We start from the raw sequence: 60,857 nt of genomic DNA on the forward strand, positions 1-60,857 counted from the left end.
AGTGGCACAATGCTTGGCCCCATGGTACAGCTCTTTCCTTTAATGCAAGAGGCTCTGGGTTCAACCCCTGGCTCCCACTGCAAAATAGTGATGCTCAGGACGATCAATGCCATACTTTGCCAGAAAGTTTTATTTCGGGGGTACCCCAAAGTGCAAGAATTATACAACTTCTCAGTTACCCTCACTCACCTCTGCAGGTTTCCCAGATTCTAACAAAAACATTCTTCTCTCCCCTCCCTTCCCCTCTTTTACATTTTTTCTCTCTCCATATTTCCTCTCTTTCGCTTTTCCTCTCTCTGCCTTTCTCTTTCTACTCTGTCTATATTTATACTTACATTTTATATACAGCATGTTTTAAATAAATCATATATATATATATATGCAATTTGAGAATGAGGCTCATGTTTGAATACTTGGTCTCCAGTCGGTGGGACTGTTTGGGAAGGATTGGGAGGTGTGGCCTTGTAAGTCATTCCCAGACCCCCGTGTCCTCCACTCTCCTCACTGCCTGGTAGCCGTGACTCACAATGTGAGCTCTGAGTTATACAGCTCTGGTGCCTGCCTGCCTGCCTGCTGTCATGTTCCCTGTCACGATGGTCATGGACTCGCCCTCTGAAAGCCCCATATCCCATATAAACCCTTCTAGAAGTTGCTTGGTCACGGTGTTTTATCACAGGAGTAAAAAAAATGACTATGACATTTATGTCTGTATCTCTTGTATATTAACACAAGCTACCTGCTAGCACATTACAGCCGTGACATCCATCTTCAGGAAGGAATCTATTTAAAAAAAAAAAAAAAAGAACAGAGGAAATTGACATGGGCACACCACATCAGCCACAGAGCTGAGGTTTCCACAGTTCTCTGCATAGTCTCCCTATGAGCAGAAGCGAAGCCCTGGGTATTGTGTAACATCCGATCATGGCATCTCTTCATTTTCTTTGTAGCTGGACAATTTCTTGACCTTGTGTTTCAAGGTCCAGATGACAGGATGAGTCCTGGTGAATTGTTTGTGGCCACCCTACCCCACCCCCTGCCCCCGCCCCAGGTTACTCTGGCACACACATTCTTTCTCCTCCCAAAATCCTGATGAAATGGTGGCTCAGCTTTTCTTGTCCCCTTTCCCTCTCACTTTTTTTTTTTCCAGAGCTGAGGACCGAACTCAGGGCCTTGAGCTTGCTAGGCAAGCTCTCTACCACTGAGCTAAATCCCCAACCCCTCCCTCTCACTTCTAATATCAGCTCTTCTTCTGCACTCAGGGGGGCAGGTTTCTTTTTCTCTGTGACAACATCCTGCTTTGGGCGGGGGGGGGGGGGGGAGGGGGTTGCAATTTCTTTTTTTCTCTCCTCCTCCTCCTCTTCCTGCTCCTCCTCCTCATCTTCTAGAATCTGATCTGTACACAGGAATCTCTAGTGTCCTGGTAGCATCTGTGGATAGGGAGGAAAATGGGCCAGACACATCTGAACACAAATTCTTTTTTTTTGTTGTTCTTTTTTTTTTTTTCCGGAGCTGGGGACCGAACCCAGGACCTTGCGCTTCCTAGGTAAGCGCTCTACCACTGAGCTAAATCCCCAGCCCCCTGAACACAAATTCTTAAAAGAACAACACATGCTTGGGGCTGCAGAGATGGCTCAGCTCAGCAGGTAAGAGTATGGCTGCTCTTCCAGAGGACCCAGGTTCAATTCCCAGAACCCACATGGCGGTTCACACCCATCTGTCACTCCAGAGGATCTGACACACATGACGCACAGACACCCATGCAGGCAAAGCACCGGTGCACATAGAAGTAAATCATTTATTAAAAAACAACAACAATGTGCTTAAGCTGTGTTTCTGGAAAAGCCTCTAGAATCCACCCAAGGACTCTCTGAAACTGGCTTTTCAAGAATAGACGTGTGAAACCAGGCGTGCACAAGGGCCCCGGTGTATTCCCAGGGCTATAAGAAAAGGGAACTTCTGGAGGTGTGGTGGCATATACCATGGGCTTTTCACAGACTCACCAGCCTCATAAATAAGGACATGGAGTCTTCTATTCCGTTTAAAGCTGAGGCCTTTGCTGGGGCAGTCTTCCACCTACCTTTTAAACCTGAGCTGACTATTCCAACGCGCGATGCACCACAAGGCTAACTCCATACCTCTCAGCTTATCTGTTCTCCTCTATGTCTGCTCCCAAATCTTCTGGGTCTCTTCTTCTCTCAGCATCCCTCTCTGTGTTTGGAAGTTCGACCCAAGCTATTGGCCACCAGATCGTTCTTACAACCAATCAGCAGCGAGGCAACCTCTGATAAGGTTCTAGATCGCCTTCAGGCAGATGAAGAAGGATGAATACTCAGAAATGCAAGGCCAGCGAGGGGTCATAGAAAAGACAATACCACGATCTGCTAGCATTTAGCTCTCAGCTGGTGCAGAATTGACCATTGAAGACACAAGAGACATACAGAGTTAAAAAAAAAAAAAAAGTCACCCAGACAGTGGCACACACCGGCAAGCCCAGCACAGGCAAGCAGATCCTAATTTCAAGCCTGGGCTATGGAGTGAAAAGTGTCTCAAAAAGAAAAAAGTGACCATGGTGCTGTGGCTAAAAACACTCCCTGCCTCCCCAAAGGCACCCACGTGCACATTCTCTCTCTCTGTCTCTCTCATACACACCACACACACACACACACACACACACACACACACACACACACACACACAAATAAACCATGAAGTGCCTAGTAAGGATAAGATGCAGAAAGGGGCTGGAGAGATGGCTCAGTGGTTAAGAACACCGACTACTCTTCCAGAGGTCCTGAGTTCAAATCCCAGCAACCACATGGTGGCTCACAACCATCTGTAATGGGATCTGATGCCCTCTTCTGGTATGTCTGAAGACAGCTATAGTGTACCCACATACATAAAATAAATCTTTTTAAAAAAAGATGCAGAAACAGCAACTGAAACAATGTATAATTAACACAATGTACTTTCCCTAAATCTTTTTTTTTCTTTTTAAAGATTTATTGCTTATTTATTTACTTTACGGATATGAGTACATGGTAGCTGTCCTCAGACATACCAGAAGAGGGCATCGGATCCCATTACAGATGGTTGTGAGCCACCATGTGGTTGCTGGGATTTGAACTCAGGACCTCTGGGAGAGCAGTCAGTGCTCTTAACCGCTGAGCCATCTCTCCAGCCCCATGTTGACATTTTTCTCTGAGAGGTATTTGGGAAGGAGAGTTTGGTTCACGACATCTCAGTGTTATCCACTACTAAAAACAGGGGAGAGGGAGGAAAGGGGATAATATTTGAAATGTAAATATATAAAATATCCAATTAAAAAAAACACTGGAGTTGGCTGGGTGCTGTGGCACACATCTGTAGTCAGGACATGTGTAGTCTAGAGGCTAAGGCAGAAGACCCAACATTCCCGGCCAGCCTGAGCTTTATAGTAAGATGCTGTCTTATAAATGGGGGCTAGAGACATAGCTCAGTTGGTAAAGTGTTTGGCATACAAACCTGAGGGCCTGAGTCTGGATCGCAAGCACCCACAAGAAAAGCTGAGCATTGTAGCAAGCATTTGTGATTCCCAGCACTGGGGAAGTGAACACTGGAGGATCCTTGAGGCTCACTGGGTGTGACGGCTTGCATATGCTTAACCTAGAGAGTAGCACTATTGAAGGTGTAGCCCTATTGGAGTAGGTGTGGCCTTGTTGGAGTGGGTATGGCCTTGTTGGAGTGAGTGTGGCCTTGTTGGAGTAGGTGTGCCACTGTGGGTGTGGGTTTTAAGACCCCCCATCCTAGCTGCCTGGAAGTGAGTCTTCCGCTAAGCAGCCTTCAGATGAAGATGTAGAACTCTCAGCTCTGCCTGCACCATGCCTGCCTGGATGCTGCCATGTTCCCACCTTGATGATAATGGACTGAACCTCTGAACCTGTAAGCCAGCCCCAATTAAATGTTGCTCTTATAAGAGTTGCCTTGGTCATGGTGTCTGTTCACAGTAGTAAAACCCTAACTACAACGCTGACCCAGTCTAGCATAATTGGGGAATTCCTGGTACCAATGAGAGACCCTGTCTTAAAAACTAAGGTTGGGGCCAACAAGGTGGATAAAAGCACTTGCCATCAACCCTGGCAACTTGAGTTCTGTCCCCACATAAAGCCAGGCACAGGACAGAAGTACGCCTTCAACACAGGAGAGGCAGACAGGAGGACTAGCTGGCCAGAAAATCTGAACAAATCAGTGAGCTCCAACTGGTCCCAAAAATTAAGGCTGAGAGGACTGAGGGAGACCTGATGTCAATTTCCAGGCCACACACACATTCTACACATAGGCACAAACACAATGACCCTGCCATATGACCTAAGCCCACTAACTCCCCTTAAAACACACCCAACAGCTGTAAACTGGGCCCCACAACTCTGCCTGTTTTCCCAGAGGCAACCAGCACCAGGAACCCCAGGTAAGAGCCCTCCCTATGCCCTATGCCCTATGCCCTATGCCCACCAACTCCCCTTAAAATGCACCCACCAGCCATGCACTGAACCCCAAGCCCTGGGCTCCATTTTCTAACACACAACTTCAGCAGAAGAACTTTGCTTTCCCGGAGACCACGCCAGTTTGAGTGACCAAAGCAGCAGCGTAACACACACATAAACTCCACAGGTTTTGTAGCCACAAAAGCTCCAGTGGAGACACCACTGACTGACTGGTCATCACCAAGCCAGGACACTCAAACCAGAAGACCAGAGAGGAAACAGAAACCAAGTGGGGGAAACAACCATCTATAAACTCAGAAAGCAGCACCTAAACCTATAATAACCCCAAGTCCAGATGACTAGAGGCCAGTGTGGCAGCATAGTCAGCAACAGCCAAGGGAATATGGCACCGCCAGAGTCCATCTATCCTCCTACAGCAAGCCCTGCATAGTCCAACACAGCTGAAGCACAAGAAAATCACCTTAAACCCAGTCTTATGAAGATGATAGAGGCCTTTAAAAGGAAACGAATAAATTCTTTAAGGATATACAGGAAAATACAATCGAACAGGTAAAGGAAACGAGTAAAATTGTTCAAGGCCTGAAAACGGAAACAGAAGCAATAAAGGAAGCACAAACTGAGGTAATCCTGGAGATGGAAAACCTGGGAAAGAGCAGGAATTACAGACATAAGCATCACCAACAGAACATAGGAGATGGAAGATACGATAGAAGAAATTGACACATCAATCAAAAAATGTTAAATATGAAAAGTTCATGACACAAACATCCAGGAAATCTGGGACACTGTGAAAAGACCAAGCCTAAGAATAATAGAAGTAGAAGAAAGAAAAGATTCCCAGCTCAAAGGCCCAGAAATATTTTCAACAAAATCATAGAAGAAAATCTCCCTAACCTAAAGAAAGAGCTGCCTATAAAGGTACAAGAAGCCTACAGGACACCAAATAGATTGGACTGGAAAAGAAAATCCCCCATCTCTCACCACATAATAATCAAAACACTAAATGTACAGAACCAAGAACGACTCTTAAAAGCTGCAAAGGAAAACGGCCAAGTAGCATATGAAGGCAGACCTTTCAGAATTACACCTGACTTCTCAACAGAGACTATGAAAGCCAGAAGGGCCTGAGCAGATGTCTTGCAGACCCTAAGAGATCTCAGATGCCAGACCAGACTACTATATCCAGCAAAACTCTAAATCACCATAGATGGAGAAAACAAGATATACTAGGCAAAACCAAATTTAAACAATATCTGTCCACAAATCCAGCCCTACAGAAGATACTAGAAGGAAAACTTCAACCTGAGTAGTTTAACTACACATAAGAAAATATAGGAAATAAATAATTTCACACCAGGAAAAAAACAAAAGAAAGGAAACACACACATGCACACACAACCACCACCAACATTAAAATAACAGGAATTAACAATCATTGGTTGTAAATATCTCTCAACATCAATGGACTCAATTCCCCAGTAAGAAGACACAGGCTAACAGAACGGATGTGAAAACAGGATTCGTCATTCTGCTGCATTCAAGAAACACATCTCAACATCAAAGATAGATATTACCTCAGAACAAAAGTCTGGGGGTAAAAATCCAAGCAATTGGACCCAAGAATTAAGCTGCTATAGCCATTCTGATATCTTACAAAGTAGACTTTGAACAAAAATTAATCAAAAGAGATGGGAAGGACATTTCATACACATCAAAGGAAAAATCCACCAGGTTGGCGTCTCAATTCTGAGTATCTATGCCCCAAATTCAAGGGCATCCACAAAGAAACATTACTAAAGCTTAAATCACACATTCATCCGCACACATTAATAGTGAGAGACTTCAACACTCCACTCACACCAATGGACAGGTCATCGAGACAGAAACTAAACAGAGAAATAGTGGAACTAACAAATGTTATGACTCAAATAGACCTATCAGACAGCTACAGAACACAAATTATATATATGTGTGTGTGTGTGTGTGTGTGTGTGTGCGCACGCACATATATATGTGTGTGTGTATATATATATATTTTTTCTCAGCACCTCACAAGTCCTTCTCCAAAGCTGACCATAATAGGTCACAAAGCAAGGCCTCAAAAAATACAAGAAAGTTGAACTAGCACCCTGTATCTTATCAGACCACCATGGATTAAAGCAATAACAGACTTCAACAATAACAGAAACACTGTAAAGCCTACAAATTCATGGAAACTGAACAACTTTCTATTCAATGACCACTGGGTCAAGGAAGAAATAAAGAAAAAAGTTAAAACTTTTTAGAATCCAATGAAAATGAAGCCACAACATACCCGAACTTATGGGGCACAGTGAAAGCTAAGAGGAAAGTTCAAAGCACTAAGAGCCTACATAAAGAAACTAGTAAGATCTCATACTAGTAACTTAGCAACACACCCAAAAACCCTAGAACAAAAAGAAGCAAACACATCCAAGAGGAGTAGATGGCGGGAAGTAATCAAATTCATGGATGAAATCAATAAAATAGAAACAAAGAGAACAACACAAAGACTCAACGAAACCAAGAGCTGGTTCTTTGAGAAAACCAACAAGACACATAAACCCTAAGCCAAACTAACTAAAAGGCAGGGATAGAATATCAAAATTAGCGGAATCAGAAATGAAAAGGGAGACATAGCAACAGATATCAAGGAAGTTCAAAGATTCTTAGGACTTACTTCAAAACCCTGTACTGCATAAAATTGGAAAATCTAAAGGAAATGGACGATTTTCTCAATAAATACCACTTACCAAAGTTAGATGAAGATCAGATTAAATAACCTATTACCTAAGGAAATAGAAGCAGTCATTAAGAGGCTCCCATCCAAAATATAAAAACCAAAAAGCCCAGGGCTAGATGGTTTTAGTGCAGAATTCCACCAGACTTTCAACAAAGAACTGATGCCAACACACCTCAAATTATTCCAGAAAATAGAAAAAAAAAAGGAACACTGCCAAATTCATTTTATGGGCCACAGTAAAACGTGATACCTAGACCACACAAACCACACTAAGAAAGAGAATGTCAAACCAACCTCCCTCATGAATACTGACGCAAAATACTCAATAAAATATGTGTAGACTGAATCCAAAAACATATCAAAAAGAAGAAATCATTCGCCATGATCAAGTAGGCTTCATCCCAGAGATGCAAGGATGATTCAGCATCAAAACCTATCAGTGTGGGGTTGGGGATTTAGCTCAGTGGTAGAGCCCTTGCCTAGCAAGCACAAGGACCTGGGTTCGGTCCCCAGCTCCGAAAAAAAGAAAAGAAAAAAAAATCTATCAATGTAATCTACCATATAAACAAACTAAAAGACAAAAACAAAAACAAAAACACATGATCCTCTCATTAGGTGCTGAAAAAGCCTTTGATAAAATCTGACACCCCTTCATGTTAAATGTCTTGGAGAGATCAGGGATACAAGGCTCATACCTAGACATAGTAAAGGCAATATACAGCAAGTCTATATAGACAACATCAAATTAAGTGGAGATAAACTCAAAGCTATCCCACTAAAATCAGGCTCAAGACAGGCTGTATCCACTCTCTCCATATCTATTAAATACTGTACTTGAAGTTTTAGACAGAGCAATAAGACAACTGAAAGAGAAGAAGAAGAAAAAAAAAGAAAGAAAGAAGACAACTGAAAGAGATCAAGGGGATCCAAATGGGGAAGGAAGAAGTCAAAGTATCTTTACTCACAGACAACATGATAGTATACATAAGTGACCCCCCAAAATTCTACCAGAGACATCCTACAGCCGATAAACGTCTTCGGCAGAGTGGCAGGATACAAAATTAACTCAAAAAAAAAAATCAAGGTCTGGAGAGATGGCTCAGTGGTTAAGAGCACTGACTGCTCTTTCAGATGCCCTGAGTTCAATTCCCAGCAACCACATGGTGGCTCACAACCATCTGTAATGAGATCTGATGCCCTCTTCTGGTGTGGATGAAGACAGTGTACTTACATAAATAAATAAGTCTTTAAGATAAATAAATAAATAATCAGTAGTCCTCTTCTTCACAAATGATAAATGGGACTGAGAAAGAAATCAGAGAAACAACACCCTTCACGATAGCCACGAATATTATAAAATGTCTTGGTGTGACTCTATTCAAGCAAGTGAAAGACCTATAGGACATAGACTTCAAGTCTTTGAAGAAAGAAATCGAAGGCGATGTCAGAAGACAAAAAGATCTCCCATGCTCATGGATTGGTAGAATTTACATAGTAGAAATGGCCATCTCGGGGCTGGGGATTTAGCTCAGTGGTAGAGCGCTTACCTAGGAAGCGCAAGGCCCTGGGTTCGGTCCCCAGCTCCAAAAAAAAAAAAAAAATGCATGCTGGCGAGGATGTGGAACAAGGGAGACACTCCTCCATTGCTGGTGGCAATGCAAAGTTATACAGTCACTTTGTAAAGCAATTTAGTGGTTTCTCAGAAAATTAGGAATAGATCTACCTCAAGACCCAGCTGTCCCACTCCTGGGCATATACGTAAAGGAGTCTCCACCATACCACAAAGACATGTGTTCAACTATGTTCATCACAGCTTTATTTGTAAATGCCAAAAACTGGAAACAACCTAGATGCCCCTCAACCAAAGAAGGGATAGAGAAATACGGTACATTTACGCAATGAATTATTACTCAGCTATTTAAAACAGTGACATTGTGAAAATTCCAGGCAAATGAATGGAACTGGAAAAGATCCCTTCTTTTGAATAGAGTGAAGTAACTCTAAGAAAGAAAAACGTGGTGTGTACTCACTTATAAGTGGATGTTAGTCATAAAGTAAGGCTATGTTACAATCCACTGACCCAAGGAAACTAAGTAACAAGAAAGACTCAAGGTGGGGATTGGGGGGAGCAGGGAATGTGAGTGTCACGTCAAGGGGAAATAGAATATATATCCTGGATGGAAAGAGGCAGGGGACTGGATGGGGACAGATTGGGGATTGAAACAGGAGGGAGCATGTAGCAGAGAGGACGGAGGGGGAGAATATTGGGAGAGACTATTGGAACTGGGGTGTCATATCTGAGATGAGATAGAAACCTAGGGTAATGGAAGTTCCCAGGAATCTATGTGGGTGAGCCTTGCAAAGACTCCTAGCATAGGTGATATGGAGCCAGAACTAGCCATCTCCTGTAACCAGGCTGACAATGGAGAGGTTGGTATACCAACCTGGCCACAAAACCTTCTACCTACAATTTGTAATAGATGTGCTATGGTAAAGACGGAGCAGAAATTGAGGAACGAGCCAACCAATGGCCCGTCTAGCTTGAGACCTGTGCTATGTGGGGAAGCCCACCCCTGACACTGTTAATGGTACCCGGCTCTACTTACAGACAGGAGCCTAGCATAACTGGCATCAGAGAGGCTTCGCCCAGCAACGGATGGAAAAAGATGCAGAGACCAAACATTAGGCTAAGCTTGGAGAATTCTGAGAAAGGGGGGGGGGGGGGAATTGCAGGAGCCAAGGAGATCAAAGGCACCACAAGAAAACCTACAGAATCGACTGACCTGGCTTCATAGAGGCTCGTAGAGACTGAACTGCCAACCAGAGAGCATGCGTGGGATGGAGCTAAGCCCTCTGCACATACATAGCAGCTGTGCAGCCGGGTCTTAATGTGGCACTCCTAACAGCAGGAGCAGGGCCTGTCTCTGACTCTATTATCTGCCTTTGGGACCCTTTCCCCCTTCTGGGCTGCTTCTTCCCTCAATAGGAGAAGATGCACCGAGTTTACTGTGGTGAAATGAGGGGGATAACTGGGAGGGAAGGAGGTAGGGAAAAATGCAGTAGGGATGTAAAATTAACTAATCGATTAATTAATTAAAATAAAAAAAGAAAAATGTATACCCACATTAATAAACACGTACACTTACAGGTGCGTGCATATTGCGTAAATTTTACCATCTTAACTGTTTCGGTGGTGCAGTTCGATGACACTTTATGGGTAACCATTGCCACCAGCTGTCCAAGAACTACTTATATTTTTAATGCAGCTCGGCATGATGGCTCATGCCTTTGATCCCACTGCTCTGGAGGCAGAGGCAGGCAGATCTCTGAGTTCAAGTCCAACCTGGTCTACAGAGCAAGTTCCAGGACAGCCAAGGCTATACAGAGAATCCCAGGAGGAGGAAGAGGAGAAAAAGGAGGAGGAGGGGGAGGAGGAGGAGAAGAGGAAGAGGAGAAGGAGGAAGCAGATTCCTTTGCAATCTATGAATCTTACATTTTTGTTGTTTTTGAGGCAGGGTCTCCTGTAGCCCAGGCTAATCTTGAACTTCTGAACTCCTGCTTACACCTCTAGCATGCTGCAGGGTAGGCTGCAGCTTGAACCCAGGACATTGGGCATGCCAGGGAAGCCCTGTAGCTACACATCCAGGCCACAGTCTGTGCATCTGGCCTCTCTCGGTGCCGTGCAGAAGCAGAACCAGAACCAGAAGGCATTTTCCTTTTGTGTCAGACTTATTTCTCTTAGCATGACACCAAGTGTCACCCACACTGGACATGTGCTAAATTATCTCTTATTAAGAATAGGACTGGCGGGGCTGGGGATTTAGCTCAGTGGTAGAGCGCTTACCTAGGAAGCGCAAGGCCCTGGGTTCGGTTCCCAGCTCCGAAAAAAAGAACCAAAAAAAAAAAAAAAAAAAAAAAAAAAGAATAGGACTGTCGAGACACAAGCTTGCTCTGTAGCTCAGGGTAGCTTAAAACTCACAATGGAGGCCCGGTTAGCTTGAAACTCTGTGTAGCCTAGGCTAGCCTCACACTCCACAACAACCTGCCCCAACCTTCAGAGAGATTGTAAGTACTGTGCCCAGACCTCTTTGTAGGGTTTCGCATCTTCTCTGTGGCAGCCCACCTTCCACTTGGTTGTCGTCACATGATCCCATGTCTGTCACGTGTTATCTGACGCTCGCGTGGACCCTGGACGGCTGCCTCTTTCCTTTGCCAATCCTGCCCTCTGGGTCCAGCCCTCTGACAGGAGGTTCAGGTTTAAGTCGAGGCTGAGAGGCGGGTAACTAAGCGTCTCCATCAAGGTGTGGCCCCGCCCATCACTAGCCCATCCTTCTCTCTGCTCCAGTCTCTCCTGTAGGTGGTCGGACCAGCTGCCAGAACCACGAGGTTCTGCCAGACCCAAGAGATTCCCAGAATCTCTCTCCTGAGAATTACTTCCTTCGTGGACTGGCCCCAGGTCTCAGCAGGAGACCCCGAGGACTTTCTAGTTCCCCAGAACCGCTGCTTCAGTGGTCCAGTAGCCAAGGGGAGGGCGCTTGGCTTCTTCGCAGGAACCTCATTCTGGCCACCAATCTCCCGCCCAGTACCTGGGAGCGGACGGTGTTCCTAAACGATGCTTAACCTGAACTCAAAGCTTAAAGCAGGGCTTCTCAGCCTTCCTAATGCTGCGACCCTGTAATAAGATTCCTCATGTAGTGGTGACCCCCAGCCATAAAATTAGTTTGTTGCTACTTCATAATTAAATCTTGCTGTTGTTATGAATCATAATGTAAATATCTGATATACACAATATTTGATATGCAAGCCCAGAAGGGGTCACAACCCACACGTTGAGAACCCCTAACTTAAAGCCTATTGGTGGGGAGGGGTATGTGAGTTGGCATTTCTTCTAGGCTCCACCCACAGTTACCTGGCAACAGCCAGGCGTGCCTGACTCACTATAAAAGAAGCTGTTTGCTCTCTTCCCTCTTGGCCTCTTCTCTCCCCATTCCTCTCTTCCTACCACATGATCATGGCTCAGAGGGAAGGGATACCTCATCATGGGCCCGCAAAGGCACCCCTTTCCCCCTCACCATACCACGCCTCTTCCAGATTTCTGATTTTTTTTTCTTATTTTATAAAACACAACAACGTGGCTTTGATAAACTATTTATTTCGAAAGGAAACTGACCATCTATTCTCATCAGAAAAGCCTGAAGGGAACCAAAGCTGTGCCCCAAAGTCCATGGATCGACAACTGTGGCAGTTAAAGCAGACTCACCCACTCCCACCTTTCTGCTGACTCAGGGAGGGCAGTGCCCTGTGACCCCAGGGACCAGGCTGATCTGCACCTGTGTGGGCTGCGCTCCATCTGGCCTGTGCACTCACTTCTCGTAGCCATTATGTATAGAACTTTCACCACTCACCTTTGTCGATGGGGAAACTGAGGCACAGGAAAGCACAGTTGGCCTGGGGTTCCAAGATCCAGCCTCTACTGACTTTGAGATTCTAGGCTGAGTCCTGCTAGATCTTTAACTCTGCTCCCCTGTTCCCTCCCATGGAAGGAGTCCTTGTCATTTTCCTTCCACTGTCCTCTTATGGACTTAGAGCTCCTTGAGTTCCCAGAGCCTTCTCTGCTGGTGGAAGTGGAAGGGGGAAGTAATGGGGGGGCATCAGGAGGTGGGTGGGAGCAGGGAGGGTCCATGACCTTCACCCAAAGTCTCCAGGAATTGTTCCCAAAAGTTCTTTTCACCTCCACACTGATTCTATAAGCTCATCCAACTGGTCTATGCGGCCACTGTCACCTGAAGCATAAACCTCCCACCTGTACCTCAGCCCACATCAGATGACAGCGACATTTCTGCCTCCAAGGGCGTCCAGACACAACTGTGTGTAAACCACACACAAAACACATATTTGGGGTTTTTTTGTTTTGTTTTTTTGTTTTTTTTTTTTTAAGATTTATTTATTTATAAGTAACACTGTAGCTGTCTTCAGACACACCAGGAGAGGGCATCAGATCTCATTACAGATGGTTGTGAGCCACCATGTGGTTGCTGGGATTTGAACTCAGGACCTCTGGAAGAGCAGTCAGTGCTCCTAACCGCTGAGCCATCTCTCCAGCCCTGTTTTTTTTTTTTTTAATTAAACTTTAAAACAACGAATCAATAACCAAGACTCGCGGGGTTATTGACAAACACATTAAAATGATAAGATAGCCCCTCATTTGGGTTCTCAGTCGTCCCTCTGACCAGAAGGCGGGTCTTGCCTGGGAGACCTGGTGTTGACCTGATCTGACACCAAAGGAATCCCTGAATCCCAGCCCAAGCCCTAGGGAACAAGAGCTTGGACAGCTTCTGGAGACTTAGTCACCAAGAACGCTGACTCCCTGTGCCTCTAGAATGGGAACCTAGTGCCACCTTGTGGCCAGTACCTCTTCCAAGCGGGATCATTTCCTTAAGAATCTTCTAGCAGTGGACACCTGGTGAACTGTAGATTTTGGCTCACCCCAACAACAAGTGTTTTGCCATCGTCATATTCATCATCATTGTCATCGTCATTGTCATCGTCGTCATCATCACCTTTCCACTACCATCCCCCACTGCCCCTCTGTCACCAGTGGCACAGTTACCCATCCACAGGGAGAAGAGAAGAAGCAGGGTTCTTCTGGGGCAAAAAGGCAGATGTGAGAGAATGAGGCAAGGCCAGGACTGCTGATCCAGGCACAGCCATAGTGGGAAAAGTGGCCACCTCTGTCTCAAGTTCACTGTGGTCTCTAACCTGCCAGGATTCCCGTCTCCACGGGGAGTCTCCTCAAGTGAGGTCACGCCCGTCATCGAGTTCCAGAGCTTCCCATGGCTTCCCATGACCTTCAGATAGAGCCCAAGTCACAAGGCAGAGCCAGGCTGTCCCTGACACTGTGGACATTTCGAGTGTCTATGAAAAGAGCCCAGTGAGAAGCGAAATCTCCAGGCCAGCATCCATCTGCAGAGAGGAGTTAGTGGGGCTGGGCTGTGTGGCTGGCCACAATACGCAGCTCAGTTTGCCACCTGTCACTTTTATCATCTGTAATCACTAAGGCTAGGTGCTACAGGGGTTGCCTTTATAGAGGAAAAGGCAGAGAGGGTGACAGGGAGTGAGGACCAGAGTCAGATATGACCCTGTGTCTACCAAACCTCATTGCGGGGAAAATGTCAGACCATTCCTGGCACAGCCTTGGTTGGAGCTTTGGGTCATGGCTGTTGCCTCTGGCAGGTCCTGCAAGATGAAACTCAGACCATGGCAAAGTGCTCGCTTTACCCAGATGAGTGGGGTGGGTGGCCCTCTAGTCTTGCTAAATTGTGGAGTTCCCAGTTCAGGGAGAGATCCTGCCTCAAAAAAGAATAAGGAAAGGCTGGAGACACAGAGATGATTCAGCTCAGCGGTTAAGAGCACTGGCTGCTCTTCCACAGGATGGGCACCCACATGGCGGCTCACAGCTGTCTGTAACTCCAGTCCCAGGGGGATCTGACACCCTCCTCTGCCCACCTAGGACTTCAGGTACACACATAGTGCACAGACATGCATGCAGTCAAAACACTCATACATATATGTACCATGTGGAATTAATGACATAAGGTATAAGGGATAGAGGAAGGCTCCTGATGTTGCCCTTTGACCTCTACACATGCACACACAGGTGAGCAGGGCCACACACACACATGTGCACACACTTGAAAGGGGAGGGGCTACTGAAAAAAAAAAAGATGTTCACATTGATCTTTGCTGCTAAGTCCTAGACGGTCATGCTTTCTAAACATTTTCCCCAGCAACCACACATGATACCCTCAGTGAACTGTCCACGTCAAGGAAGGCTCATAGATGGTTTAAGTCACCTCCGGGCCAGGCTCCCCAAAGCCAGGCATAGAGCCCCACAACAGAGCAGGGCACCTGGCAGAGGAGGCCTCTCCGGGTTCAGGCTCTCTGGTCCCACACTTGATGGGAGTTGTATGGGAGGAGGGGTCCAGGATGGTGAGTGCTGGGAACTGGCTTTTGTTGTCACCCCCCAAAAGGCACTGAGAGATGCCATGCGGATTTTCTAGGCTCCATGAGAGCAGCGGGGGCAGCCGTGATGTGCAAGACCTCCGGCCCTCAATCCACCAACAGCTGTGACCACTTCTGCTATTTTAAACCCTTGGGCTCTGAAAGCTCCTATCCCACCAAGCCAGGCACCGGGGTGAGCCAGAACCAGGTCAGAGGCCTGAGTGTGGGTGCCAAGAGAGGGGCAAGTTACATAAGGGGAGGGGCTTTGTATCCTGAGCCTTGGACCAGACTCTGCCAGCGTTTTCGGAATATTGTCTCGTTTAATATCAGTTTGCATCTTCCATTATGCTGCGAGATTACCTATGTGCTTCCCAGAGGCAGGGCCAGCCACCCTCACCCACGGATCCCCGCCCAGGTTCCTGCTCTGCCGCTGTCAGGAGCTGTGCACGCCTAGGTTAGTTCTTCACCCTCTCTGTGCTCTCTTTCTTCATCTCCAGGGTTCCTGGGAAGATAAAATAATTTAACTCTAACACTTTGGGAACTATAGCTTGGGTGCAGTGTGGGGCACCGAAACCGCATACGTCATGAGTGCACACCTTCTTTCTGCCCAGCTGGGTAACCAGAGCCGTTGCCTGACAGCACAGCCCTGGCTCTGTTGGGACTCCCTTGGTTGAGAAGAGACGCGTTCTTGTTCCACACGGGACCCCTCTTACTTGGTGAAAGTGGGACTGTTCTGCCCCTGTTGGAGGTGTGGCTTGCGTGCACAGGGTACTCAGACCCAAGCCTACCCACCTCTGCAGGGGTTTCCAGTCTAGTGCCTCTTGGAGTCTTTCCCACATGCTGCCTCCTGATTGGAGAACGCTCTCCCAGGGACCAATCAGAAGTTACCAGCTTCTCCCAGGATCTGAACCCCAAGCCTTTCAGGAGACAATGACCCCTCTGGCTGGGATTCTGGCCCTCTCACTTCTCCACCCACATTCCCCCTAGATCCCTGATACCCAGGGACAGCTGGGGTCCTTACCACCTCCTAATTTGGGCATCTGGAGGAGAAGGATAGAATGGGGACTGACTGGGCATTCCTGGGCATACATATGAGCAATGCGATTAATTCTGTGAGCCCTTTGCAGTGCGCCCTTTGCCGGGTCTCCCATCAGTCTCCCTCCCTCTCCAATACGCATCCCCCACCCCGCCCTTCAGTTTCCATCCCCATGACCAAAAAGTCACTTCCTCAAACGCTGCCGTTTTCTGTATAGCACCAGCCCTGGGTTCAGAGAGAAAAGGCCTGTGGATGGGGTTCAGGGTGCTTCAGACCCCAGTCCCGCCACTAGATGTTACGGTGCACCTTGGCCTTCCAGGACCATACACTGACCTCTACCATGGCACGCTTTTTGGTGCCTCAGGCTGGAGCCCTAATCCTCTGCCCCGTCAGCCACCCGGAGCCATCCAAATCTCCATCCATAAACACCGCTCAGATCAGTCCTCTCCTCTCCAGCCCTCTCACGCCCCATCCGGGGTCTTCACTCCTGGCTCGAGCTCAGAGCTCACCGTTGTCTGGTACAGCCAGAATGCATTCCCAGACAACCCCTTTCCAGGTTCATGCTGTCGCTCTCATGCCTGGGCTTAGCATTCTGGCCCTTGCCAGGGACACGGTTCCCCCGACTCCACCCCACTCCCTATTTCCCATAGCAATGTGGATCTAATGTGGGGATTTCCAGCTTCGCGAAGGTGTTCAGGAGGCTCCTCTCCAGCCCCTGGTATTGGCAAGATCTTTAAGAAGCCTCAGAAGTTTCCTGAGAAGCATCCCCTGGCCCCAGATTGGCTTTGGTTGCCACCCACTCACTCCTGCCCTGTCCCTTCGCCTACTCCTGCTCCCATTTTCTGCCCCTCCGAGCTGGAGGGGAGGGGGAGTCCAGAAAGGGGAATTTATTGAACAAAAGAATGAACAAGCCAAACATGGAAAGCAGGAATTGACAACTTGCGGGCAGAGGCGCTTGGAGGGCGGAGCCAGGCTAGACGGACGGGCTCGCAGGTCCACTCCAAGAAGCGTCCGGCGGACAGCCACGCCCACGCCCCGCCCCTCGGCTGCAGCTTAAGGCCGCCGGCTGCTCAGCGGCGGGCGCAGGCGCAGCGGAGGGCTCACCTGTAGCAGGTGCTCATTCCCGGGAGCAGCGCGGACTGCAGCCGCCTCTGCGGGGAAAGATGCTGCGGGAGCGGACCGTACGGCTGCAATACGGGAGCCGCGTGGAGGCGGTGTACGTGCTGGGCACGCAGCTCTGGACCGATGTCTACAGGTGAGCCGAGACAGCGAGTCACCCTCTCACCTACTCTTCCCAAGCCCTGGGTCCCTGGACCTGGCTCAGGTATCCCGGTTGTCCCTCAATTCGAGATCCTCGAGAATCCAGAGGCCAGTATCCAATTCCATGCAATGAGACCCCTCTAAGACACCCAGTCACAGCCCCTTCTCTGAGATTGCTCCCTAAACCTAGCCTTCCCATGCCTGGTCTCTCCAGCCCTTCTCCTGGGTGACCTCAGCACACATAGGCTCTCTGTAACACGCCCCTTTCACTACCCCCACCCCTTCTTGGCTCGCCTTTTACCCTAGCCCACTCTCCTCCACCAGTGGACTTCCTATGCCCTGCAAGCAGAAACACTCTGGGATGTTCTAGGGACTGGCTCGCCCAAAGGGGGAGCTGCCCACGTGGAATCTGGCCTGGTACTTATCCGATTTCACCCTCCAGGGGGTTGCTGGTGATTGCCTGTCCCCAGGCACTGGCTGTGAGCTGTGTCCCCAAATGCCTTTCCTGACTTCATCCTGAGATCAGAGAGGGGTCACTTTCCACCCACTGTGGTCCCGGGAGCCAGGATCTGTTCCTCCCCATCTTCTCTGTCCACACGCTCGATGTGGGTTAGGGTAGCTGAGACAGCAGGGAGAAGGAATGGTGCTGTGTCCCACCCCCAAGGAAACGGGTAGGGTGTAGTGTGGGACCTCAGCAAGGTGCTGGGGGGAAGGAATGGTGTGAGCAGTCTGAGAAGCCACACTGAGACGGCTCTCCGCTCCGAGCACTCTAAGTGTTCTCCCTTGGGGGTGGGGTGGGGGGCTTCGTGCTGGTGGGAGGGGCATGGGGGATTTTAGGTGAGACCCTGTGCTGATGACCTGGGTCCGTACAACCTCTTATCTATTTTGTTCCGAAATCATTCTGACTCTAAGGCACCTGACTCTCCCTAGCCTTCCAAAGCCCACCTGAGCATCTCTCATGCTCTCCCTGCCCACTTTCCAGCTCCTTCCCAATGGCACAGCCACTTCTACAGGAGGCCCTGGCCCTGCTGGTCCCAGCAAGCCTGAGATGGGACCCCTCTCTGCTCCTATAGCCCTTAGGCCTCAGCCCTGGCCTCCACTTCACCTGGGCCTGGATTTCAGTGGTCCTTCATATAGACCCCAAAGCAGGACTGGATGGGCCCTAGGGTCTGTAACATAGCCGTGGAGTATGGTCTGGGCACCAGTAGCCTGGGAGAGTGCCCATCTCCCCCCCTCCCAGCTCTGAATTGGGTGCTGCCAAGGGGTAAGCCAGGATCCAGGGTGCTCAGGTCCCTAAGCCACAGCTGTCACCATGCCTGTCTGCTTGCCTGCCGGGGGACCGTGGGAACTGTCTGAAAGACTGACATGCTGCCTCTGCTGGGAGCTAAGGAACAAAGGGGGTCTGAGCTTAAGTCCTTGTCCTTGCTCCACCTTAGCAGAGAGAGGCCCAGCCTGGTGGAGGGCAAGCGGGGAGGTGTCCACTCTTGTTGTTCCGTATGGCAACAGCCTCAGCCAGGACTCACAGTTCACAGTACTGAGAGTTCCCCAACACCCAGAGTCAGCACAGCCTGGGCCATAACCTGCCCACAGGAAGCTGAATGCAAGCCACAGTTGTCGTTGTAAATGTTGTAGTCATCTACCTTTGAAAATACGTAAACCAGGGTTGGCAGTACACACCTGTATCCCTACACCCAGATCCCTACACACCAGAAGCTGAGGCCAGAGGACCACAAGCCTAAGGCTCGTTTAGGCTACATAGTGAGTTCCAGCACAGCTTGGTCTACACGGCATGACCCTGTCTCAATCTACCCCAACACATGCATGCGTACCTCAAAAAGGAGAAAGGATGTCCCATAATCCCAGCACTGGATGGGAAGTGGAGGCAGGAGGATCACTGTATGTTCAAGGCTAGTCTGGTCTACGTAGTGAGTTCCAGGACAGCCAAGGCTACACAGAGAGACCTTGTCTCCCACCCCACCTCTAAGAAACACTAATAAAGGTTATTTATTTTAGCCAGTACTGGGAGCTGAGTGTGGTGGTGCATGCTTTGAACCCAGCATTTGAGTGGCAGAGGCAAGGATGGATCCCCATGAGTTTGAGGCCAGCCTGGTCTATGTGGCAACTTCCAGGCCAGACAGGACTACCCAGTAAGACCCTGCGTCAAAACAACCAAAAGAAAAGTTAGAGCTGGAGAAATGACTCTGAGGGTAAATGGGTTGCTTTGTAAGCACGAAGAGCTCATTTTGACTCCCCAGGTCTCATGGAAAAAGCTAGGTGTGGCTGTGTGCTCCTGTGCTCTGGGGCGGGACAGAGTCAAGAAGGTCACTGGGGACTTCCTGTTACCAGCTCGGTTGTAGGACGAGAGAGTCCCTGGCAGAGAGTATCAGCACAGAACCCCCAACATCTTCCTCTGGAATTTATGTGATCATGGAGGATAGTTCGTGAGAAGGCTGGCAGCTGTTCCTTGAGGACACTTTGTGACCCTTAAAGTTCTTCTGGGGTGAGCTGCTGGTTGCTTTGCAGGGGTCCCACAGTCACCTATGCTGACAGCCACTGTCCTGGACAGCACGTGTCTGGATCAGAAACCCAATATCTTTTTGTGTGATTCTTTGCTGAAGGGACTGTTCTGTATAATGTAGTGTAATGAGTGGTTCTCCTGCCTCAGCTTACACACTGTCAGTAGCAGCCTCTCTCCCACACGATATGACAACCAAAAAACGTCATCCCAGGGCCTCTGAATAGAAACCACAGAGCAAGACTCATGTGCAGTGCACCCAGTCATGTGGGAAGGAGAATGGGGACCCCTCATTTCTCCATCAAGTCACAAAGGTGAATGAGTAAGCTCGCTTCGCTGTCAAAGTCTGATGGTGAAGATGAACCTTTTCCTTCCAGACCTTGAGGCCTGTCAGCCAACGCCGATCCCCACCATTGTCGCATGTGGAGAGAGAGCAGTCTCTGAGTGAGGCTGCTTTGAGGGACTTAGAAGCTGATGGTGCAGTAGACAATTTATGTTTTTGCTTTGCTTTGTTTGGGCTTTTAAAGATCTTATTATCAGGCTGGAGAGATGGCTCAGTGGCTGGGACCTCAGTTCCAGTGCCAGCATCCACAGAAAACCACTAAGGCCGGTGCTGAGGGAGCAGAGGCAGGAAGCAGGAGCAGCCTAGCTCCAAGGTCAGTGAGAGACACTGACTCAACAAAATGAGGCAGAACTCTTGTCTTTGATCCCAGCACTTGGATGGCAGAGGCAGGTGGATCTCTGTGCGTTCCAGGGTAGCCTGGTCTACATAGTAAGTTCCAAGTCAGCCAGGGCTGCATAGTGAAACTGTCTGATAAAAAGGGGGGCCGGGGGCTAAGGTAGAAAGTGATAGAGAATGTACTCTGGCCTCTGTGAGTGTGCACAGACAAGCACATGCATCTGCGTACACATGTACACACACACACACACACACACACGCACATGCACACGCACACGCACACGCACACTCGTGAGAGAGAGTGCATGCCATTATTAAAATCGCTCCCTAACATTTAAACACCCAGCAGCCTTCCCAACATTTACATGCTCATTTCGTATGCACGCGATAATTTGCATACACCCCGCCCTCATACCGCCTCCTTGAGAAAGGCGCTATTCTTCATGCCTTTCATCCTTGAGGGACCTAAAGTCAGACCACACGAGGCTGAGGAGGGATAGAGGAGTAGAACCCAAGATATCGACTGCTCTCCCAACCTGTCTTCCTGAGGCTCCTGTTTTGGAAATGGTGCCTCCCTGCTCTGCCCCTTACAGAATCCTCGCGGGCTGTGGGGCGAGCGTGTGAGAGCCGCCATTGATGGTTACAGACTGCCTAGCATGGCGCTGAGCTTGCCACCTTCAACCTCAATAGACAGGCCCTGTTGGATGGGTCCACGGAAGGTCAAGGGTATGTGGCAGAGCTTGGCAGAGCAGCGATGCTTGCTGCCGAGAGAGTGACGAAGGAAAACACCAGGCCAGGTCCCGTGGCCCCATAAATTAGAACAACACCCAGAGCCCTGGGCCTGGGACAGGAGGCGCTGCCAGAAGCTATTTAGGATTCAGGTTTCAGGCTGGTGCCCAGGAGTGGGAGGGCTGAGGAAGGGCCTGGCACCCAGTGTGCCAAGCTCACAGTTCCTTCACTTAGTAGGGTCTGTGAGGCTCTTCCTGGCTGAGCAGAGGTCCCCTATTCAGGAAGATAGTGTAGTCCCAGGAGCTCATACCACAAAACACCAATGTTTAGAAGTGACCTCTCCTCTCCTCCCAGGCATAGCCATGCTGGACCCTGAGCCCAAAGGTCTGACAGGCCTAAGCCTGTTCATCCCAGTCATTCACCTAAGAGTCCAGGACAGGAAGCCACTGTTGACTGTCCCCTCTGAGCCCCAGACTCTTATTTACAAACAAGCGGGATGTTGGTGGAATCTTGAGATCCCCATGAACCTCTTGATCAAGCCCTACTTGATTGATTGTCTCTGGGTCCTTACCTAGAGGACCATAGTGAGGACCTCAACCTTTAGGCTCTCCCAAGCCTAGGGCTCACACAGTTCACTCATGCCCTCTGCTATGAGGGTCCTGAGACCTCTTTGAAGTAAGGGCAGATTCTATGTGGATCTCAGTGTGTTTGTCTGTGAAGTGAGATGGATCAGGTAGGCTTTGTAGGGTTGCGTAAAGTATGGATTGAGAGCCTGTGGCTTGCAGGGGTAAATTCTCTGTAGTCGTTGTTGTGGATCGGACTGGGTTGATTACAGTATCACCCATCACGATGAACCGCAGTTACTGCCCTCAAAGTGTTCGTGAGACTCGTGGGAGGGATGTTTTGAACACCTGTCAGTATTTGGGGCGCTGGCTAACCGTAAGAGTAAGGTGATCTGGCTGATGGGATCAGGGAGGACTTCCTGAAAGAAGAGGCAGCTGTGCTGGGTTTTATAAGACAGGCAAGGGTTCAGCACACAAGAGATGAGTCCCATAGGAGCAAACAAACCTACCTGGCAGGAAGGTGGGGTCCATGGAGACCGTGAAGGGGTCTGGAAGTGTTCTGGAATGTAAAGCTGTAGACCAGAGAGCAAGATATGGCCCTTTGGGGGTTTTGCTCAGGGGCTGGATCTTGTTCTGTAGGTAGGAGGGGTCCGGGAAGGTGTCTGAGAAAGGGAATCACCAGAGATCAGACTATTTCTTCCTGAGGAGAGCACCAGCACCCTGTAATGGAGGTTCCTGGGGCAACCAGGTAGAGACGGAGGTCAGCTATACACACATGCCAAGGTTTGCCTCGACCAACCCTGCCCAGCCAGTGCCAGCCCTCAGGACTCCGGCCACCCAATAGTGAACATCGAGCATGAGGCCTGGGCTGAGATCTCTCTCCCTCCCTCCCCTCACCTCTGTCCCTGAGGGTGCTTACCAGACTGGCACCCACAACCCCCCCTTCCAATTCCTCCAAAGTCCCTGGGGGCAGGATGTCACACCCCAGCTGCCAGGAGCTGGGGTCACTCCAAGGATGAACCCCAGCTGGTGTTAATGAGGGCCAAGCCAAACAGACACACGGAGAGCCAGAGGCCAGCAAAGAACAGGCGCATCACACCCTTGAGCGTGGAGCTGTGTGGGCCTCCTCAGCCCCGCCACGCTGTGCCTGACACCTTCTCCCACTGTCTGAGACAACATCAGACAGGTTGGGTGACTCCCCAGAGGCCACACAGCATTTGAGAAGCTGGGCATACGTCTGCTTAGCCATATCTCTCCATTTCCATGGTCACCGTTCAGCCCTTAGCCACCACCATCCCTCATGGCAGCCACAATTGACAGACTCACTTACAAGCCAACACACACACACACAAGCACACGGGTGCGTGTGCTTGAGCACACACACACACACACACACACACACACACACACACACACACACTTCCATTATTTTTCTTCTAAATTCCCTCCTTGCTTGCAAGCCCTTGGTGACTTCCCTCCCTCAGGAGAAAGGCTAGCTCCACCATATCTAGGACTTCTCTCCCTCACCACGACCACCCCCTCCTCCTCTATGCGTGTGTGCAAGCTCACACACGTGTGTACACACACACATGTTCACAGATCCAGCCACACTCACCTTCCTCCCATTTCTCCATATCAGGCCTCCTGGTCCCATAGCATCAGGGTGGCTTAGAGCTCGTAAGAAACCTCCCTGAGACAGAAGTGTACCGCTCTGTAGCTGATGCTGGGGTTCCCAGGTCCACGGCCTTAACAAATTCTGAGTAAAGTTTAGACTCTTAGCTCAAATGTTGCTTCCTCAGCGAATCTGTCTGAGAGCCCCTGACATCATGTACTCCATATTTCCAGAACCTTCACGCAAGGTTAGTGTTACCCAAGCATACTGCTACTGACCTATGACCCCCCAGCCTGGCAATTCACATCTCTATTGCAGTCATCGCAGTTGATGGCATAATCCATAAAAGTCTTCCTCTTTCACTAGAAGATAAGCCCTGTGGGCCAAGAGATGGGTTATCTTCTTAGTCAGTCTTTCCTCAACACCCAGAACTCTGCTCTAGACTGTGTGTTGAGTGAATAAAAGACGGTGTGACTGAACCCTCCTCCTCCAGTCCCATCTCTGTCAAACGTTTTTGCTGACTGTGCCTGGAACAGCCCAGAGCTGAAAGGATATGAGGAAGAAGATGCAGCCTGCAGTGGAACACAGGCACAAATCCCTTCGCAGAGAGGCGGGCGTTTGGCGGGCAGAGATTTGGGGGAACCGCATTCCGGGTGTCAGGAACTACAGTGCACAGTGAGGGGCTGGAAGTGCTCGTGCGCAAGCACAAGGACCTGAGTTCAGATCCCCAGAGCCCACATAAAAGCCGGGCACAGCAGCATAGGTCTGTAACCGTGGCACCGGGGGACAGAGATAAGTGGGTTCCAGGGGCTCACCCTCCTAGCCAAACCGGTTAGCCAGAGGTTCAGCGAGAGACCCTGTTTCAAAAACTAAGGCGTAAATCAATACAGGAATCAGCACTAACCTTTGGTCTGCATGTGTACGCACGTGCGCGCATGCACGCGCGCGCGCGCACACACACACACACACACACACACACACACATTTAATACATGTATAAAATTCTCTGATACCAGCTTGGAAGGCTAATCAGGAAGCATTCATTTACTGTCACTCCTAGGTGCTGGGACACAGTGCAGACATGGGTCTCAGGACCAGCCTCCTGTCCCAAGCATGCTCTCTGTCTGACTCTCTCCAGTAAGCCAGGGGTCATAGGCACCCCACCCCATTCCTTTCCCTCCCTCAATACTGTCCCACAGCCTCTAGGGACCCCAAGCCATCTTTAGCCCCAGGCTCTCGGGTTTCTGCAGGGGATTCTAACAGGATCTTCCCCGGGGGAGGAGGCAGCCAACAGGATCCACATGGGACAATGGCGCCTTTGTGGCTTCTGCCAGGGCTCCAAGAATAGCTGTTTGCTCAGCCTCAAGCAAGGCTGGTGCAGGGATGTGGGAGGCCTGGGGCCCAGGAGCTCTGATGTGGTGTTAACCTACGAGATGCTCCTCCGGTTTCTTACTGGACCAGAGGGATGGAGGCGGGCACAGGGACGCATGCGGTCCTGGGGGTCATGCATTTGGTGTGGTTTGGAAAGCACGATTATCTCAGAAAAACCGCCTATGGAAACTTGATGCAAAAGCCAGATGAAGCGATCTTGTTTCAAGGAGGGTGGGGCTCTAGCACCCTCCGCCTGGGTTTAGCCAAATGAACAAGAATGGGTTGCTAGGCAGGCGGTGGTAGCTCACGAATTCAGCAGCACTTGGGAGGCGGGGCCAGGAAGCCTGGTCTACAGAGTGAGTTTCAGGACAGTTGGGGCTAAGAAAAACCTTGTCTCAAAAACAAAACAAACAGAATGCATGGCTGGGCAGCCTCTGCAGACTCCCAGCCACCGCCACAGCCCACCCCAGGACTAAAACAACAAGACCACACTGCAGAAGATGATGTCAGTGTTCCTCAAACTGTGGCCCTCATAGTTTCTAGAATGTTCTTAGGACCCAGCAGTCTCTGTTTGGACAAAGCACCTAAGCTGTCACAGAGGCGGCTGCTGCTACATTTGAGAGTCACAAGCTTAAGCTTCTTGTTCATTTTCAGCTACAGAGCAAGTTCGAGGCCAGCCTGAGCTACAAGAGACCATATCTCAGGAATGGATGGATGGATGGATGGATGGATGGATGGATGGATGGATGAGAGCCCTAAGTCAAGTGTGACACTACATGCCTAAAAATCCCAGCACTGGGGAGACTAAGGTTGGAGGGCCAGTCCTAGTGATGTAAAAATATCCTGTCTAACAAGAAAAAAAAAATGTTCTGGTCCTAAGGCTGGAGGCAGAGACCTTACCTAGCTTGTGTGGGTTCAATCTGTAACACAGCAGAGAGAGGGAACGTCTCTCTCTCTCTCTCTCTCTCTCTCTCTCTCTCTCTCTCTCTCTCTCACACACACACACACACACACACACACACACACATACACGCACAGAGAGAGACAGACAGACAGACAGACAAAAACAGAGAGGAGAGACAGACAGAGACACATAGAGAGACCCAGACAGAGAGAAGACAGAGGCACAGACAAACACAGAGAGAGGAGAGACAGAGGCACAGAGACAGACTGACAGACAGACAGATAGACAGAGAGTTGGATTCCAGCTCAGCAGGTACAAAATTAGCCCAGGACTCTGTATCTTTCATAATCTCCTGCCACCAGCTAGCTGGTCATGGCAGGACAGCTGGGTCTGCCTGGGTCCTCCAGACCACACAGCCTGGGAAGCCTACCCCTCTGGAACTCTCTTACTGACACCCTTGTCCCACCTAGCCCAGGCTCTGTCTGACCCTCTGTCTGTTCTTCCTACAGTGCAGCGCCTGCTGGGGCCAAAACCTTCAGCCTGAAGCACTCGGAGGGTGTGAAAGTAGAGGTCGTGCGCGATGGAGAGGCAGAGGAGGTAGTCACCAACGGCAAGCAGCGTTGGGCCCTGTCACCCAGCACCACACTGCGACTCAGCATGGCCCAGGCCAGCACCGAGGCCAGCAGCGACAAGGTACCATGGCTGGGAAGACATTATCCAGGACTGAGGAGTCCAAAGCCAGGCTGGCATCTCATTGTGTGGGAGCACACTAGCCTGAGCCATAGAAACAATGGGAGCCATATAGTACCTTCCGGTCCCTAGCAGCTATGTGGGCAGAGTTAGGGGGTGTGGGCATAGCGGGGGGTGGAGGTGGGAGACGTGGGAAGCTGGTTGGCCAGACACCTGTAACCCCAACATTTAAGAGGCAGAGGCAAGAGGATCAAGAGTTCAAGGCCTGCTGTGGCCAGCATGGGACATATGAGATCCTGCCTCAAAAAGTGAAAACTTGGGGTTGGGGATTTAGCTCAGTGGTAGAGCGCTTGCCTAGGAAGCACAAGGCCCTGGGTTCGGTCCCCAGCTCCGAAAAATAGAACCAAAAAAAAAAAGTGAAAACTTGGGGTTAGAGAGATGGCTCAGTGGTTAAGAGCACTGGCTGCTCTTCCAGAGGTCCTGAGTTCAATTCCCAGCAACCACATGGTGGCTCACACCACTCTGTAACTCCAGTTCCTGGGGATCTGACACCCTCTTCTGACCTCCAAAGCTACCAGGCATGCATGTGGTATATACAGGCAAAGTCCCATACACATAAAATAAAGTTTTAAGGGAAAACTAGTGTGAGTGACAGAGCTCAGTAGTTTTGTGTCTAGCCTATGCAAAGCCCTGAGGTCAATACCTAGGACAGAAAGAAGGAAGGAAACAGAAATGGGGGTGAGAGGGAGGAAGGAAGACTCAGAGAGCTGAAGGAAGTGTAAGCAGAGGCAGGAGGATTGCTGCAAGTTTGAGACCAGCCTCATTAGTACCAGACTAGCCTGAGCTATGTGGTGAAAGTTTTTGAAATGCGCACGTGCAAAGAGGCCAGGACTTGGGGTACACACTTGCAATCGCAGCACTTAAGAGGCAGAGGCAGGAGCATCACTGTGTTGAAGCTAGCCTGGGATAAATAGCAAGCTCTGATGTTCTTACAACAACAACCACAGAAGTACTTTTCCAGACCCATAGAATGTTTAGAGATGATATCCATAGGGCCTCAGGCTTTGCTGTCTGTAAAGTGGGGTGCTGAGCAGTCAGGAGTAAGATGTTTGGCCCAGATGATGCAGCTAAGGCCAGATGATCCCCACTCTGGGCTCTCAAGAGTATTTATTACTCGAGGCCATTTGCAGCCTTGGCACCTGGCACCATGCAGAGGAACAAGTCTCTGGGGCTCGGCTGGTGCTAGGCACACAGCATAGTGGGCGTGAGCCCAGGAAGGCAGGAGATGTGCCAGGGCACAGGTCAGGTAGGGGAGAGGAGCCCCTTCTCTGGTTGGATTGAATATCTGTGAGAGCATTTTAACAACCCAGGGGTGCTTCCTGGAGGAGGGGTCCCTGCATCTGGAGAGGATGGGCTGGGAGGTAGGTGGTTATTTCTTCCTGGTCTTCTGTCTGTTTCCTTTTTCACTGTAACCTCTGACTTCTGCTCTTCTCTTTTGTCCCCATGTGTGCCTGTCACCAAGGTCACCGTCAACTACTATGAAGAGGATGGCAGTTCCCCTATTGACCAGGCTGGGCTCTTCCTCACTGCCATTGGTGAGTTGGTGCTGGGGTCTTGGTGTCTTAACTTTGGGGGAGCTGGAAAAGTACTCAGGGCAATTTCAGTGTGACAGACCGGTTCCTGGAGCTGCTTCCAAGCAATGCGAGCTTCAGAGCAGAGCATGTGTACCCTGAGACTTCAGGGACGGGGGAACTCCTGCAGAGGAGATGTGATGTGGGGCTCCCTTCACAGGCTCTGTGGGCTGCAGAGAGAAAGAGAAAAGCCCAAAGCCCAAAGCCCAAAGCGCGCACACGCGCGCGCGCACACACACACACACACACACACACACACACACACACACTCACACTCACAGAGGCACCACTGCCACTGTCCCTGACAATCCTCGTGGGCACCCAGCCTGGGAACAGAGGTTAGGAAACTCATTTACAGTCACACAGCAACAGTGTAGCAGGTTGAGTTCCAAACTGGAAACAATTCCTTCAGTTCTTCCCCTGCAGGGCCCTGCCCTGGGTGTGAAGGACACCGTGGGCTGAGCAGGGCCCAGGGAGTGACCTTTCTGAACATTCAGTCCCTGCTGAGCCTAAGATTTCATCTTTACTGATGCTTTCAAGCTAGATGGAATCCAGAGGCTTGTTATGTCATCCAGTTGTGGTTAAACATTGACAGTGGTGGGAGCCACCACTGGAACACTGTCCACTGACTCACTGCTATAGAGGACTAGTCTGGGTGCTTTGAGGAAAAGGAGATGGAAGGAGGCAGATAAACACAAAACATATACTGAGCACCCACTGTCTACCATGCTCCAGACTTTGATATCTTCCCACCAAGACATCAGTCTATCCTTTCAGCTGCTGTAAGGAGAATTGCTAAAAACTATACCCATTAAGCAGATGGAAAAACTGAGGCTCAGAAAAGGCCCTGGGTTCGGTCCTCAGCCCCCCCAAAAAAAAAGAAAAAAGAAAAAAGAAGAAAGAAAGAAAGAAAGAAAAAAGAGAGAAAGAAAGAAAGAAAGAAAAAGGCAAAACAAAGTCGCCTGGGTTGCACCTAGAAATGATCGCTAGGGAACCAAGTGACACCAGTTATCTCATTTTCTAAGAGTTGTGAAATTTCCTTTAAAACTTCTCTATGAGATCCCCCTTCTCTTCAGTCTCCTGTGGCTCTTCAGAGGCTGGAGGACTCTTAGTGGCAGTGCTCTCTCCCGGTCCTGGATGCTGTCACCTTGTCCTTCCCTCTGTACGGGGAGCTTCTTAGCCCAGGAGTGAGGGTGACAGGGAGGTGGATGGTGAGAGTTGTAGCCTGACTCCCCAGCTGGCATGTGACTGAGTGACATTGCAAACACACAGCCCCCACCTGTCTCAGATGACCACCTCCAGGAAACCCAATCCCACAGAGCCAGGGATACCTGAGGACAAAGGCGGGGGGTGGGGGGCAGCCGGAGACCTGTCAGAGGTGACCCGTGGCCTCAGGATGTGCACAGAGGAGACACGGGCAGGGAGCTGATCAGAGGAGGAGTTAATCAAGCTTGTCCCCCACCTGAGACCTGAGACTGAGCTCAAGACTCAGAGGGAGCTCAGGTGTGATCCTGGTGACATCTGACCACCAGAGGCAAAAAAGCCTCCACAGGATCATCGCTATCCCAAGAGTGTTCTGTTTTCAGTCCTCATGGCTACTTAACTGCCATGAGGTCCAGGTGTCCATGGCTCTCCCAAGGACAATAAAAAGGAAACTTATCTCTACGAGAGGGAAAAACCAACATTAATAAAACAGTCAGTCTTCAGCCAGCACCGTCATTTTGACAATAAAAAGCAGGCAAGGGAGTGTTCGAGATGGCTCAGCAGATAAATCCTGACGACCTGAGTTTACTCCCTAGGACTCAAGATGGAAGGAGAGAACAAGCTCCCAAAAGTAGTGCTCTAACCTCTCCACACATGCCCCACTACACATATGTCTGCATGCACATATGTGTATGTATATGTGTGTATGTGTGTATATATGTGTGTTTGTATGTATGTATGTATATGTATACATGTGTATGTATGTGTATGTATGTATGTGAATATGTATGTGTATGTATGTATATGTGTGTATGTGAATATGTATGTGTATGTATGTATATGTGTGTGTGTATGTATATAGCATGAAGGGCTGGTTGTGGAAGCACATTAGTAATTCCAGAACTTGAGTGACAGGCAGGACCAGGATTTTAAGGACAGCCTTCGTTTCATAGCAAATTCAAGGCCAGCCTGGGCTACATAAGCTCCTATCTAAAATATATATAAATGAATAATGTTTGCTGGAGGGATTGCTCAGTGGTTAAGTTTACTGACTGCTCGTCCAGAGAACCAAGGTTCAGTTCAAGCACCCACATGGCAGCCCGCAACTGTGTGTAGTCGGCCCCAAGTGATCTGACATCCTCATAGAGATAGACACACAGGCAAAACACCTGCATATGCATGCACAGAAAATAAAAATAAATAAATCTTTTTTTTTTAAGCAGAAAGGGAAGCAGGCTGGAGACAGGTACCTGTCATTCCAGCTGCTCGGAAGCTAAGGCAGGAGACTGACTGCCAGCGCCTTTCTGGGCTAAGAAGAGAGCTCCGTGGTGGAGGCTTCCCCAGGCAGGGCTCCCTCTCAGAAGGAAGGCAGAGCCATTTACACTGTAACAGCCAGGCTGATTGAAATCCACTCAGTCATGTCTGGTTTCTGTTCCACTAGCAGGAACGTGACTGTCTGTGGTCTATGTCCCACCTGACCAACTCCTCCGTCTGGCATCTCCACTCTGAGGGATCTGAGGCACCTCAGGGGCAGGGACGCCCTGACCATCCTAGATGCTAGGCCTGGCCCCACAGAAGCACTTCTGAGTGCACCTCACTAGACTGTCTAAGCCCGCGTTGATGGGCCTCAGCAGAGGTAGAAATTAGCCATGGCTTGGCCTCCTCTGCTCACCTCATGGTGATCATACCAACTTACACCAATTCCGTCATCCCCAGCCTCAGTTTCTCTGTCTGAAAAAGGGGGGTTCTGTTCTAGCATGGTGCCTCTAAGGACTCAGGAGAGTGAGGTGTGCAAAGGGCCTGTGCCAAGGCACAGCAGGTGCTGAGCAGAGGCCTCGTCTCCCTGCCCTTTACTCCCTGCCTGGAGGGACTTCATCCTGAAATAAAGTTTACAAACCAAGGAGCCCCCGGCCAAATCTCTGTGTCTGATCCTGCTGTGTGACCCTGACAAGCAGACCACCCTCTCTGGGCTCTACTTTTCCCCAGCAATAGACTTTACTGAGGAAAGTGAGGTGAGGGAGAGAAGGGTGGGAGGGAACAGTCACCCTTCTTGCTGAAGTCCTGGCAGAGGGAGAAGGGCATAGACTGGCGCCTCAGTGCCTTTCTCCCTTTGTGCCTTGGGTAAATGTTCCACAGGCCCCGAGCTTCCCCCAGACCAAGAGCTGGGGCTTTCAGCATCCACAGGAGGGTGGCGTTCTTCTCCCGGTCCTCAGAGCACTTCCTCACACTGCATCCCAAGCTCCCTGGACAGGTCAGAAGACCAGGCCAGCATAGTCGCAGTCCGCAGGGTTGGCGGCTGGCCTAAATGCAGCCACAGCTTCTGTGTCTAGGTTCACAGGGCAATGGCCTCAAACTCAATCCTAGTGACATTTCCCATGAATCTACCCCACACCCCGGCACCAGGCGCCACCTGACACCTTGGGGCTATTCTGGGTAGCTGAGGCAGGACTCAGAGCCTCTGGGAAATGTCTGGAGCCCAGAAGCTGTGAAACAGGTGTGACCCCCCTCTCTGTGGGGAGGGCAGAGCTCAGAAGGGCTGTCCCGGCTTCTCCTTCTTGGCCTGTAGACAACGTCCCATTAGAGCCCGGGAGAAGGTCCAGGGGACGGCTGGTAGCCGGGGAGGCTAGAAGGCAATGCAGATGTGTTGACCATGGGGACAGTGGTCCTGAGAGAACTGAGAAGTACTGTGGGAAGTGGAGCGGAGGTGGCCGAGAGACTGGTGCAAACCATAATGGGAAGGTGGCAGGTCCTTCTGAGAGTAATAAATCAGGACGCAGGCTGGGTGCTGGCGGCGCATGACTTTAATCCCAGCACTCAGGAGCCAGAGGCAGGTGGATCTCTGTGAATTTGAGGATAGCCTGGTCTACACAGTGAGTTCCAGGGCAGCTGAGGCTACACAGAGAAACCCTGTCTCAAAAAAAGAAAAGAAAGAAGGAAGGAAGGAAGGAAGGAAGGAAGGAAGGAAGGAAAAGGAAGGAAGAGAAAGAAAGGAGGAAGAAAGGAAGGGAGGAGGAAGGAAGGAAGGAAGAAAGGAAGGAAGGAAGGAAGGAAGGAAGGAAGGAAGGAAGGAAGGAAATAGATCAGGAAGCAGCAAGAAGCCTGCTGTGCAGCTTTAAGGAAGTGAGGTCACTGCTGGGCTCACAACCGGCTGTAACTCCAGATCCTGGGGAGCCAATGCCTTTGCCCTTCCCAGGCACTGGGCGCAGACACATACATTCAGACAGAACATACATTTATATTTCAAGAAAGAAAAAAGAGCTGGGTGTGGTGTGCACACACCTCTGATCCCTGCCCGGCAGATGGGTCTGAGCTCGAGGCCAGCCTGGGTTACATATCAAATTTCAGGTCAGGCCAGCCAGGTCCACATCGTGAGAGAGACCTTGTCTGAAAAAAACGAACAAAACACAAAGACAAGTAGGAAGATGGAGGAGGGGGAGGGGAAGGGAGAGATGGGGGAGGGGGAGAGGAAGAGGGAGGGGAGAGGGAGAGAGAGATTCCTTCAGTGTGGCCGGAAGTGCTTCTTCATGTCCCGTGACCCACTGCATGGTAGACACACAGGACACCTCATAAGGATCCTTAGTATAAATGGAGTCACAGGCCTGCCATGTGAAGATGTGGTCAGTGACCTTCAGGGAAGCAATTGCTGGGACTTTAAAGGCTGGTTGGCTTTTGGACACCGTCCAGGTATGATGTCAGCCAGTGTCAGCCAGGGGTCAGCTGCTTCAGTGAGGGGAGTAGCTCAGAGCCAATGTCTGGAGTCCAGGGCTTCTGTAGGAGGACCATCCTGCACTCTGAGAACTTGGATTTGTGGGTCTGTCGCCTCCCTGCTGGGCGTGGGAGTGTGGGTCTCCTCCTCAGAGCTGGTGGGGAGAGAACAGCCCTGGAGAGTGCGGGCAGCTGTGTTCCTGGAGTGAGGCATGGCAGGCTGGAAAGGAAGCTGGGAGCCAAAGTCAACATTGTCCCTCACTGCGATTAGAGGGCCTCCCCTCTGCACTGGAATCCTCTGCCAGCCCAGCTCCATCACGATCCACAGAGATAGCCACTGAGCAGCTCCCCCAACCTCTTTTCTGAAATGGGTGTGATCGTTCACCCCGTGTTGGGTCGCAGCAGGTACTCCAGTGGGACGCTTTGTACAACCATCACCATGGGATGCCCCGTGGCTCCAAGTTCATGGCAGGTCTGGGAGGGTGGAATGCTGGAAGGTGCCCCTTCCCCACACCTCATGTTCTCACCTCCTTCTCCACCCACAAAAGCTGTAATCAGGCCAGTGGGAACTGAACTGTTGACAAAGGAGACACCTGAATGGGACTCTGTACCACATTGTGATGTGTCAGGACCCTCCTCCTGCCCACCCAGGGATGAAGTGTACCCCCAAAATGGTCTGACTGGAATGTATCCCTTCCGATCTTGCTTCTGCTGTGGTTGAAGTCATAGTTAACACGAGACAGAGCACGCTGGTGCCTTCCCAGCAAAACCTCACCCTCCTCCTGCCATCCCCTAACTCGGGGTGGTTTTACCTCCCCAGTCTGCTAGACAACAGTTGAGGTATGAGGAATATTGCTAGCATCTTGAAGGTGGTAGCCAAGAACACCACTAAACACCCTACACATAGGACAGGCCCACACATGGAGTTACACAGCTCAGAAAGTCAGTTGTGCCGGCTTTTGCAGTTAGAACAACTATAACCAGAACCCCACACTGCAGATGAGGGAATAGGGGCCGAGAGAGGTTGTGGAACCTATCCAGAGTCACACAGCTCATGAACGAAGAACCAGAGTTCCAACCTAAGACCATCTCATGTTAAACCTTCTCTCTACCACACAGGCTCTACATAGCCTTTCTGTGAGAGGTTCCAGGATGCTGAAGGTCTCTTCCCCAAGAGAAAGGGTCAACAGGGACCCTGCCCTGGATCAACTCTCTGGACCTGGCATCACAGGTTCCCGTAGATGGACAGGGGCTGGAGATGTGAATTTTTTTGTGTATTTTTCTCAACCAAAATAAAATGAGGAAAGAGAGAAAGGCAGAGACGGAAACACAGACAGGCCTGTGTATGCACTGAAACGGACCAGAGGAGGGAATTAGAAATATCGTGACCCCTGGTTTGGCCTACCACCTGTGACCTTGGGCATGTGATCTGGGTCCCCAATGCCTGTACCATGAAGATCAGCCTCCCACCCCCACCAGGGTTTGCAGGAACCCGCCCACTTCCAAAGCTATTCGCATCTGCTGAGGGTCCCTGAGAGATGAGGACCTCAGCAAGGTCCTCAACTTCCAGCAAACAAGTGAATGGGGGAGCTGCCACCCCCCACAACCTCCTGCTTCCCTCCGGGTTCCTCCAACTGAGCCACAACTGGCTGGCTGGTTCTTCCACTCACGGTTGTCTCTTGTCTGCAGAGATCTCACTGGATGTGGACGCAGACCGGGACGGAGAAGTGGAGAAGAATAATCCTAAGAAGGTTAGCTGGCTTTGAGGGTGGACACTAGCCTGACTCTGACAGGGTGGGGGTGGGGAGGGGGGAATTCCGGGGCATCACAAGACTGCATGGGACATTTGGCTGGAGCTGTCCACCAGAGAGGTCAGCTACCACGGCAGGCCTGGGGCAGGAGGCTGAGGCTGAAATCAGGCTGCAGAAACAGCACGGCAGCAGGTATGGGCCATAGGCAAGTCAGGCCCAGTGGGATCTTGCTTCCCCAGCATGGGCCGCATGAAAGACTTGATGCTCCCCAGGAAAGCCATTTGCCATACACATATACCCCATGCCTCTTCTTTTAAAATTAAAGTAATAGAGGGTGGTGTTAGCACACACCTTTAATCCCAGCACTCATGGGGGAGAAAGCCTGGTCTAAGGAGAGAACTCTGGGCCAGCCAGGGCTACCTAGTGAGACTCTGTCTCGAGAAACCAGATAAATAGTATAAATAATTCAAAGGAGGATGTGAGAGGTGGCTCTTACCTGTCAGTGCTCAGGAGGTAGAGACAAGAGGAGTGGATGTTCTTGGCAAACCCTGTCTTTAAGAGGATTTTTTTAAAAAGGCGCTTTATTGGGAAATCTCTTAAAAACGGGTTGTAGGTCTTGATAATCCTGCACAAGACCCTCAGGAGGCTGAGAATGGAGCTCCGTTGAGAGAGGGCCTGCCTTCAATGAAGGAAACCCTGCATCTGCTCCCTGGTTTTGGCTCTGAGCTAAGGAATCAAGGCAAAGTCATCCAGCCCCTTAGCAAGAATTTCCCTACCTGGACCAGCGAAGTTCTCACAATGTCTTCGCCCACCCTCTGAGTACCATTTATATTAGCTAGTAGTGGTCATGCATACCAGGAATCCCAGATGTCAGGAGGTAGAGGAAGGAAGATCAGGAGTTCAAGGCCATCCTCTGCTACATGGTGAGACCCTGTGTCAAAACAAGAACAAACTAATCTCTTGGATTCTAGGATCAGGTCAGGCCCAGAAAATAACAAAAACCTAGAGAGACCAAAGTTCAAGGAAGAAGGATGTGGGTTGACTACATTGTCACCATCGTATGAGCTCCGTGCTCCCGAAAGAACACGTAAAGAAGGGACAGTGTGGGTAGAGGAGAGTGGGTGGAAAAGGCCAGATGCAGGGGCCATGGGTCTCACCAGCCTCCTGTCTCACCAGCCTCAGGGAAGATCAGAGAATCCAGGCTTCATCTGAGTTAACAGTGAGGGTTTCAAACAGGAAAATGGTGTGATCCAGTTGGAAGCTTCTCTGGTCACTGTGGCTGCAGGATAGAAGGCAGAGCAAGGTGCCGGCTCCCTTGGGAGCACTCAGAGCGTGTCTGGAATCAGTCACCTCAAGCCTGTCTTAGAATGTCAGTTCCTGCCACCATCTCTGCCAGGCACGGTCATCTCACACCAGAGCTGAGGCTGGCACGTCCTATTCAGCCTTCCTGTTTCTCTGTGCTCTTGAATGTGGGTCCGTTTGGGGAACTGGATTTGGGAGTCAACCCTTCCAGCTGCCGTCTGGGAGGGTAGGAAGTATTCCTTACAGTGTCTGTCCCTCTGTGTCCCACAGAGGCTGCACGGGGATGGATCCAGGGATGGTATTGACAGAGTCTCTGCCATTGCAGGCATCCTGGACCTGGGGTCCTGAGGGCCAGGGGGCCATCCTGCTGGTGAACTGTGACCGAGACACACCCTGGTTGCCCAAGGAGGACTGCAGTGATGAAAAGGTCTACAGCAAACAAGGTGCCTACAGGGCCATACTGGGGGACCGTGGGAGCATGGTGTTCTGTCCTGGCTAAGACAGAGGGTGAGGCAGGAGTATACTTGATCCTAGAGCAGATAATGACTCAAAGTTTCAGTGCTCAGAATAAATGACTGCAAATACAGTTCAACCGCACTTCTTACAGGCATGGGTAGGTAGAAACCTGGAAGGACCAGCAAGATGGCTCAGAGGGGAAAGGGGTTTGGCAACACGCCAGAGGATTCAAGTTCAATTCCTGAGACACACATGATGAAGAGAGAGAGAACAGATTCCCAAAAGCTGCAAATAAGTCAGGCAAATCTGAGTTCCAAGCCAACCTGGTCTACGTATGAGAGAGAGAGAGAGAGAGAAAAAAAAAAAAAGACTGGCAAAAAGGAAATTCCCGAAAGGTTGACCAGTTCTCCCTGGTGCTGGAGCTAAGCATCTTTCCCTTAGGCTTCTGGTACTTGCATGAGGGAGGGACCTCAAAGAAGCAATGTCGAGCCCAGTTCCCACAGGATCCTCTTCCTAATCTCCCTCATCCACCCACAGACCTTCAGGACATGTCTCAGATGATCCTGAGGACCAAAGGCCCTGACCGCCTGACCGCCGGGTATGAAATAGTCCTCTACATTTCTATGTCGGACTCGGACAAAGTGGGCGTGTTCTACGTGGAGAGTGAGTGATCCCCCAACCCCCACTTTGCAGCCACTGCCCTTTCTCTGGGTACAGTTTCCCCAGGGTATGGAACCCACAGAATGACTTACAGATCTCTCTCTCTCTCTCTTTCTCTCTCTCTCCCCCTGAGAAGGTTCAATGACCTCGGTTTACATACTTCTCTCGAGGGGAGGAAGTGAGGGTCCTGTGTCCTTCAGAATACCTGAGGCCAGATAAGCACCTCCTTCAAATAGTGTTGGATGTTTCTGACTCTCAAAAGTCCCTGGAGATGACATAGCTGCCCTTCTCCCTCCTGGTGGTGACAGGGTGTCCTGGGTGCTACCATACTCTCTACTTTGCAGCTATTTATCTAGTCTGCTTATGCCATAGAGCCTCTCAGGTCCCCATGCAGTAAACACAACAGCCCCCTCACCCCCACTGCCCTGGAGGAGCTTGAGTGAGGAAGACCTGTCTGAAGAAATGGAACAGATCGGGTCCCAGAGAATGTCAGCCCACAGAGTCTGTGCTGGCTAGGTGGTCCAGAGAGGCCTCTCTGGGGAGTGACATTTGAGATGAGACTCAAAGGACATAAGGAGAAGGATCTGGCGAGGAGCTGAGGACTAGCTGTCGAGGGGGGAGCTAAACTGGGGCACAGCATACAGCAAGCTCGGGAGAGGGGACAGCTTCAGTGTTTCAGAGGAACAGCAAGACCAGGCTAGTGGGCTGTGCTGAGAGAGTTGCAGTCCGCCAGTCAAGCACAGAGGGCCAGAGCAAGACCCTCTGGGTTTGCAATTTGTTCTTTGTACAGTGGAGAGTCACCTCAGGGGTTTTGTTTTTGTTTGTTGAGACTGGGTCCTGTGGTCTCTAACTCCGTATGTAGAGAAGGGAGGGTGGCCTTCACCTTCTGACTCTCCTACAGCCACCTCCTGAGCCTGGGATTATAGCCACACACTACCATCACGCCCCATACTATGGTACCAAGGAAGGCCTGGTACGTGCTAGGCAAGTGGACCCCAGAGGGTCTTGGGCAGAACTGTTAAAACCTACCCACGTGAGGAGTCCCTCTGTAAAGTGCCCGTTGAAGTTTGTCAAGCATTGTGAAGTCTGCTGTCTGGAGGCCAGAGCCTTGAGCTTCACCCTTGGACCCCTGCTTGACAGACCCTTTGGAAACAGGCAGTTGCCATTGCAAGGCCCTCACCTCAGGGAGTGACTTAGTTGGGACACCGATGAACAGAAGTCCTGTGACGCTCTGCTCCACCCTGGGCTCTGACGGCTGGTTGGAATGTCCCGAGTCAGGCTGGCTCTGCTGCCCCAGGGAGCCGAGAAGCTAATGTTTACATGGTCCAGACCAGAGTTGCCATGCAGCAGAGGGGGACCAGGGGGACCAGGGGGACCCAGTCTGGGCTTCGACCCAGCCTTGGCATTGACCTGTGGCTAATAGCAACATCCCTGCATGCTCTAGATACTTCTTCGCTTTGCTGACAGGAGTACACTCAAGGCTGGCTCCGTTCGCAAGTCTCCCCTTTGCTTGCTATTCGAGATGGGTTCTGAGCTGGCTAGAAAGAGCTCCCGCTGTGACTGGATGGAGAGTGTCCTCTGGATGTCTTAGCTGGGCCACCATCTCGAAAGGAGGGTGGCTGCTGGGTTGGGGACTGCCCCCCGCCCCCATAATCAGTTTTCTCTAGATATGGACTCCATGGGTCTTAGTTGCTGCTCATATTATAAATACTCTGGCAAAAACAATTGAGAAAAGGCATTTGTGCCATGTCTTGGTTCCAGGTTACTGGCCATCACAGCAGGAAAGTCCCAGCAGCAGCTCAGCTCTCTCCTCTCTTTGTTCTGTCCAGGGCCCAGCCCATCAAATGGTGCCACCCTCATGAACACACCTCAGTTATCCCAATTAAGGAAATCGCCCACAGGCCAACCTGACCTAGAGGGTTCCTGGTTGAGACTTCCCTTCCCAAGTCAGTCTACATTGTATTAGATAGACAATGAACCAGGGGACTAAGACTTCTGTTCCCGCGTAGTGAGTTACATTGTATCAAATAGACAATCAACCCTGGGGAATACTCTTCAGTCACCCAGCACAAAGGATTCTAATCTTTTTCTTCCATGTGAGCATATAGGGGATTTTGTCCCATTCTGACTACCTTTTGTCATTTGTCTATTACTTCAGTGCCATGACCTGTGTCCCAGGAGAGACAGTTCAGTTCCCCAACAAGGCGAGGAACTGGGCTCTAGGGTACCTAAGGGCCTCCTCTGTAGTGTGTCATGGGCTGTATGGGGTCCCCATTCTCATGCTCTCAGAAGCAGCTGGCCTATGAGAAGCTCTCTGTAAGACTGTAGCTGTCTGTTTGGCTGGAATTATGCAAGCTGGTGACTATTAGGACCAGGGTGGACAGAAATCTCCAGTGGTCCTTGGAGGACCAAGTATGTCCTCCAGTCTCAGGCCTCCCCAAAAATTGGAGACTTACCTTCTCCCACAAGGACATAGTAACCAACGTGTCCCCCTTTGTCCAGGACCTCCCTGGCTTTTAGCATTGGATGTCTGTCATGCCAAGATATTCATCTATCGCGGGCAAGTTGAGACAGACGGCCATACTATCTGTCTCCTTGTCACTGAAAAGGTTGTGGCAAATCAGACCACGTGCTGGCCAGCCAGAGCAGAAGACTAAAGCTCAGGAGAGGCCAGGGGGTGGCTGGCAGGTCCAGCACAAGGCTGGGGCCACTCAATAGGAGTACATTGTTGGTGCCTCCAAGGACAGCCAGCCATGTCGGGGGTGGCAGGATCTGCACCAAGCTGAGGACTCTGACCAGCGATCGAGCCTCCTTAAAACAAGGGCTGTGTTGTTCCCGCCTGAGATTCAATCTGCCTGGTGTTGGCGCAAACTTCCAGAAAGCAGCCCCAAATAGAAGATGCATTGTGAATCACAGGGCATAGTCTACATAGGGAGGAGAAAGCCACCAGTCACCAGCCGCTATGCAGAACAAATCCTCCTATCAGACCTACCTCCCTCGCCCATAGCTCCTGTGCTCCAAGCCTTGGAGAGCCTAGGGAAACTCTGGTGTTTGACATTACTCGCATGGACACAGCTGAAATGCTACCTGTGTTGAGCAGACGTTACTGGTAGGAGAAGGTCACCATAGCTACACATCCGACTGCATCTGAGCAGAGATAGGGCCCTAGGGTACCTGCTGGCATTTCAGGTGAGAAGGATATCACTTTCTGTGCTGGCCTGTGGTAGGGTTCTTGGAATGTTCAGGGCATGTGCATCTCAATGCCCAGCCCTGCCTCTGAGAGGCTGAAATGCTACTTCTGAACTTTCTCTTCCATCTGGAAGACATTGCATGGCGAAGCGCTGAGCCACACAGCAAGGGGTGGCATCGCCACACACAGATTCTCCTTCCTCCCAATCCCCTTAGGTCCCAGCTGTGTTACCCATGGTTACCCGTGTTCCCAAGATTACTGAAGACATTGATACTGTGTTGTCTGCGGTGAGCCTGTAACACAGGGACCGCTGTCCGTCCCCCAGTTAGCAATTGAGGGACCTGTTTGAGAGGTGACCATAATTTCTGGGTTTGTAACTTGCAAACGACGTCTGACCTGAAGTCCCTCTGACTTTGGAAGTGAGCCAGGTCACCTGTTCGTGTGTCACTCAGAAATAAGGCTCCTCAAGCAGGTGCTACTGCGAGCCTGTGTTTCGGGCGACATCAGTCTTGACGATTTTTAGCCCTGTATCCCGGGAATGTCCTGTTCCGTGTGTTCTAACCCTTAGGCAGCTGGTCGTTAACCGATGTCATCCTTGTTGCAAGGGCTAAGCTGAACCTGATCTGCCCTTCCAGATTTGCAGGGCGTAAAGAAGCGGCTTCAGGAACTCTGTAGGGCCCTAGCTCCAGGCCTTTGCCAGTGCAAGTATCTCTTCCCTCCATGTCCCTGCTGCCCCACAGGGGTGTCTCAAAGCCACTTCCCTCTGCTCAGAAGTCTCCCCTGCCCTTCCCCACCCTGAGTAACAGATAAGATCGCCACCCTGATGCTGCTGTTAGATACTTCCCACATCTGCTCTCTTTATTGTGGTCTGAGTGCTGCTCTTAGACACAGAGGTCTTTGCTCATGCTGGCCAAAGTAATTCAATTCATGGGACCAGCCCTGAACTCCCCTATGAGTCTCTCCCCACAGGGACTGAAGGGAGACATTATTTCATTCAACGGACAGTCATTAAACATGAGCACGTACTAGACAGGCAGATGGCCTGGCAGGACCGTCTCTCACAAACATTTGAACAGGCTGCAATGGGGAAGGCCCTCACAGACCCCGGCTTGCTCTCTGGGAGTCTCCCGAGGACTCCTTGAGACAGTTAAGAGCACAAGACTTCCAGGTAGAGAGAACGGCGCTGTAAGGAGCTGGGAATTTGATGAGGCAGGAGTGAACGCCTTCCTTCCCACCAGAGAGCCGCACAGCGTGGCTTCTGTGATACAGAGAATGTCTCAAACAAATGGCACGCTCACGTTACAGTCATAAGAGGAGAATCGGCATTTTGGAATTTGACGTGGAGGCCCCGCCCAGCCATTTCTGCTTTCTGGCCCTGTTTCCTCCTCTGTCAAATGACTAACACCTCCCTGTGCTCTGCTAGCCATCCCATTGCCCTCTGCTCTTCTTTCCCGAGCGCCATTCCCAAGCAGCTCATTTGCCAGATGAGGAAGCCGGAAGCCAGCAGGCACACAGCGCGCTGAGGCCGCGACGCTGACCTGTTTGCAGCATCCTGTGGTGTTTTCCATTTGTGCTCTCCTCTCTGTGTCTAAAGGACAAGTCACTCTGCCACTTTCCCCTATCAGGGAGCTCCCTGACCGGCTCCTGATGGGAGAGGGTCCTAACGTGGGTCCACTCCCCCTACAGACCCGTTCTTTGGCCAGCGCTACATCCACATCCTGGGCCGGCAGAAGCTCTACCACGTGGTGAAGTACACCGGTGGCTCTGCAGAGTTGCTGTTCTTCGTGGAAGGCCTCCGTTTCCCAGACGAGAGTTTCTCAGGCCTGGTTTCCATCCACGTCAGTCTGCTGGAGTATATGGCCGAGGTGAGGGCCACAGGCCTCCCGTACGCAGCCATGTATGTCCCTGACTCAGACCTGGGAACGTGGACAGGGCAAGTTTGAGTGAAAATGGGATCAAACGAAGCCTAACCGTGGGACTTTACAGTCCTGTGACTCAGTTTCCCTGTCTGAAAAGGAAGGGTAGTAGCAGCTATCTCCTGGGGATGAATCGGTACACGCAGAAATAATTGGCGTGTGGAGTCAGAAAGATGGCTCAGCCGTTAAGAGCGCTTGCTGCTCTTCCAGGAGAGCAGAGTTCGTCCGCCAGCGCCAACCTGAAGGGCACCTCACATCTGCATGTAACTGTAGCTCCAGGGCCAGAGGCCCTCTTCTGGCCGCCATGCACACCCATTTACATAAACACGCACAAACACAAACCCACCCGTGCATATAAAGACGACACTTGGCACAGTTCCTAGCATACAGCAAGTGCTCAGTAAATGCATCGTCGTCTGTCTCGCCCACTAAGAGGGAGAAGGGGACTGCACGAATGCACGCACGCACCCAGCGTGACTCTGTGGTGTTCCTCTTCTCTCCCATGCCCAGGACATCCCATTGACACCCATCTTCACAGACACCGTGACGTTCCGGATTGCCCCATGGATTATGACACCCAACATCCTGCCTCCCGTGTCAGTGTTTGTGTGCTGGTAAGGGTCAGGCATACTCCACACGGGCGGGGCGGCAGGGTGGCCAAGAGCTGGACTTCAGGGTCAGATTCAGCTAAACCCAGCTCCTGTCTCTGCCACTTAGCGGCTATATGACCTGCGGTTGTTCAGGTGGCCTCTCTGTGCCTCAGTGTCTCTGAAATGCACATACCCCAGCCTTGCTGTGAGGACTGAGACGATGCCTCTGCATTGGTGCCTTTACCATGGCTCAGGCTGTGTGCTGCCAAAGCCACGTTTCTCCGTTCTCTTTTCTTGACCCTCCACCATGTGGGACGAGGTTCCTGCTTGGCAGTGGTACCCCCTCTTTTTTTCTTTTTTCCGGAGCTGAGGACCGAACCCAGGGCCTTGTGCTTGCTAGGCAAGCGCTCTGCCACTAAGCTAAATCCCCAACCCTTTTGCTCACTTGTTCAGCAAAATTTTATTGAGTATCTACTATGTGCTTGGTCAGCACTACAAGAAAATGAACAGGAAGGGCACGAAATAGCTGCACGTCTATGCCTGACAACCTCAGAAGAGACCCTCTGCCCACCCTGGCCTTCATGCCAGGGTCTCCCATATCCCAGGCACAGTACTTTTTAAAATATGGGGAGTCAGAGAGGTAGGGCCTTAAGCATGTTGGGTGAGAAGTCCCTTCTTTGTCTTATTTATCCATGTCCTTGACAAAAGCTACATAAGAAGCCTGTGGTCCCAGGGACCTTTACAAAGTAGCTGTGGATACCGCTTTGACAGCCTTGACACCACACCTCAGTCCAGAGTGCTAGCATCTGCAACCACCCAACGTGGGTGGCGCTCATCCCCCTCATGCTTCCTCCCGGCCTCTCTCCCAATGCTCCCCCAGCATGAAGGACAATTACCTGTTCCTGAAAGAGGTGAAGAACCTGGTGGAGAAAACCAACTGCGAGCTGAAAGTTTGTTTCCAGTACATGAATCGTGGCGACCGCTGGATCCAGGTGAGGGGTGAGGGGCCAGAAGGCCTCTGCCCAGAGGGGTTTGTGTGAACACCCTGGTACCCAGCTGCCCACGCGTGTGTGGATCCCTCCATCTGCTTGGGAACACAGAGACCTGAGAGAGGGAGTGTGGCTTCTAGTGGCAGGCAACACTGAAATCATCCGTATGCATCCATGGGGACAGGTGACAGGGACAGTACTCACGGGGAGTGCTCTGTGGCGGTTACAGAGAAAAAGGCCAGTCTGTGACAAAGACACAGAATACGCTTGAGTCGTTCCTTTGAAGGAAATAAGTTTAGGATATGTTTTTTTACATTTTAAAAATGAAGCCCGGTGGTGGTAGCTCACACCTTCAATCCCAGCCCTCGGGAGGCAGAGGCAGGTAAATCTCTAAATTGGAGGCTAGCCTGGTCTACAGAGTGAGTACCAGAACAGCCAGGGCTACGCAAAGAAACCCTGTCTCAGAAAAATAAAACCACCACAAAAGTAAGTGTCTCCAAGAGGAAGTTGTGTGATCTGCCATGGACAGAGGCGGTCTGTGGGAAGAGGCTCTGCCATCAATCGATGCTCACAGGGAGGCGAGCTGGGCACCCGAGGCAGGCTGGGAATGAGATGTGCTTCCCGCGCCAAGCTCACAGGTTACTTTTGTGATAAACCTTATAGTGATTACTGGGGTGGTGCATGCCCCACAGCCCACACAGGGAGGAGGTCAGAGGACAACTTGGAGCGGTTGGTCCTCTCCTTCTGTCCTATGAGTCCAGGGGACCAAACTCAGGTCATCAGCCTCGACAGGAGGCTGCTTTACCTGCCTCCTTTATTTGCTTTGATTTTTGAGCCAGACTCTCAGTTTGTGACCCACGCTGGCCTTATCTTCCCGAGCCTCTGTCCTCTCAGAGTGGTGAGATTACAGGTGTACGCTGTCATGCCTAGTTTCTTTGTCCTTTTTGTTTGGTTCTGTAATAAGGTCTCCGATACCTGAGGCTGGCTTTGAACTCACTATGTAATAGGGAGTGGCCTTAAACTTTTGGTCCTCCTGCACTCATTCCCCCAACTACTAAGGATTCCACAAGCATATGCCACCATGCTCGGTGTATGCGGTACTTGGACTTGAACTCAGGACTTCATGTTTGTGTTAGCCAAGCACTCTACCACCTGGGTTATAGTCCCTGCTCCTTGTTTTGTGCTTTAAAAAAACAAAAAACAAAAACAAAAACAAAAACAAAAAAACCAAACAAACAAAAAAAAAACAGTCTTTATATGTAGCCAAGGCTAGCCTCATACTCTCTAGCCTCCTGCCTCTGCTTCCTGAGGTCTGAGATTAAATCCCCCTCTATCATGTCCCAGACACCCTGGGTGCTGCCGCCATTGACAGCTCTCCCTGTTCTCCTCCACAGGATGAAATTGAGTTTGGCTACATTGAGGCACCTCACAAAGGCTTCCCAGTAGTGCTGGACTCCCCTCGAGATGGAAACCTGAAGGACTTCCCCATTAAGCAACTCCTGGTGAGATGCTGAGGTCCACCTGGGGGTAACAGTGTGTGACCCTTAGAGGACAGCATAGACAGGAGATGTGGAGCATCCCAAGATAACTAGTCTCCACTCAGGGCCTCTGTTTTCTCATCTGCAAGATGGGTCAGTGGGCCCTGGGAAAGCTGTATTGTGGGAGATGAGAACCGTGGGAGGCAGAGCAAAGTCCAGGTCCAGAGGTCTTGACTCCTGCTGCTGTCCCAAGCCTCCAACTTGTAGCTAAGTAAGTTTCAAAGAGACATGACAGAAGTCTACAGATGTCAATGCTCATGAGGACTTTGTGATGTGGATCTCAGTGTTGGGTTTATTAAAGCAGCTTGACTCCTTGCTGTTCTGAGAGGCCATTATCACCCCCACATGGTGGCCTCAAGCCACGTGGGAGAGTGAAAAATGTCTACATCCCCACCCTTCACTCTGAGACAGAAGCCCATGTGGAGCATGTCATAGGGACAGCAGATCTGGCTTTCCCATGGTCACATGATGCGGGCCATTCAGAGGTGACCCTACCCGAGTCCCCTCTGGAGATGTGGAAGAAGCAGTGTGTGAGCTCTGCTCTGGGGCGACAGAAGAACTTGTCTTCAACAGCCACCCCACCCCCATATCAGAAAGGGGACTCAGGCAGACTTCCAAGCTTTCATGAGCCTCGGGGTACACACCTGTGAAACAGGAAACTGTCACCCAGGATTGTTACCCCATCAAAGGCATGCCACAGTCATCAAATCTGTGCCTGATCAGTGGCTATCACGGTCTGGCTTCACTGCCTTAGCCTGGAGGCTGCCTTCAGCGGCCCTCCATGTGGGGGTTGTCCATTTCCCCTGACACTAGAGGAGAGGACCATCAAATTGACCACCCCAGAGTTACCACAGGCAACAGGAATGGAAACCAAGCTCAGAGCCCTGTCCTTTCTCTTCCCCTGGCCTCCACCTGTCTTCAGTCCTCCAGTCTGGCCTGGTGCCGGGGCCCAGCCTGCATTGTTCCCAGAGGCCGGGCCAGGCCCGGCTTTGTGCTGCGTGCCTGCCGGCCTGTGTGCTGCTATAAAGCCCCAGCTGCCACCTGTGACCAGTTCGCACATGGCCAAAGAGGGGCCCCAGGCAAGAGCGTGCTAAGCTGCTGCCATGCACCACGCCGGGTGTGCCTATCCCTTGAGCCTCTTAACTAAGGCAGCATAAGCCGCATCTGCCTACCACACAAAGTTCTCTTGTTGGTTGGTTTGGGTTTTTTAGGTCAGGCAAGTTAGTTGCCCCCTTGCACTAGTACAAACTCCCAATATGTGTGTGTGTGTGTGTGTGTGTGTGTGTGTATACATATATAGGTATACATATGTATATACATATACATACATATATATGTGTGTGTATGTGTATATATGTGTGTATATAGATAGATAGAGAGAGAGAGAGATAGATTTATTTTATGTATGTGAGCACAGTCACTGTCTTCAGACACACCAGAAGAGGGCATTGGATCTCATTACAGATGGTTGTGAGCCACCATGTGTTTGCTGGGATTTGAACTCAGGACCTCTGGAAGAGTAGTCAGTGTTGTTAACCACTGAGCTATCTCTCCAGCCTGATCCCCTTATATTTTTATCAAAAGAAAAAAAGAATAAATATATATATAAAGGGAATCTTTTTTTTAAATAGTTTATTTTATTTTTTATTTATTTATTATATATGAGTACACTGTAGCTGCCTTTAGACACACCAGACAAGGGCATCAGATCTCATTACAGATGGTTGTGAGCCACCATGTGGTTGCTGGGATTTGAACTCAGGACCTTGGGAAGAGCAGTCGGTGCTCTTAACCACTGAGCCATCTCTCCAGCCCAAAGGGAATCTTAAGATCCAGGGACAGGTGGGATCTTCCCTTCCTGCATACAAACTCCAGTTTACTGAAATGCTAATGACGAAGTCTAGTTATGAGCTGGATGGACAGACGCAGCTGTTTGGATGCGTAGGGGTGAGTGTATCAGTCAGCTATCAGTAAATAAGGCTGCAGTGACAAACAAGCCCCAAACTGTAGTGACTGACAGCAGCCAGTCTGTCCTGCTGTTCACAGCCTTAACTGATGACTGGCTGTCTCTCTGAGTCCTCATCCTACAGCTACACAGCCTGGCTGAGAGCTGCCACTCCCCTAGTGTGAGAGGAGAAAGTGAACAGACCAGGCCACAACACTGGCCAAGGCCCATCTTGCTCATATTTCATTGGCCAGAGCAAGTCATGTGACCCTGAGTTCTTTTTCAGGGAGATGCCAGAAGTCATTCGCAGTGGGTCAGGATGCACAATTCTCTCTCTGGGCAGGTCTAGCAAACCCCAGGGGAAAATCAGTTCACTATCTTGCTGCCTCCAGCCTCCTAGTTGAAGAACTTTCTCATAGAAATGGAGACCGAGGTTCAGAGAAATTCTGAGATGGTCACTAAGATCAACAGAACCTATGAGGCCAGATCTCAATATCACATCGGATGCCTGTACCGACGGGCCCAGGCAGAGATGGGGTGCACACACATCACACCCACACCCACACTGTCATCACAGCCTCAGGTCACAGCCATCCTTGACAGGCTGCAGGTGGCACTGGGCTGCAGAATGGCTGCCAGGAAAGAGGGCTTCTGACTGTAGGGGGCTAAAGGCAGATGTGCGTCCTCTCTTTCCCCAGGGCCCAGATTTCGGCTATGTGACCCGGGAGCCCCTCTTTGAGACTGTCACCAGCCTTGACTCCTTCGGGAATCTGGAGGTCAGTCCCCCAGTGACCGTGAATGGCAAGGCATACCCGCTTGGCCGGATCCTCATCGGGAGCAGTTTCCCTCTGTAAGATAACTCGGGGTGTGTCTGGGGGTGGCAGGCACGGGAGCATGACTGCCTCTTTAGGGGTGTATGTACTTGGGGTGAATCTAAGGGAGGAACATCCCCTTCTGCAATGGTGTGTAAGTCTATAGACACCTGTGGGGGAAAAGCTAAGTTAGCTTCTACATATTAGTATAAAGTGAACTCTGTATACCCAATCTATACAACCCAATAATCTTCTTCCACAAAGGTGGGAGTCTGAGCTGCAGACCTGAGACCCTAGTACAGGCAGAAGGCATGGGAGCCCCAGGCTGGAAGTAGGTACGGCCACAGTCGCACCCGCACTGACGTAAAGGTCTTAGAGCTCAGCCTTTGGCCTAGGAATTTGTTAGCAAGTAGCTGTAGCCAGCTTCCATGCTCAGCATGGGACTTATGTGTCCGAGACTTCTATCATCTTGGAAGCGGGACAAGGGCTGTGTGGTGAGATGTAAGCTGGGTAGGGAAAGGGTGTGGGACCCTAGCAAAGGTCCACTGGCTTTGGGGAAGGCGGAGGGAGTGCCTGTAAATGAAAGAGAAGAGACAAGGCATGCATCCCTGGCTCCTTTGGCCGTCCACGATAACTGTACTCCCAGCCCAGCCAATGGAAAAGCAGAGTCTTCTTTAATCCCAACATTGCTGGGAGAGAGTGGGCAGCCTGGGTCCCCACTTCACAAGAGTTGCCTGGAACCTGAGGTCACCCGAGATTTGAGTATCAAGTCCCTCTGACCCACATGGAACGTTCTTCTATCTGCGGGACAGGGGTAATGACCATTAGCCCACCCTCCCCCATCTCAGGGGTCCCATGCACTCAGCAGCTACTTCCTGTCCTCTGTGGAGTGCCAAGCCCTGTTCTGCCTCCAAGATGATAGAAGTCTCGGACACATCGGTCCCATGCTGAGCATGGAAGCTGGCTACAGCTGCTTGCTAACAAATTCCTGGACCTAAGGCTGAGCTCTAAGCCCTCTGTATTGGTGCGACCTTGGCTGTACCCTCTTCCGGCCCGGGGCTCCCATGCCTTCTGCCTGCACCAGGGTCTGAAGCTCAGACTCCCACCCTCATGTGCCCTTGCTGGCGGCATGACCCAGATCTGGTCTGGGTTCCAGATGCTAAATGTCTCATCCTGGGGCATGCTCTGGTGCAGGAGCACAAGGATAACGTGATAAAAGGCTCCTCTTCTCCAACCCTACCCTAGGTCTGGAGGCAGGAGGATGACCAAGGTGGTGCGTGACTTCCTGCAGGCCCAGCAGGTGCAGGCGCCCGTGGAACTCTACTCGGATTGGCTGACTGTGGGCCACGTCGATGAGTTCATGACCTTCGTCCCCATCCCAGGCAAAAAGGTGAGCTGATGTCCCAAGACCAGAGTGGATTTCATAGCCAAGGATCCATGCACTGCCTGGACTTGGACGCGGAGGGTGGGGTCTAGAGCGAGGAGGGAGTAGCTGGTTTTGTAATGTGACTATGGAAGGTAACCCATAAATCCAAAAGATCAATAGTTCCACACGTAAGCAGTATGAAGAATGTGTTATTTTGTGTTGTATGTACCCATTCCTGTAGATGTGTTTGTGTGTGTGTGTGTGTGTGTGTGTGTGTGTGTGTATGTGTGTGTGTTTCCGCGCACACGTCTGGGTGTAGGGGTCAGAGGTTGATGTCCAGTCTTTCTCGGCTAATTGCCATCCTATCTTTTGAGTGTCCCACTAATCCTGGACAATTTGGTCAATAACTCCAGGGAGTGACTTCCTCTGCTTCCCTTCTGCCTTAGTCAGTGTTCTAATGCTGTGAAGAGACACCAGGACTGCGGATACTCTTTATGAAATAAGAAAAACATTTACTTGGGGCTGGCTTACAGTTTCATAGGTTTAGTTCATTATCATCATGGTGGCAGCACTCAAGGTACTGAAGGGATAGCTGAGAGTAACATTCTGGTGAGCAGGCAGGGAGAGAGGGGGGAGAGGTGGGGAGGGGGAGGGAGAGAGAGGACCTGTGCAAAGGCCTGGGCCCTGTGAGGGTTTTTCCAAAACCTCAAAGCCCTCCCTCCAGTGACACACTTCCTTCAACAAGGCCACACCCCTTTATCCTTCTAATCCTATCAAAGAATTCCTCTCCTGGTGACTAAGCATTCAACTACAGGAGCCTGTGGGGGACATTCTTATTCAAATCCCCAAACTTCCACACTCTCCATTCTGATGTTGAGATTGCACTGTAGTGACTGACTCCCCCGCCCCCCAAATGAGTGCTGGGGAATCCAAAGAAACTCAGGTCCTCATACGTTTGCAGCAAGCACATTGCCAACCATGCCCAGCCCTCGTGTAAAAAGTATCTCCTGTCTTCTTTTTTTTTTTTCCAAGCCAGGTCTTCCTCTTCAACCTTTACAGCTCGCCTCAGTTTAGACTCTCTATTCTTGTGCTGGGCAGTCACACCCAGAGAGTGGCTGCTCGGACTAAGGCTCTGGGGCAGAATGTCCTTTTTGAAAAGTGAAAGGTCTGGCTGCCTCTGTGTATCCTCAGATTCTCTGCAAACTGCCTATCCCTTTGGAGAAGCCGCCATCCTAGGCCACTTTTGGGCCTCTACTTTGACCTGATGCTATTGCCCAGGATATAAGAGGCACAATCAGTCCTAAGACAGACAGACCTTCCTAGGAAACCAGTGGTACTGAGCATGGAAGGCACCAAGTGCTGGGCAGCTATGGCTCTAGTCCCTCTGGCGTCCTGACGACCTCCTCCCTCCCCTCCCCCCACCAACAATGTGCCACCCACTGTGGCATCTCTTGCAGGAATTTCGGCTGCTCATGGCCAGCACCTCAGCCTGCTACCAGCTCTTCAGAGAAAAGCAGAAGGAAGGCCACGGGGAGGCCATTATGTTCAAGGGTGAGTGATCACAAGCTCTTGGCAGGAAGCCCTACAGAGCTCACAAGGACCTTGTCTCTGAGCACCCGGCTGCACCACCAAACCCAAACCAAAGATCACGCATGGCTGGGGACGCAGAGTTGATGGAGTGCTTGCCAGCATTCACGAAATCCTGGGTTTGATCCCGGGCACCGCATAACCCAAGTGTGGTGGCACTTGTCTGGAATCCCAGCACCCCTACGTGGAGGCAGACGGAAACTAACTCCAAGGTCATGTGACCCTGTCTCAAAAGGGAGAAGGGCAAAGTCTCCAGAGCTAATATTTGAAAGGCAGAGCAGGACCTAAAGGACCCAGACTGCCATGTGCTCTGTACCAGGAGCTGGTGTTTTCAAAACAGAGGGATGGAAGTCAGGACCTCCTGAGATGGTCATGTACTCTTCTGCCAAGCCACATCCCTTTCTGCCCTACCCCATCCCCCCCCCAACCCCAGAACAGTAAAGAGGGGAGAAAGACAGTGCCAGGTTGGAGGCCCAGGAAGGGAAGTGGTTTCTGCTAGCATTGCGCCTGCAGGGTCTGGAGTTAGACTCTGTCTCCCTCCTAAGTGGGGCAGACCCAGGGATGAGGTTTGCGCCTGAATTAATCATGAGAAAGAGAATCAGCTGGGAAAAGCCTGCCAGGGAGCTGCCTCAGCATGTCTGCACTCTTGCTGTGGCAAAATAGACACAATGTATCGGTCATGGTCACCTCTTAGCATCCAATATATTACATTGTTGTTAATAATCACTGCCTTCTCTGTCCAGTTCTGCATTTTTTTTTCCTTAAACTACTTTCTCTCACAGCTTAGCTTAGTATCCTGACACTCAAAATCCACTGGCTAATGCTTATGCATTTGTCTTCTGTATCTGAGGAGTGGGACTGCCTGTGTCCAGGACAGATCCACTTAAGACTGCCATCCTAGCAAGGTAGTGGTGGCACACACCTTTAACCCCAGCACTCAGGAGGCAGAGGCAGGTGGATCTCTTGAGTTCGAGGCTAGCCTGATCTATAAAGTGAGTTCCAGGACAGCCAGGGCTCTTACACAAAGGAACCCTATCTTGAAAAACAAAATTAAAACAACATAGATAGATGGATAGATAGATGGATGGATCGATAGACAGAAAGATAGATTAGATAGATAGATAGATAGATAGATAGATAGATACATAGATACATAGATACATAGATACATAGATACATAGATACATAGATACATAGATACATAGATACATAGATACATAGATACATAGATACATAGATACATAGCACTGCTATTCTCTGTTCTAGCCTCTGATGGCAAGTTTTTTGTGGGTTGGCAGGCATGAGGCTTGACTTTCTAGAAGCTTCCTTTCTATCTTAAGCTGCCTCAAATGCTACCCATTCACCCCATGATTAGAAGTATTAATGCCATAGGGTCACAGAGAGGACTGTGGTGTGGTGGCAGCACAGGGGCAGGGTCCCACAGCCCTGGTCTCTTTGGCGTTGTGACACTCCAAGTCTGGGCCATGCAGAGAGCTGACAGGCTATTCCTAGATCATGGAAAAAACAAAATATAACAGTCTTAGCACTAGGGAGGCTGAGGCAGAAGGTTGTAACTTCCAAGCCAACCCATGCTACAGAGAGACTCTATTTAAAAAAATTAAAAGGAAAAAATGTTAATCAAATATAGGAGGCCCACAGCCTTGTGGTCCAGCTGCCTGTGTGGCCACTTGCTGTGTGGGGAAATTTTCAAGAATCATGGAACCTCCTGGGACCAAACTTCCTCACCTTGAACAGTAGCAGCTACGTGGGGAACGTGGGGAAGACTGTCAAGGGGATTTGGGGAGGATGGCTAAATTGATCCACATTAAGCCCTCAAAAGATTGCTTACTTGCCTTGCTTGGCAGAATGCTTATCTATGGTATCTATGAGGTGCTGGCTTCTAACCTGAAGCCTCCAGGCTGTGGAGCTGGAGTCAAAGGCAGGCTCTCTCCAGGGCATCACTGAGTACCATGGGAGAGCTGTTTGCCCCTGGTCAGCTGCTAATGTTCAGACAGGGCACCCAGGTGTCTTCTGCCAGAGAGCACAAAATGCTTCAACCACCTCCTGGCTTAGGAGACTGGTGGATCTAGAGAAAGGAGTGCATGTTGCTTCCCTGGGTAGAAGATCACCCCTCCTCCCCCCTCCCCCTCCCCCACCTCACTCCCACCCCATCCCCCACTGCCAGCAAGTAGCTCAGATGGGCCACCGGGCAGGCACCGGGGCAGGCGGGTAAGGTTTACTGTCATCCTCTGACCCCCACAGGTCTGGGGGGCATGAGCAGCAAACGAATCACCATCAATAAGATCCTGTCCAATGAGAGCCTCACGCAGGAAAACCAGTACTTTCAGGTACAGGGGCAGGAGGGTTGGGGGGGCAACACAGGAGGACAGGAAGGGACTGCGAACAAGTCTGTCATCTTGGCAGAGGCTGGTTTAATGGGAAAAGTCAGGGGCTTGGGGGCTTCTAGCCCAGAGAGGCCTCAGCAAGCACCTGCTGAATCTGCTGGCCGTTTCTGTGCCAAGAGGGGCAGCAGGGCTCAGAACCGCGAGCCCAGAGCTGCATCAGACATGTGGTCAGAGCACATTCCCCTTAAGGGGAGACCAAAGCTCTAGACTTCTGTCCAGACAATGGTGGCCTGAACGCATCCCTCCCTCTAGAGCTATGGCCGCTTGCAAATCCTTTGAAGAGCTGTGTGTGGGCGTGACATTCTGCTTGAGTCTTAAGAGTTGCACCAGACATTAAACCCAGCACCTAGGAGTGAGCTCCATGGGTAGAGCTCCTGCCTTGACAGAAAGAGAGCCTTGGATTCCATTTTAAGATGCCCTAGGTTGGGGTTGGGGATTTAGCTCAGTGGTAGAGCACTTGCCTAGCAAGTGCAAGGCCCTGGGTTCGGTCCCCAGCTCCGAAAAAGGGAAAAAAAAAAAAAAAAAAAAGATGGCCTAGGTTATGGCAGAGGCGGGTGGATATGTGAGTTCAAAGTCAGGCTGGTCTACAGTTTAAGGACTGAGAAACCCTGCCTTGAAAGAAAGAAAGAGAGAGAGAGAGAGAGAGAGAGAGAGAGAGAGAGAGAGAGAGAGAAAGAGAGAAAGAGAGAAAGAAAGAAGAGAGAGAGAAAGAGAGAGAGAGCAATCAGAACCCATTCTTGGCTCATAGTAATGGAGTGTTAGATAGCTAAGTCAGTTTGAAGAGCCTAGAGGCAGAAAATGGGCTGGAGGGTGGGCCTCGACGGACTGTTCACTTAAAACAGTGAGGGCCAGACACTGTAGGAGAGGAGTGTCTGTGGAAGGGGGAGGGGTACTTGGGGTTCATGTAGGAGGTTTGTGGAAGGGAGAAGTTAAGTGCAGCTTAACTCGGGTTACTGCAAACCTGAGGTTTCTCTCTCCCGGAGTTGTTTGTCCAGACAGAGAGGGCTTTATCTCCAGAATCTGCCCTGACCTTGCTATCAGGATGTGGGTCACAGTGGGCAACTGAGTGAGGCAATGGAAGTGAGGGAAGGGGCAGGAGTCAGGGTTGGGTGGGGTTTGTTCAAAGTCCTATGGTTGTGTGGACCTCAGGCTCAGGCTGATGGGGCTCTGGCTGTGCACAGGTCGGTATGCACAGGTGCCCTCAAGGCTGTGGAAGTTCAAAGCCTCGCATAAATACCTGCACAGCATCCTGGAAAACAGAGCTCTTAGATGCCCTGAGGCATTTGAACAGGACCCTGTATCTCCCTCTGCCTTGGGGTCAACCTGAACTGGTGATGTGTGGTCAGGGAGTTTCCCAGTACCAGTTTGCTCAGTCCTGAGTCACTGTAACCCCCCCCCCCTTAATCACTGAGGTGAGAGGAAGTGTCAAGGGACCGCCAGTGAGCTCTCACCTGAAGCTCAGAGAAGTTGGTACAACCCAACCACTCTCTGAAGCAGGACCCACTGGAGCTGAGCCAGCCTCCTCATTGGGGCTGACTTCTGACTATCCCTCCATGATCCCTGTAAGAAACACAGCATACATGTGCACACACACACACACACACACACACACACACACACACACACACACTGTAATAAGAACTCTGGAGAAGCTAGGCAGTCAATCTTACAGCCTTGCAAAGCCCAGATGGCAGGTGCACTGATTGACAGCAGAGAGAGGAGAGTTTAAGCACTAAGGCCCGCCCCTCCTGGCTTTCCTCATTAGCTGAGTAAGCTGGAGGGCACAGTCCTCCAGGGTCACCTGGGTCTCTGTCGCTTAAGTTTGGTTTTCAGCGAGGACTGTTCTGAGTTTTATCTCTGGTTTACGTCGTTCACAGTTGTCAGCAACATGGCTGACACATCTGCTAGTTGTGGGCAAGCCCAGCCGCTAGCAATTTTTTATTGTAAAGTTTAAGTTAGGGGGCAGGGAGGTGGCTAAGCTAACAGAGCTCGGGCTGTAGCATTGCAGGGAGACTAGCAAGCATTAGCAGCAGTCCAGAGTTTTCTGTTCATCTGTAGCTGTGCCTCAGTGGACCATTAAGCGCACGCCTTTAAGCATAACACCTGCAGATCTCTGGGAGTTCAAGGCCAGCCTGGTCTATAGAGTTTCAGGACAGCCAGGGCTACAAAGAGACCCTGTCTCAAAAAAAACACAAAAATAGGGTTGGGGCCTAGCAAGCGCAAGGCCCTGGGTTCGGTCCCCAGCTCCGAAAAAAAGAAAAGGAAAAAACAAAAACAAAAACAAAGAGAGAGGTGGATTTACTACTGCCTTTTATCCCTGGTAGAGAGATATGGAGAGGTGGAATAGATACCAGCTAAGCCAGTGTGTGTCCCCTGACCTCAAGGCTTCCTCTTTCCCCCTCTCCCAGCGCTGTCTGGATTGGAACCGTGACATCCTTAAGAAGGAGCTGGCTCTGACTGAGAAGGACATCATTGACCTGCCTGCTCTCTTCAAGATGGATGAAGACCGTCAGGCCAGGGCTTTCTTCCCTAACATGGTGAGATACACCAGCCCCAGCCCCTCACACCAGCGCCAACCCCAACAGAGTGCAACCAGCCCCAGAAGGCCCAGCTGAGTGGCTGTGTGACCTCACCTCTGGCACTTGCCCTCCCTGGAGAGGGGTGACATGCTTAACTTCCTTTCTTTTTTTTTTTTTTTTTTTTTTTTTTTGCTTCTATTTTTCGGAGCTGGGGACCGAACCCAGGGCCTTGTGCTTCCTAGGCAAGCACTCTACCACTGAGCTAAATCCCCAACCCCTTAACTTCCTTTCTTACTAGGTGACTCCCGACCCATTACTCTAACAGATAAGAGAGTGCTTTGCAAAAATTATCACAGCACAGACCAGGATTAGCTCAAAATCTGTGCCTCGGTTTCCCCACCTCTAAAGGAGGATCCCTTTAACACTTAACACTTAACATAGGACAGTATCAAGGGTCCAAGAGCCTTGACACCCACAGGCAAACAGTGGCTGCTCCCTAAACACTCACTCCCCCCACCCCAGGTGAACATGATCGTGCTAGACAAGGACCTGGGTATCCCCAAGCCTTTCGGGCCCCAGGTCGAGGAGGAGTGCTGCCTGGAGACACATGTTCGAGGCCTGCTGGAGCCCCTGGGCCTTGCCTGCACCTTCATTGATGACATCTCTGCATACCACAAGTTTCTGGGAGAGGTTCACTGTGGCACCAACGTGCGCAGGAAGCCCTTCACCTTCAAGTGGTGGCACATGGTGCCCTGACTGCCAGGGGCCCTGGCCTTCCTTCCTTCCCTGCGATCTCCAGGTCCTTCCTGTGTCCCCAAGTCCTTCCCCTACAAGAAGCGGGTGGGATTGGGATTGTGCCTTGCTGTCCCCTGGAGAAGGACTTTAGTGTCCATTGAAGCCACCCCGAGTAAGTCCAACCGTTCCCTACCCCTGAAAATAGCTAGACATGTGGTTAGTGTGCAGAACTTTGGAAGGGAAAACCAGACTTCAACAAATCATGTAGTCGCACTGTCCCCCAAAGAATTCTCAGCCTCTACTCCAGATCAGAAGGAGGGGAGAGAGAAGGGAGACTCTGAGGTCATTGGCTCGCCCAGCACCCATCTGACATTCAAGATAGACCAGGAGGACCAGGGCCAGGGTCCTGGCGTACCTCGGATGGTACCATCTTTTCAAGCTTACCTACCTTGGGGCCTCCTGGTGGCATCCTGCACCCATTCATTCCTTAAGGCTTCCCATACACACTGTGTCCCCACCCCACCCCCACCCCCTGAGGGTCCAATCATTCAGCTTAGAATCATCCGGAAATGGGTCTTAGCAGAGGAGAGGTCTTCACTTTCTGTGGATTCGGGCTGCCCAATTTTGGGAGGACGGGGAGGTCTCGGACTAGCATCCGATGTCCAAAGTTCAGTAGACAAAGATGCACCTGTGTATCGACACTATTTCTGTTCTCTCCCCCGGTCCTCAGTTCTCTGGCCAGTCCGTGAGCCTCTCTTTCCATTGTTCTTCTGTTTCTGACACTGGCCTTCCTATTCTGGATGTTGCCCCTCCAGCAGCTACAGTTTCTTCACCACCAGCCAGATTCAGGCCTCCCGAGGGCCTGAGAAGTAGCCAATCCCACTGTCCAAGGATGCTGAGGATGCTGGCAATGCCCCAGCCTCACTGATCACTTCCCGGCTAGCTACTGCTCCAGAGGCAGAATTTTCCAGCACACTTTCCGAAGGCCTTCCATCCAGATACAGGCAAATGGATCCCCCCTCCCCCAACCTGCTTCATTTAGAAAGGCCTCCAGGAGCTGTAGAGATGGCTCGGCAGTTAAAAATGCTCCCTGCTCTTCAAGGGGACCCAAGTTCAGTTCCCAACACCCACGGCTGTCTGTAACTCCAGATCCAGAGGATCCAATACCCTTTTCTGGTCTCTGAGGGCACTTCACGCATGTGCACAAACCCATAGACATAAATCAATGTTTGAGAGTCTGGAGAGATGGCCCAGTGGTTAAAAGCACTTGCTGCTCTTGCGGAGGACCTGGGTTCAGTTCTCAGCACCCAGTTGGTGGCTCACAACCAACTATAACTCTAGTCCCAGGGGGTCCGATGCTCTCCTCTGACCTCCATAGGCTTCTGCACACAGGTGGTTCACATACACACCCTCAAGCACACATACAAGTAAAGTAAAGTAAACGATGCTTAAAAAATAGAAACAAGGAAAATATGTCTCTTAAAATAGAGAAGGTCCTTTTAAGGCCAAGAAGGTAGGAAATGGTAATTCTGCTTTGGAGGGTTAAACGGTCCCATTTTATAGCTGAAGAAAAGGGTTACACCCACATTCTTAGGGGAACAAGATTTTTACCTTGCATTATTTCCTCAGTAGGTTGTATGCTACTGAGTAGTGGGCACAGACTTGGACGCTGATAACACAAGCTAGCCATAGACTCGCTTGTCCCAACAGACAAAACCCACGTCTGCATAGCCACCCTCCGCCCTTGCTGTGGTAACACTACCCAGTATATTCAAGAAGCATTCAGGACAACAGTCACTGCCTTCAACAATTAGGAGGTGTCCTCTTTTCTGTCCAGCTGGCCTAATGCACCATGCCAGGTCAGGCCCCAGAGCCTCCAAAGCTGTCATCCTCTGTCTCTGGGGACAGAGGTTCCTGCCCTTGAGGGCAAAGCCCCAAATCCTGTCTCCTGCTCCAGAGTGGAAAACACAGGCACCTCTCTGAGGGAGGTGGTCTGGGGATGTGGCGGTTTGTCGTGTGTGGTGTTCCGTTAAAGTGGCTTTTACTGCTTTTATTTTTATCTGCGTTAAGAGGAAGTGAGCCCTCCCCACGTGGAGGCCACGACGTGTCTTTTGTAGGTTGTGTTGGTTGTTTGGGGAATTTCTGGAACTCCAGGACTCCGCCTGTCCCATCTCACTTACTCACCCAGTGTGACCCCCTCAAGTGTGGACGCCCCATCCCGAGGACTCCTTGCTCTTCTCCACCTCCATTGTTTGTTGGTGTTTTTTTTTTTTTAAACTTATGCCCAGAGGCTTCTGGGCTATGCCAGTTCCTGTTTCAATGTTAATTTTGAAATGCTCTGCTGAGGGTGGGGGTAACGGCAGGAAGATGGCGGGAATGGGGCAGTATGAACTTCCTGGAAAAAAAGCCAAGATGGAGTCTGAGGAGTGTCTGGGGGAAGAGCCAAAATAAAGAGCAATAAAATAAGCCGTCTACAGGACATTACGTGGCTCTGGGTGATTTTCTTTGCGGCTTCCGAGGCATGATCGCAAGTCATGCGGCCCTCGAGGTTGTGATGCTCCTACCACTCTGAACATAAGGTCTTGGTCCTCATCAAACTCATATCAAGGACCTGGCACCACCCCCATGTCCCGCACACACACACACACACACACGCACGCACGCACGCACGCACGCACGCACGCACGCACGCACGCACGCACACACTCACTCAGGACTATGTATCACATGGCCTCTGCCCAAGGTCATGACCAATATCCACAGAAAGAATCGTTCATGTGGTTTTTTTTTTGGTTTTTTTTTTTTTTTTTCTTTTTTTGGAGCTGGGGACCAAACCCAGGCCTTGCGCTTGCTAGGCAAGCGCTCTACCGCTGAGCTAAATCCCCAACCCCACCCACGTTCATGTGTTTTAAAGGCGAGTTTCCCAGGATGCACACAGTGAGATGAGCATCTCTTAGCAAAGTGTCTCCAGGAGAAACGGGTCCGGGAACTGGGGTAACAGGACACTGAAAGTGAAGACATAAACAAGGGGTGTAATTTCCAGGCCAGTTCATCCCAGTACCCCCTGTAAGCTCTGCAGAGCTGATGGCCCCTGGAAGTTGAGCCCCTGGAGCTGGAGACCCGCTGCACCTGACCAGCAGGGCGCTAACTATGGTCCCTTTGGTACTCGATAGGTAGAGCCACTGGTAGTCCACAGCAAGATCTAAAAAAGGTGGTATCTGCTGCATTAAGAACAGAGTTGGGGGGAGCTGGAGAGGTGATCCAGTGGTTAAGAGCACTGATTGTTCTTCCAGAGGTCTTGAGTTCAATTCCTAGCAAACACATGGTGGCTCACAACCGTCTGTAATTGAATCCGATGTCCTTTACTGGTATGTCTGAAGAGAGCAACAGTATACTTGTATTAATACGATAAATAAATCGTTAAGAAAAAAAAAAAAACAGAGTTAGGGAGTGGGGCTTGGAAAGATGGCTCAGTGGTTAAATGCTACTCTTCCAGACAGACCAGGGTTCAGTTCCCAGCACCCACATAAGGTGACTAATTACCACTTTTGGCCTCTGTGGGCACCTGCATGTGCACACATGCTCAGGGACATACAAATAAATAAATAAGATAATGTTTGTGTTTAAAAATAACGAAGTTGGGGTTGGGGATTTAGCTCAGTGCGCTTGCCTAGGAAGCGCAAGGCCCTGGGTTCGGTCCCCAGCTCCGAAAAAAAGAACCAAAATAAATAAATAAATAAATAAATAAATAAATAAATAAATAAATAAAAGAACGAAGTTAAACCCGTGAGGTAGCTTCCCAGGTAAAGGGCTTACCCTAAGCTTGCAGCCTGAGTTTTGTGTCTGAGACTACCATTAAGGTAAGAGCAAAGAGTGGGCTATAAAGTTATCCTCTGACCCTGCTGTGGCACATGGGTCTACATGCGTGGGGGAGTGGGGGAGGAAGCTTCTAGCC

General features: G+C 50.6%; 1 protein-coding gene across 1 annotated transcript; it reads left to right on the forward strand.

The window, feature by feature from the left end:
* The first annotated feature begins 17,382 nt into the window (after positions 1-17,382).
* Positions 17,383-59,374, forward strand: Padi2 (peptidyl arginine deiminase 2). The gene is given in 16 exon segments (NM_017226.2): positions 17,383-17,534; positions 26,422-26,605; positions 28,125-28,197; positions 34,831-34,892; positions 36,520-36,637; positions 37,188-37,313; positions 42,187-42,365; positions 42,927-43,030; positions 43,887-43,998; positions 45,390-45,497; positions 48,177-48,328; positions 49,536-49,680; positions 51,114-51,207; positions 53,506-53,591; positions 56,057-56,185; positions 56,690-59,374. Coding segments are annotated over 16 exon segments (1,998 nt in total). The 5' UTR covers positions 17,383-17,442; the 3' UTR covers positions 56,924-59,374.
* Positions 59,375-60,857: the final 1,483 nt, after the last annotated feature.

Source organism: Rattus norvegicus, chromosome 5 (assembly GCF_021556685.1).
Source record: "Rattus norvegicus strain SHRSP/BbbUtx chromosome 5, alternate assembly SHRSP_T2T, whole genome shotgun sequence".
In the NCBI taxonomy this organism is placed as follows: Eukaryota; Metazoa; Chordata; class Mammalia; order Rodentia; family Muridae; genus Rattus; species Rattus norvegicus.